The sequence below is a fragment of the Desmodus rotundus genome, chromosome 5, assembly GCF_022682495.2.
Source record: "Desmodus rotundus isolate HL8 chromosome 5, HLdesRot8A.1, whole genome shotgun sequence".
Taxonomy (NCBI): Eukaryota; Metazoa; Chordata; class Mammalia; order Chiroptera; family Phyllostomidae; genus Desmodus; species Desmodus rotundus.
The window spans coordinates 131,132,525-131,194,904 of record NC_071391.1 but is presented as its reverse complement, the minus strand read 5'-3'; the positions used below and the strand labels follow the sequence as shown (position 1 = coordinate 131,194,904).

Sequence of the window (62,380 nt, the reverse complement as noted above, 5' to 3'; positions counted from 1 at the left end):
AGGGAACAAGAACGTTCACTTTTGCTTTATAAAGGTTTCTTTACATTCTTAAAATGGGCACGTTTTACTTTAACAAAAAAAATTGTTTTTAATGCTGTCACGAATAAAACTTTTAAAAAGTGCACCCCTTGTTGGAATTTATGCAACCCCACCCTGCGTACACTTTGTGATAAGTGTACATATGCATGTACACATATAAGTGCATTTGTGACTATAAAGCATTTAGGACACTGCCCAGCACATACTAAGCCCAGTACACAGTGAATAAACAAAAAGGAACATGTGTGCCATCATTGAGCCGAAGCAGTATTTGTGTGAAACTGTAAGCGAAAGGAAATTCCGAGTTCGGGGTGCACATGAAGTGCTCAGCCCAGCGGGAACGTAGCGCACTGCGGATGGGTAACTTCTGTTTCCTTTGTTCTCATTTGAGAAACTGGAATGAGTTAACGTTAAGGAGCATGCTGAGGTTTAATTCGTTCCATAGTTCCAAAGTGACACAATGCGTGATTTAAAGCCAGGCAGCCTGTCCAAGCTTTTAGTCCTTAGTGGAATTGTCTGTCTTTGATTGATTACATAGGACCAGGGGTTCTGAACACCTACTGTGATTGACTCAGGGGTGAATGCACCCAGGCAGATGGTTTGCTGCATTCCCATAATTTTTCTGGTTCCAGGCAAAGCCCTTGGATCTGAGTAGCTGTGGGATTGATCTGGAACTCCTTGGCTGCTGCTGGACCTGGTGTCCACTGTGATAGCCCCAGATGGTCTGGGCTATTTCCAGGCCGGATCAGGGTATCCTGAACCCTGGTCATATGGTCAACTGACTTAGGCGGTGGGACTGGCCCATGCTTCGGTCACCTATGGAGCACCGCTGAGGGTGGGAAGTGCGCTCAACCAGGAGCAGTCACAGCCGGGATGGTCTGAGACAGAGTCCTTCTCAGACTCCTGCCCAGCAGGGAGGTCAGGCTAGGCCTGCTCTGACCTCAGCTCAGTGGGTGCTGCTACCCCTGGCTCAGCTTTGGTTTTGGCTTAGTGGAGTTGACGTCAGTGCTGCTCTCCCAACTTAACGTTTTCCTTGAAGGCAATCAAAAATTGGAGAGAATTACGTTTGCAATATAATTTTTTTTGCAAATATATCTTTCTGATCTTAGTACTTTGTAGCTGCATTTCTTTTATTATTAGAAAAAATTTTCTTAATTATAATCAACCAAAAAAGCTTATCCAGTGTTTACCTTGGTGGTTGGCAATGGTGCTCTTGCTTGCTTTTTTTTTTTTTTTTTTCTTTTTTTAAAGTGTAACTTGCTTTCACTGGAACGGGAAATTCCGTAGGGACTTATGAAAAAGTACAGGGGCTTCTTTTGTGTTCTTAGGCACTAATTCAAAGAATTCAATTGCTCATGGATCAATAATGCTACAACTTTTATAACTTCTGAGAGAATTCATCCTGCTGGGGTTTCTTTAAGTTCAAGGGAGAATATTTTTATGAGGCTTACTTTAATGGGGAAGAATTAAGTGTGGATTCATGATTGCTTAGGGAGGGATAGTTCTGGAACTTTCCAAATGACTCCATTCAGAGTGAGGAGCCAAGTCCAGCCCCTGGGACTACACACGCATGTCCTTCCGGCTATTCGAGCTGTGGAGGGAAGTCCAGGAGCACCTCCTGTCCGGAGACAACTGGTTAGGGCGGGGGCCAGTCAGTAATATGAAGTGAAAGTTTCACGTGCCCTTGCCAGCCATGTCGCCGGCCTCAGTTCTCACTGGGTTTCTTTAGCCTCCTGCCGCCCCTTGAATGGATGCCCTGTGAGGACGTGGCTTTCCCAGAGGGACAGGAGTTTATTTACAATGACTGCAAAAGCAATCAACCAGGCTGGAAATTAATCGTATGCACATTTAATATATAAAATAGCTAAACATTTCAGTTTCATTCTCATTTCATTCCAGTTCTCCAAAGACATTTCCTGGCCAAAATATTGATTGTAATATTCAGACATGGCCTGGGCACTTCTCTCTCACTCTCTCTTTATTAAGGACAGATGTGCTCGTAGTTGAAGAGTGATTTCTCTTATAGGCTGTGTCCATCGGATAGCACAGCAGAGATTCAACATATATTTGTTAAATAAATGAGCAAAGACTAAGGGATAGGTTCAATTCTATTCCGAAGCATTTATCGAGTACCTTGTATGTCCGGGCAGAACGAACACAAACAGCTGCCCCCGAATCTGACCCATCTCAACCTCACGCCGGGGTGTCATCCGCACAATTAAGATGTGATTCCCCTCCCTCCCCCAGCTGATCGGTTGTTCTGTGAGCATAACTTAGGGGGGATTTCTATGTATTTTCAGCGGAATCAGCATACCTATATCAGGGGTTCTCAGCTTGGGCACTATTGGCATTTGGGAGCAGATAATTCTTTGCTGTGGGACCCATCCTATGGGATGTTTCACAGCCTCCTGGCCTCCCTCCACCAGATGCTGGCAGGATACCCCCCACCCAAGTCAGGACAATGAGAAATGTTTTTGGACATTGCCACACGTCCTCTGGGGGGAAAACCACCCTGCTTTGGAAACCAGGAATCTATATAAAAGAGTAACATATGGTCCTTCCATGTTAAACAGTCCTAAGATTATAAAAACACTCAATAACCCCCTTTCTTGCTCTTCCGTGAAGGTGCTCTATAATATTCCGTTCCAAGGAACACACACCGAATGCACTTTTCTCTGCATAAACAGAAGTAAGGCTTTGTTTACGGGAACAGTAAGTGTTGTTTTAGGGCAGAGATTTGTTGTTCAGAAAACTTACACACAAAATATTTGATTTCTTTTGAAACAGAATAATAGAAAAATGGAGATCCAAATGGTCATAATCCTCACTCTGATTAACTTTAACATTATAAAGGTGAAGTTAATCAGTACAGATGGTAAAAAATTAACACAAGAAGGTAAAAATAGACAAAGACAACAACCACCTCCCTCCTTCTGCTGCGGTCCCACTTCCCTTCTCCAAAGCTGAGCACTTTCAATATATTTTATTTCAGAAAAACAGTTTGCAGAAAAGTTTATGCTTTCCTTTGGGAGAATTGGAACAGACACAGGTATGAACTTGAGGTGGAAGCAGGGCGGAGACTTGAAGCTAAGCCAATTCTGAACAAGTCAGAAAGGAAGACCTGGGCTTTGCTTTCATGAAAAGATTCTGAGACTATTCATTACTTATCTCTCCTCCCTAGGAAGGGATAGTCTTCTTTTTCCCAGGGTGCCCTGGCTGCATATTTTGGAAATTTAGCTGTTTTTAGTTTAAATCTGATAGAGTTTTCACTCACAGAGCCAGCTTGCTGAGACCGTTCTCTTGGCAGAGAGCTCTGTCCCCATCTTTGTTAAGGCTGACCTGTTGTGGGGTTGCCAGGGACTCATTTAATGCCCTTTTCGCTCAGCACACAGGGCACCCACTCTTTCACTGCATTATCGTGCTGCTCTGGAGGGAACAATTTGGCCTTTGTCACGCCGCTGAGGTTCCCGGCCAGGCCCTCGGAATGGAGGCAGGTTTCTGGTGAAACGGGCACCCAGGGTACAGTAGTTACTGTCCTCTCCTTAAAGGTGCCTGTGGGTTCCAGCAGCTTCCCTTAATGAGTTGGCTCCTCAGAAAAGTCCTGAATTTGTTTGATGTCTTAAAGCACTTGTAGCTCTTTTTCGGAAAATACAGACATTATGAAGAGTTCTCTAAGCATGCTTTTCACCCAGTGAATGAATCTCTTTATGTGTCCCAGCTGCTCGCACCCGAAAGTTCAGATGCATACAAGTGAAAAGGGGCATTTGTAGGAGGAAGAGAATAGTTCAGGACAACAGAGCGTTTTGATTATTTGTGAACTTTCATGACATTTTTCATCTTAACATATTACCATTCGTTCACTCACTTATTCATGCAGTCACAGACATTAATTAAACAACCATTGTATGCAAGAGACTTGGCTGGGCGCTGTGTGGGATCCAGGCATCACAGGAGGGAGCAGATCAGAGCGGCTCTGAGCTTAAAGCTGGGGGTCAAAGCACTTTTCTGCTTCGCCCTTCTGGGCTACGTAATCTTGAGCAAGTCACTTAACCTCTCTTGGTCTCGGATTTCACATCTGAAAAATCAGCAAACTAATAGAATCAACGTTACAGGGTTATGGTGAGAATTAATTGAGGTCATGTGGCAAAGTCTGTGCTACAAAGCATATTCTAATCACGCTTTTGATGTTTACTTAAAAAAGAAAGCAACTTGTAGACTAAATGAAAAAAAGATATGTATGCAGTAATTATATCTTATGTGGTAAAGAATAATAAATGCTATGAGAAATAGAAAGGAGGGTATATTAATAGAGTAAGTGGCACTAGCTACTATAATACATTAAGCCCCCAGCCTGTGGTTTAACACAATAGAGATGTTTTCCTAGCATGAAATTGGACATGGGAGTGACTTGGGCATTCTGGCTCCTTCCATCTTATGGCCTTTGAGAGCTTCAGAATCATTCACCTCAAGGTACATGATTAGACAAAAAGAGAGTATGTGTGAAATAGTGCTTGGGACGTTATATATAACTAGGCCTATATATTAATGATCTATTGTGTGACAAATTGCCCAGATTTATAAGCTTCAAACAATTCCGTTTCTTTGGATCAGGAATTCTAGAGCACGTAGCTGGGCGGTGCCGGCTTTGGGTCTCTCATGGGGCTGCAATCAAGATTTGGCTGGGCTGCAGCTATCTGAAGACTTGAATGAGGTTGGAGCAACCTCTTCCAAGACAGCTCATTCACATGGCTTTTGGCAGAAGGCCTCAGCTCTTTGCTGGCTGTCGGCAGGAGGCCTCAGTTTCTTGCCTGTGGAGCTCTGCATCGGGCTGTTTGAGTGTCTGTACAATATGGCAGCTGGCTTCCCCCAGAGCCAGGGATCTGACAGAGAGAAAGAGTAAGGAGGAAGCTCTAATGCCTGTTGTGATCTAGTCTCAGAAGCCACATGCTACCACTCTCGTTATATTTGTTCATAGAAGAGAATTACTATGCCTGAGCTACACTCAAGGGACAGGAAATAAGCTCCAATCTTTCCTCCCTCCCTCCCTCCTTTCCTTCCTTCCTTCCTTCCTTCCTTCCTTCCTTCCTTCCTTCCTTCCTTCCTTCCTTCCCTTCTTTTAGAGTTAGGGGAAGGGGAAGAGAAAGAGAGAGAGAGAAACATTGACGTGAGAGAGAAATATCAATCGGCTGCCTTTCCAAACACACCCTGACCGGGACCAAACCCGCCACCCAGGCATTTGCCCTGACTAGGAATCAAAGTGGCAACCCTTCACTTTTTGGGACAACACCCAACCAACCGTGCCATGCTGGCCAGGACTAAGCTCCAGTTCTTGAAAGGAGAATTGTCAAAGAATTTGAGGACCAAATATATATTAAGCACAGAGCTACTGAAACCCTTGGAATTTCTTAAGTGATAAGCAGATAAAGGTGAAAGGAGTGTTTTTGGTTATTTATAAGAAGCCCCTATCAACCACATATGAGTTTATTTTAATGAGGTGACTTTTGGAAAGCCTCTAAGGATGGGGGGTGCTGGTTGCCACAGAAACCAAACATGAGATTAGAGAGCTGGAAGTTTCAGCCTCACTCTTTGCAACCTCCAGTGAGGGGAGAGGGACTAGAGGGTGAGCTAATTACCCGTCGTGCCTACATGATAAAGCCTCCAGAAAAATCCATATGATTTGGGGTTCTGAGAGCTTCCTGCTTGGTAGACACATCCATGTACCAGGAGAGTGGTGTACCCCAACTTCATGGGGACAGAAAATCCTGTGCTTGAGACCTTTCTGGACCTTGCCCTGGGCTTCTCTTCATCTGGTTGTTTGTATCCTTTATAATATAATAAACTAGCAAATGTAAGTTAATGTTTCCCTGAGTTCTATGAACAATTATTGCAAATTATTGAACCCCAGACAGGGGCCATGAAGACCTTGATTTATAGCCAGTTTGTCAGAAGTGTGGGTGACAACCTGGGATGTGCAGTTGGTGCCTGAAGTAAGGGGGCAGCCTAGTGGAACAGAACCCTTAGCTTGTGGGAGCTCAATGCTGATGCCAAGTAGACGATGTCAGAACTAGATCCAACTGTAGGATGCCCAGCTGGTGCTGGAGATTGGTAGGTCGGGGGAAAACCCCACATAGCGGTCACAGATGTGAGTAGAGAAGTAGAGGAAAACAAGTTTTCCCTTCAGAGGCTCTGATTCCTTCTTTGCTCTTCACTAGCTGTGTACCTGGGGCAATTTGCTTAGCCTCTCTCAGTGTCAGTTTCCTCATCTCTGCAATGGGAACAATAATAGCCCTTTCAATAAGTGTTGGGAGGATTTGAGAAAACATGCATAAAATACGTAGGGCAGTGAATGGTAACTCCAGTGATCAATGGAGCCTCTTTATGGTGAATGAAGAAATGGGCCTAGACAGTTTTTAAAACTTGCTCAAAATTACATAGGGAGGTAGTTAGGAATTGGATTGGAATCTCACATCAGAACCAGTATGAACAAAGGCAGAGAGGTCAGAAATATTACCTGGGTCTGGGACAGAGGTGACAGAGGAAGGGCTGGGCAGAGAGGTGGGGCAAGACCAGACCAAGAAAGTAGGAGAGGAGCTTGAGCTTGAGACAGTGAAGAGGATCTTCACGTCTAGGGCAGCGTAGTGTTTTATGCAAACGTATTCTGAGATTCAGTTGCAAACAGATGAATGACAAAATTAACACAACAGACTTTGAATCAGGACTAGGAATAGTCATTCAGCCACCAAGCTTCGTGGAGAGAGATCTACTCAAAAGCACCCAGAGGCTTTTCTCATGATTCTCAACCTGTAGTCAGGGAAACAAGGAGACTAAAAAAAGGTATCACCAAAGAAACGCTGTTTTGACAGTATCTATAAAGGAAAGAAGGAAACCAGCTGCGTATTCTATGCCCATGTTCCCATGGTAGTTTGTGTCTATATGGGTGATCACACCCATATGGCGCGGGTGTGATCATGTGTGTGTGTGTGTTGGGGCCGGTGCGGAGGACCCACACCTCGATCACGTGCTCCTGCAGTTGGGGGAGGGGTATAAGCACATGGGTTCCCCGTGGTGTCCCATAGGTGGATGAGAAATTCCCAGGAGCTTTTTTTTTCCCTTCTGAAAACCCAAATTTATACTGAAGCCCAAACTTCTTTTCTGAGCTTCCCGACCTAAATCTGACCTGCTTAGCAGACATTTTTATTTGAACGTCACATAGAGATCTCACACTTCACATCCAAGTCCAAAATCATGATTAAGAACATATTCCTTGTTAAATTATTTTAACCTAATCTCCAGCATCTTAGTAAATGACACCACATCTATCCAGGTATTCAATCCAAAAATCTGGTCATTGTTTTTGTTCCCCCTCCTGCCTCATGAAGTCTTGTTGTTTTAATACACCAGATGGAAGCAGCAGTCTTTTTATAACCTAACATTGAAAGTAACATGTCATCACTTTTGTGGTGTTCTTTTCACTAAACATAAGTCACTAATCCAGACCATACTCAAGGAAAGGGGATTCCACACTTGGGGCCATCTTAGAGCCTGCCCATGACACTCCACCGCTGTCGGGGCAGGCATGGCGAGATTGCTCTTATCTTCCTTCAATGCTCCAAGCCTCGCCTGGGAGCGTCTCTTCTTATGTTGCCACATGGCCTAGTGGAAGCAGTTGTCAATGTTTCTTGCGGATTCCAGTGCTTGGCTTAGGGCCTAGCAAGGACCAGCTGATCTAAACTGAATTGTGTGTCTCTAAGGTATGGGCAGAGTGTGTAAACAGCGCTGAAGGTTGGAACTAAACTGAGTTGCTTTTTGAGATTTTAGCCTTATGGCTAGTGAGCTGTGGAGTAGCATCCCAGAGGTCAGTTTGGGACAACATAGAAAGTATCAGCTGGAAACTGGGATCTGGAATGCATGCAAATGGAAGCTGGTCTGAATAGGAGTGTGGTAGGCAGTGTGTTGTCATAGAAAGAACTGAGGTACATGGGTCAGATGGACTTGCTTTGGAAGCCATCCTTAGTTCTAACTCATCGTAGGGTCTTTGGTAATGTGTCTCCTCAATATGTTAGTGTCTGAGACTTATCAGTGAAAGAAAATAATAAAATCTACCTTTAGTGGTATCGTGAGAATAAACACAAATACCTGGCATATGGGAAACACACAACACATTCTTATTCCCTCTTTTCTAACTTAGAGTCTCAAACTTTAGAGTAGATAAGAGTCACCTGGGAGATGCTGGCCTGACCTCACACCCAAGAATCTGCTCCACTAGCTTGTAAGTGGAGCCCAGGAATCTGAATATTTAATTAGGGCCATAGGTGAACTGATGAGGTGATCATACAACCATACATTGGAAAACACTGTCCTAGAGGAATTAGGAATTGCAGAAGAAATAGAAATCAAAAAGTAAGATCTCAAATGAGTACCAGGGGTCCTTTCCTGGCTATTCGATTTCCCGCAGGGATGAAGAGGGTTCTTAGGAGCAGCCAGATCACTCCCCGAGATGTCAGTCCCAGTGGCCTAAAGCCAATAAACCACATTTATAGCACAAGCATTGTTTTTAAGTTGAATCAATGTGATCTCCTTGTGTAAGGCCAGATGAGGACACTGAGGGCCACATAAGTTGTACTTTGTCCAAATCCATAGTTGTTCATTCATTTGTTGATGCTTTGGTTCATTTATTCATTCATGAATTGAATTGCCTGTTGCATGAAGTTACATAAAAGTACAGTACATGTTTTCTCGCCTCAAAAACAGATACTAAATATGACTATTTGAATTTCTACAAGGAACAACAGTACAGAATGAGGGCAAACCAAGCAGTAGCAATAACAAGTTCTGTAGCTGCAGGAATGCAGGAGATGTGGGTCCAGCAAGGTTTCCTGGAGCCTGCGGGAAACTGGCTGGGATTTGAAAGGGAGCTTTAATCTGGACAGAGCAAGGGAGGGGGCACTCCCGCTTTCCCCCTTCATTGAGCACTTCTTTTTTATTTATTGTTTTGCAAATTGTTATATACCCTTTAGTCTGTTTTTAGATGTGTTACTAAGTTTTCTAGCTGTTCAAACCAGTACCTTGCACTATATCATTAGTTATGCTCTATTTCCTGGAAAAGCTGGGCACTCCTGTATTTCTTCTTTTCTAGACAGTTTTTCTCTTTTTTTTTGTGATTTCATTTGTGTATTTTCCCCAATACATTTTAAAACGAATTTCTGATGTTCAAAAAAAAAATTCCATTACCATGAGTAAAGCATGTGATTTGATTAAGTAATTAAGGAAGAATTCAGATTGCTGCAATCCTTAGTTTTCCAATTGGAAACATTAAAAACTCCTTTCAGGCTCACTTAGGTGCAGGCCTAGTGCCCTGGGTAAGCTCGTGCAGCTGCAAAGCGGTGTGAGCGGAGATTTTTCCCGAGAAAGAGCAGTGCTGGTTTTCCAACCTTGGTGACTCAGAGGAGCATTATTGTCACCAAACCAGGACAGTTCTATGTCTAGAATCTTCTACTCCACGATGGCAACTCTCACTGGCAAGATTAAACTACAGACCATTGCCAGGCACCAGAATGACAAAGTCAGTGTTTCTCTCAGACTGATTCCCAAGTCAGGCAAAAAAGAAAAGGAGAGCCGGGGCCGGCCTGCCTAGTCCTGCAGGTCTCTCCAAACAGCTCCAGCGAATTACTGAATGGCCCGGCCTCCGTGGAGATGCTCATTAAAGAGAAAGGTGCTGATAGGCATGAAGCTGTTGTAACGGGCCAAGTGTTTTACATGTCAGTCCTTAGACCTCACACCTGCTCTGAGTTTACGTATGTTCTCTCCCTGTTTCATCTCTTTCTTTTTACAACAATCTCATGGGTAATGTCATTATATAATATGTAATATAAAACATAGTAAATAAAGAGCCAAAGGTTAATTCATTTGCACATTGACACACAGCAGTCACTGATCTATCTGACTTTAACATCCAGGCCTTTCCTCACCTACCACGCTGTCCAGCACCAGCCCCAAGCCCAAGGAGGCGTGAATACAGACACAGGCAGAAACATACAGACACCTCCTAACTACACACAAACAGACATATATATTGTCCAAAGCATAGGCAGATCTGGGTTTCCATTATGGAAATAGTGACTGCGATTTTTCCAGGGAAAGAATATCCGTAATATCTTGCAGCGTGGCCATGTCAGGGAGTGCTGGAGCTGGCTTGCATTGGCTTGCAAGAGCTAGTTGTTAAAATTTCTGGAATTTTGTGAGCCAGTTGTTATACCCAATCATTATTAGAAATTAAATTATATAAACTTAGGATTAAATAAATCATATTAAAAAGAAATGTCCTACATATAACTAACTCATCACTTCTTAATTATTTTATTACACTTTACCTCTGCTCTTGAGGTAGGAAGTGCTAAATGATATGCTATTGTGCATATCTCTCCCCAGCTGGCATTTGGTGACATCGTTTTGGTATCTGAAATTGGCTGTGGAGTTGTAGCTACACTACAGAAATTGGTAACTATTACAAACCAGGGCATAGTTTCTCCAGGAGAGCTGGGTTTTTAACATTTGCCAGCACACTACTGGACAGTATCTAAATTCCCTCAGTAAGGATACACACAGTCTACATGGACCAATGAATATCTTCTGTAAGCCCAAGAGTATATATTCAGTCAATAGAGGCTTACCCGGGAGAGCAGAAACCAGGAAAACAGAAAGTATGTTGGAACACTGGTAAAATGAGCAGGAAAGACTCCTGACATTAGAACAACACTCTGTCATTCACAAAACTGTGGCACACAGACCCTGTGTGAGCTTCACCGTGGTTCTGGAAGGTAGTGTCTTTGCCCTCAAGGAAGACCAAGCCTAGTTTCTTGTGGTCACAGTGCCCAGCTGATAGAAGTGCTGGAGTGTGCCTACTGTTTTTTTCCCAGAATCCTTTGTGCTTCCTGGGCCTCCATGCTGGTGAGGTGTGTGAACACATTCACGGCAGGTCATGCTCGGGGCCTAGCGTCTCGCTGGCTTTCTTTAATGGGCTCTGAGTGACTCCCGACTCCGGCACTGCCAGCCCTTTGCCCCCAGGAGCGCGCACTGACTGATGCTGCAAGACTGGCACTGAAGGTCTGGTTTACCTCTGTGGGAATGGAGTGTGTGAAAATGGGTAAGACAAAATAACCAGGAGAAGGGTCAGGCGCAAAACTCAAAATCGTCTCTCTCTATTCCAATGCCAAGAGGAGGGGCCATAAAGTGACCTTGAGATTTGAAGGTAAATATGGTCTTTTAAGGATCCTCGTAGTTTGGTGAGTTGATGCTCATGGAAGTTACATAGTTAAGATTTCTTTAGATCTTTCTTCTTCAATTTTTTGTTAAAAATTGGAAAAGCAACTCGTGTCACTGTAAAACTTTGAAACACCATTCAAGAGCGGAAAGCTAAAAAGTGAGTTGCCCCTTTAGGCCTGCTGTCTGGGGATAACCACAGTGTGGCGGGTGTCCTTGCAGAACGTTATGAGTGCACACGCATACACACACTTATCTGCATATCTGAAAATATGTAGGTAAAATATCGGGTCATGCTGTTTTACCAGTTGTTTTGTGTCTTGCTCTGTTCACAATTATCTCGGAGAAGGTCTAGCTCAGACTTTGAATGTATAATAGAGAATACCATTGTGCAGAGGTACCACAAAGTGTTTAAAGTGCTCCCTATTGAAGATCTTTGACGTTTTCTTCAATTATTTGCAAATAAAGTAATGTAAATAAGTACCCATATAAATACATTCTTGCACAGTTATTTCAGTAGAATAACTATTAAGGGATAAAATTATAGGGTAAAGATGCCCGTGCATCTACAGTTTTGATAACTTTTGTCAAGTTGCCCTTTAAAAGAGTTGTACCTATTTATACTCCCGAAACATTACAGTAAAGTACCTATTTCTCCCCTCATCCTGACCAACACTTAATATGAACAGTCTTGAATTTTGGCCCATCTCAGGTGAAAAATTGTATCTTGTGCTTATTTTGCAATTATCTGACATTGTTTACTTTTGTATTTCTTGAGTCGCCTGTTCATGCCCTTTGCTCATTTTCCAATTAAGTCAAGTTTATTTAACTGATTTGTATGAGGTCTTCGTATAGAGCTTTTTATACCTTTTATACCTTTATATATTCGAGATATTACTATTTCATTACATGCTACAAATACTTTCTCTCGTTCATAGGCTCTTTTATAGCTAAGTCTGACCTGTTCCTTAATGGCTTCTGGGTTAGGGGTCATCTTTTGGATATTTTTAAATGCTGGTAAGGCAATTGGAAAGGCTTAGGGAGAAAAAAAAAGCCTTGGAAGTTCAATCAATGTCATAAAAAGATAGTGAGCACTTAACACTTCACTAGATATTCTATTATATATGGAAGCAAAACAAAAATATTTTTTCCAATATGATTAATAAATGCTTTTTACAGATGAAGGAAGAAAATGCAGGGTAGGAAAATGCATAGCCTTCTGTGAAGCCTTCTGTGAGACCCAAACAGGAAATGGAAAGGGTGTCTTGACATGTATTTTCATTTGCCCTGGAGTCAAAATTTCACACTGGCTTAATCTGTCTTTATCTGCCACATGAAAAGAGGAGAAAGAGACTCTGAAATCTGTCAAGTGCTCTGTGTTTGAAAAGTGAGCACTGCTTTCCTGCTCAGGCTCATCCCAGCCTGCTTCTTCTGCTCGCGTTTTGGAAAACATGTATAACATTTCTCTAAAGGGCCCAAAGTGTGATCTGGTTGATGTTCAACTTCTTTAAATGGAAACAAACTACCATATTTTGCTGTGTATAATGCAGTTCGGTGTATAATGTGCACCCATGTTTTTAGGCCAAACTTTCAGAAACAATCATTTTAATATTTTAATTTAATTATTTACATTTAGAACTAAAATCAATTATTGTATTCTAGGGTATTATTTTGCATGTAGATATTGTTATTACTTTCTAGAGTTACACTTTTAATGCATAAGCATAAATAAAATAATTAAAAACATTTATATAGATATGGAATTAGTACTGCCCATGTATAATGCACATCCTTATTTTTCCCTCAAAAATTTGGGCAAAAAAAGTGCACATTATACACAGCAAAATACAGCATGCTGTTATTTTGGAAGGAGTTATTCTCGTAGAAACTTAGAGTATATTCATTGGTTCTCTAAGCATTATTTTGCCTTTAATTAAAGTATTAAAATCCTTATGCTTCTTTTGCCCTGAGATGGTTTTTCTTTTTTACTTTAAATGCCATAAATGACCAAAGGAACTGTGAATGTCCAAACAATTATTAAATATTATTCCTCAACTAGAGAACTCAAATTTCATTACTCAAAATACCTTGTTTTAAATAGGACTCCTAGTACATGGGTATATAGTTGCTTAAAATATCTCATAATAGAATGAGACAAAAAAAAAAGACTTCCATTTTCAGCATTTTGAGAAGATATGTATGGTAAAACCATAGTCAGTCACTGTGGACGGTATTGAGGGTGAGAGAGAAAGGAGCGTTGCAGGAGGCACAGTGCAGAGTAAGACACAGGCTACGATGACTGGGAAGGAGGCAAGAAACAATATGTCTGTGCCCAGATGTCCATATGCCATTGCCCAGGCAATGGGCAATAATGAAAGTGAACTTGCTATCTAACACCCAGAAATAAATATGACCTCGTGGGCATTCCTGAGACTTGATGCGGAGACTTAAGGACAGAATATGGGAGTGAAATATTCCAGAATATGGGAGAGAATTTGTCCAAGAAAGAGACTATTAGGAAGATGAACATATGAGTATAAATTTAAAAACTCAGAACGGTGCTGTGAGGAGACTTCCTGGGTACACACAGTAATAGAGAGGGTCAGCAGCAGCACAGAGGTGGCCAACAGGCTGCCCCATCTGACTTATTAGACTTCAATTGTTTTAGAGACCATTACTCTGACTCTCTAGCCCAAGACACAGCTGTAAGTCACAGATGCCTCCTAAATTCTTGGTGGAGAGGTGTCCTGTTGGGGACTCTACTTCAAGAAGACAAACTATTGGGCTGGGCAAAAAGTCTGTATGTATTTTTTTCATGAAATAAAAGGCACATTTTTCATTTCCACCAATAACTTTATTGACTTGGATATTTTGAGTGTGTCGGTTCTCTCCTACATGGTAGAACATTGATCTCAATGTTTCCATTTGGTCACTATCAACTTCAGCTGGTTTCCCGCACTGTGGAGCTTCATCCGGCAGGAAATGTCCAGCACAAAACTTCACAAACCACTTCTGACATGTTTGATCAGTCACAGCATCTCCTCCACACACTGCACAAATCTTTTGTGTTTCAGTTGCATTTTTACCTTTCCTGAAATAATAAAGCATAATATGCTGAACATGTTGCATATTTTCTTTTATCTTCAATATTAAAAGGGCTACATAAAAATTCACCAATTTTTATTACGTTTTTTTTTAATGCACATTGATATGACAACTCTTACAATACAATCTAACAAAATTGTTTCAAATGAAGTTAAAGACAACTAAGTGCTACTAGAGCCATCTTCCAGAAAAACCAAATGAGTTTTTGGCCACCCCAGTTTATTAAGGTGAAGATATTCTGTGATTTAAGGCAGCAGCAGTGGAGATCTGGGAAACACTGATTATGTATTGCGTTCCAGACAGGCTACACAGCAGGCCCCGCAGACACAAGGTGTGGGACAAGCACCAAATTAACACGCAAACTGGGAAACAACGGAAGGGGCAGGAAGGAGTGGTTGGCTCTGATGGGGGGGAGTCTGAGCTAGGCTGTGGAGCAATGAGAAAATGTTATAGACATGGGGGTGGTGTGAGGGCTGGGCAGTCCAGGCAGAGGGGACAACATGGATAAAGGTACAGGAGCCCAAATGTGCCTGGCATGTTCTGGAAAGAGTGAATAGCTACCGTTACAAGCACAGGGCTTTGGCCTGGAGGCATGGCTGCTGGAGAGAGGCTCCCTGACTGTGAAGGTCTTGTAAGTCCTTCTGGCAGCAATGGGGAGCCTGTAGAGAATTTTCAGCAAGACTGAGACTAATCAGACGTAGGTGAGTCTGCAAAGACTGATTCCAACCTCAGTGAAGAGAAGGGACTGCAGGGTGTGGGAAGCTAACGGCAGGCAGGTCAGTGAGGAGACCATTGCCTGTAGATGAGTGGAGTGGTAAGTTCCTGCACTAACACGGCAGAGGCAGTGGACACAGGAAACAGGAAACAGATGGACCAAATAAATCTTGGTGACTAATTGAGATGGAACATGAACGTTTCTGACCCATTGGGTGACCTATGATGTCATTAACCAAAAGGCAGAAATATAGCGGGGGGAACATAGGAGGCAGGGATGGGTCTGGCTTGGGACATGTGAATATTCCAGTTATCTATTGCAGTTCAATAAACAACCCCAAATTTAGTGGCAAACAATAGCCATTTTATTATGAAGTGGGTGGGGTGCATCTCTGCTCTCCAGTACAAGGCCTCCCCTGGAAAGACTGGGGATGACTCATGTGGCTGGGACTGGAAGAGCTGGACCTGCAGGAGCCTCTTCCAGGGTGACTTTCTCGCTCCTGTATCTGGCACCTGGTGAAGAAGACTGGGTGGCTGGGCTCAGCCAGGGCTATGGGTTGAGAAGCGTGTATGTGGCCTTCCCTTCATGGCTGCCTTGCAGAAGTCAAACTTCTTACATGGAGGCTTAGTGTACCAGTGAACGATGGCCTTTTATGATGTCACATTGGGAGTCTGATGTCATCTTCAGCCTTGGTCTAATGTGACTGCTCACAAGCTCCCCCAGGTTCAAGGGGCGGGAGACACAGTCTCTTCTGTTAATAGAGGCAGGGCCAGGACATCAGGCCACACTGTAAAACCACCACAGTAAGTTTGAGGGAAAAAAAACAAGAGGGAAAATTTGAGACACCATTTGATGCCAAAGACCTCAGCAACTGATTAAATATTAAGTACAGTGAAAAGGAAGCCTCAAAGATGAATATGCACATTAATATTTCTCACATGATAATATTATTACCAGGATAAGAGGACAGACTTGGAGTCAGGCAACCTGGATTGGAATACCAGCTCCACTCCATATAGTCTGCCCATAGGCAAGTTAGTTATTATCTCTGCGCCCCATTTTTCTTACCAGACACCCCATTTTAATGGGTATAACAACAGTAACCTACCTCTCAGGGCTGGTGAGGGTTTTAGTTAAGACATGTGATGTTCACAGAACAGTACCAAGCACACAGCACCCTCAGTACATGCTAGCAGCTATTATTGTTTACGAAGCATTCCACATGCATTATCTCATTTATTCCTCTCTAACATCATCTGATGATGTAGCTGTCTATATTATCATCATTTCACAGATGAAGGAACGTGACCCTAAGTGGTTAAGTAACATTACCAAGGTCACACAGCTGGAAAGTGACAGAGCTGGATCTCGGAGACCTGCTTTCCTGCTTCCCCAGGGTTGGCTCTTCCCACGGCAGCGCAGCTGCTCCCTGGGCAGGAGCACACTCAGGCCCACTCCTGCGCCCACCCACGGTGTGGGATTAGCTGCCTGGGAAAAGCTACTGTGTTTCTGGCGCTGATGATGTCCTCCTGGGAGACACCTCCGCAGCTGCACCAGCCCTCGCCCACCACTGGCATGTCTGAAATTTACTAGAAGCAAGAAGCAGACAACTGTGACAGCAGGTGTGATTCCTGTGGACACCCAGCCGCCCTGCTTGAAGTCTCCAGACTGTTGCTTTTGCTCTGGAATGGGGGTGGGGCGGGGTATAGCCCTTTCCCCAGAGCCAGTCAGCACCCAGGAATGGACCTATCGATGTGTGGTGTGCTCCCTGGGGATCCAGCACCAGAACTGATGCCAGGCCCAGATGTTCCTGCCCGCTCTCCTGGCTGGAGCGGAAGGCCCCGAGGGCTGTTGGAGGAGTGAATGAAGACAAGCCAGCCTTTTGCCCCAAAATCCAACACAAGCCAGCAGCGTGGGGAAGGCTGTCAGCCCCCCAGAGGTGATACCCACAGGTGGGGCCTCACACTCCATGGTTCTTGCCACGGTTAGCACTTTTCCCAGTCTCAGCCCACCCCATCTTCCATTCTGGGGACTCCACATCGAACAAGGAAATATCCCGAACAGTGACAGGTTTTTTCTTCCTCTTTGAACAGCCTAAAACATTGACCCCTCTGTGAGAAAATGAATCTCTCAACCAACCCGAGCCCCTGAAACTGCCTGGAAAGGAACAACGTGTCCTGCTTTCTGTTAAAGGTCACGGTCTAGGCCCTAAGGAATTTTTTCTGAATTACAAAGCAGGAACAGATCAAATGCTTGCCATAACACATTTCAGAAAACAAGGAGCAACCAGAAGTTCCCATTCATCTAAGGAATCCTTGAAAATCCTGCCTTGGGTGGAGTGACATTTGGGAACAATAAAAAGTTCACTTGGCGGGTGGCCCTGGGCGTGGCCAAAGCTCTGGGTAGACTGTCCCCTCCAGGGAGCACGTCTCCCCTCTCAGGGCTTTCAGGAAGTTCCCAAGAATGTGAGGAACCCTGTCTGGTGTTGGTGTGTCCCAGCCCGGTTGCCTCCCAGGCTTCCTCTCCACCCACATCACAAAGGAAGGGGCCTCTGAAACAGAACTTTCTTTTTCTAAAGACCAGTGGGGCTACTTCACCTTTCCCCACAGCTGAAGCTCACCGGGGTCAGTGTAGGAAGACGCACCAGGCCGAACCACTAACATCCTTATCTGTGTGAGTGTTTCCAAGGAGCTAGCTAGGTTCCTGCCCAAGTCAGATTCTGAGGGGTGGGATCCTGGACGGCAAAGCCAAAAAGCATCTCCTCAGCTATCAGGTCTGAGTTAACAAACCTGCCACTCTCCTTTACATTTTTTTAAGCACTGAATCAACAACCAATACGTGTAATGTTCTCTCAAAGAAATATGCAGAGTGCTTTTTGTAATTCACATCTCACCATTTGTGCACCATTCTTGTAGAGGTGGTAGGAAATTTTACCTCCTTTCTCTCTGCCTCATCTGAAAATGTAATTTTGACTTTTTTTGGATAGCTGGAAGCACTGAAATATAATACAGGACTAAAGCAGGATAGAATTACTGTTTTTGCACTGTGTAAATTTACTGGCAGCAATGGCAGAAGCAAGATGAAGACAGAACATCCCACTTGATCTCGATCATTCTGTGGTGGGACACCCTTCAGTGCTCTCAGTGAGCTCTTTGAGCAGCTCTGACAACTGTGGTGTGGTTGGCGTGCTGAGAAATGTCGGCAGGACGCTGATTTACAAACTACCCTGTGGCCTGGGAAGAAAAATTTTAATATATGTACATACTTATATTACAAATTATGTCGTACACTTATAATACTATAAATATATTGAAATCTAAAAATGTAAAATATAAATATATATTATAAAATAAAAGCATTTGGACAAAGCCAAGGCAGGGTAGGATTGAGGGTGGGAGGTGGGGATGGGTGGGGTGGGGAATGGTGAAGGGGGGCAAGTGGAGACAACTGTGCTAGAACAACAACACATTTTTTTAAAGAGAACAAAGAGAGAAAGAAAGGGAGAGAAACATTGATGTGAGAGAGAAGCATCGATCGATTACCTCTCATGAGCACACAAAAAAAGAAAAAATTAAATAAATGCATTTGGTAATATTCCTTTTTCTCCCTTCAAAACTCTCCTTCCCTAAACCATGGAAGTGGTCTAGTTATTTAAACAAACACTTTTATTTGCTCATGAAAATTTTCATAGGATCATGACTTCAAAGATGAGATCACGAACCCCCACATCGGTGTGTTGCTTTATACATTGTAAAGCGCTTTCAAATCAGTTCTCTTCTCCAGTTTGATCTTTAAGGTCACCTGTGACTTACAGCTGACTAGAATCATGCTCACATCATGGATTAGAAAACTGCAGACAATTGTAACTGAATAACAATTAAAAAAAAAGAAAATAAAAATAGAAAACTGATGTTTATGGGGATGAGATGACCTGTCTTGGGGATGGAAACTAGATTGTTCAGTGTTTGGTCCAAGCTGCCAGAGATTGTCAGCATTTTTCTTTTAGTCTCCTGTTAGATGATACGGGTCAAAATGTCTGTAAGTCTAGGCTCATTTCACTTCCGACAGACAAACACACACACATACATACTGCCCACGGGAAGTCTTGAAAGTTTTCTCTGGCAATTTTATTTTTCGGTAAGCTGAGAATGTAAGTGCTTTATTTTGAGAGGAATGTTATCCGAGACCTGGTGAGATGGTTGGAGTTTCCGGTGGCCAGGTGTACTTCACGTGCACCGAGTATGCAGCGCAGAGATGAGTAAGGAGCATTAGGGTGACTGGACAGCTCCTGGGGAGGCCGGGCCTGGTGTTCAGAGGACTCAGGGTTTCCAAGAAGGTTGCAAGGACAGTTGAGCTGGTCTTGATTAAGCCATCCTACTGGAGTCAAGTTGGAATTAGTAGGTCCAGGTAAGGCAAGGGTACATCAGAGCAGGGTGTAACGTGGTTAAGGAAATGCCCCAAGTTCACTCCTGGTGCTCTCCTGACCGGGTCCTACATGCAGGAGACAAAGGGGGTAATAGACAAGAGGTGTAACCCAGTTCTGTGGGAAAGCCCCTCCCTTGTGGGTCCCCTTCCCAGCTGGGAGGCCAGTGTGTGCCGGGAGGCTTAGAGGGTGGACACCTGGGGCCTAAGGTCTTAACCTGACAGCAGTGGTATTTTATTTGTTGAGCCCTATATTTATAATATTTCTGAACTACAGTATCTTTAGAAGGAGCCTGGATTCCATTGTTTGTTATGGGTTCAAGCACCGCCTTTTGTCTTTCTTTAATAAACAACTTTATTGCTGTACAAATTCACATGCAACAAAAATTTACCATTAATTGCAGAACAATTTCATCACCTCAGCAATAAACTTTGAACTCATTAGTAGTTACTCCCCACTCCCCATCTCCTGCCTCCAGGCCCCCAGCCACTGCTAATGTACTTTTCATCTCTATGGAATTATACAACTTCTGGCCTCTGGCATCTGGCTTCTTTCACTTAGCATAATATATTTTTAACGTTTGTCCACGTTGTAGCGTGTATCCATACTTCATTCCTTTTTATGCCTGAATAATATTCCATTGTATGATGTACTGCTTTTTGTTTATTCATTCATAAACTGAGGGACACTTGGGTTGTTTCTACTGTCTGCCTATTATAAATAATGCTGCTATGACATTTGTGTACCTGTGAGTGGGAGTGTTGGGTCATATGGTAGCTCTATGGTCAACGTTACTTTTTGAGGAACTGCAAAAATGCTTTAAAGTGGCTGCACCATTTTATAATCCTTCCAGAAATGAGTGAAGGTTCCAATTTCTCCATATCCTCAATAACACTCTTGTCTTCTTTTTGATTTTGCTATCCTAGCGGTTGTGAACTGATATTTCATTGTGGGTTTGATTTGCATTTCCCTCATCCCCACGATGTTGAGAATCTTTTTATGTGTCTATTTGCCATTTATATAGCTTCCATGAAGAAGTGTTTATTCAAATCCTTTGCCCACTTTTTTAATTGGGTATTTCTTATGGTGTATAATTCTTTTATTTTCAATTAACTTTATTGGGGGCAACATTGGTTCATAACATTATGTAAGTTTCAGGTGTACCATTCTGTAGTACATCATCTGTGTATTACATTGTGTGCTCGTTACCCAAGTCTGGTCCCCTTCCATCACCATGTATTCGATCCCCGTTACCCTCTTTATTCTTCCCCCAGACCCCTTCCCCTCTGGTAACTACCATACTATTGTCTGTGTCCATGAGTTTGTGTGCTTGTTGATTTCTGTTTTTTATCCCACATATGAATGAAATCCTGTGGCCCATGTTCTTTTCTGTTTGACGTATTTCACTTAACATGGTACCCTCAAGATCCATCCATGTTGTCACAAATGGCAATACTTCATTATTTTTTCTGGCTGTATAGTATTCTGTTCTATATGTGTACGCCTCTTTATCCAATCATCCATCGGAGGGTACTTAGATTGTTTCTGCGTCTTGGCCATCGTGAATAATGCTGCAATGAACATATCTCACAAATAAGTGTTTTCAATTTTTTCTGGTAGATACCCAGAAGAGGGATTCCTGTGTCATATGGTAGCTCTATTCTTAATTTTTAAGGAACCTCCATACAGTTTTTCATAGAGGCTGCGCCAATTTAATTCCCACCAGCAGTATTTGAGGGTTTCTTTTCCTCCACATCTTCACCAAGCTGTTTCTTGTCTTGTTGAGAACAACCAATCTAACAGGTGTGAGGTGGTATCTCATTGTGGTTTTAATTTGCATTTCCCTCATAGCTAGTGAAGTTGAGCATCTTTTCATGTATCTGTTGGGTGTCTGTATGTCTTTTTGAGAAAAGTGCCTGTTCAGGTTTCCTGAATTGGGCATTTTTTTTTGTTCAGTTTATGAAATGTTTACATGTTTTAGATACAGATCTCTTACATGTTTGCAAATACTGTCTCTATTGGTTTGACTTTTCACATTTTTACAGTGTTTCCTGAAGCACAAGTTTTTAATTTTGATGCAGTCCAACTTATCTGTGTTTTCCTGTGTGTGTGTGTGTGTGTGTGTGTGTGTGTGTGTGTGTTTTGGGTGTCATATCTAAGGAACCATTACCTAATCCAAGGTCATAAAGATTTACACTTAAGTTTTACTTTAAAGACTTTTATAGTTTTCAGTCTTACATTTAGGTCCATTTCTAATTGATTTTTGTGTGATGTAAAGAAGAGGTCCAACTTTGTTCTTTCGCATGTGGTTACCCAGTTCTCCGTTGCTGAAAAGACCATTCTTTCCCCATTGAATTGGCTTGGCAGCGTTGTTGAAAACCAATTGAACAGAGTTGTATGAGTTTACTTCTGGAATCTTAGTTCAATTCCATTCATTTATATGTTTGTTCTTATTCCAGAACCACAGTGTTTTGATTTACTGTAGCTTTGTAGTATGTTTTGAAATTGCGAACTATGAGTCCTCCAACTTTGTTCTTCTTTTTCAAGATTGTTTGGCTCTTCTGAGCTCCTTGCATTTCTACTTGAATTTTAAGATCAGCTGCCATTTCTGCAAAAAAAGGCACCTGGGATTTTGATAGGTGTTGTGTTGACTCTGTAAATCAGTTTGGGGAGTGTTGCCATTTTAACAATATAAATCGTTCTAATCCATGAACATGTAACGGCTTTCCATTTATTTACATAGTCTTTAATTTCTTTTACCAATATTTTGTAGTTCTCAGTGTAAAATTATTGTACTTTTTTGTTAATTTTTAAGTATTTTATTTATTTTCAAGTGAACATAACAAAGTTAAAACACCACAAAGCTCAGTGTTCTCCCAGAGATTCAGCCATTTTTATTGAATCAATGCTCTTCCAATTGTTGGAAGTCTTTTGTTAATTCCCAGAGTTCTGAAACAGTTGCTTTTGACAATTTTTTCCACTGTTTTAATTTCCTTTATAGAAGAGTTGATTTCAAAAGTCTTCTTTACTCTGACATACCAGGAATCAGAACTGTTTGATTTTTATACCACAGCCTTATTTCTACCCACGGTCTTCACATACTTGCCTAGTCTCTGAGGCCATTTGAGTTTAGGGTAAGATCTAGAGCAGGGGTGTCAAACTCATTTTCACCGGGGGCCACATCAGCCTCGAGGTTGCCTTCAAAGGGCCCAGTGTAAATTTAGGACTGTATAAATGTAACTACTCCTTAACAGTTAAGCAAGAGCTCGGCACTGCTGCCTGGTAGAAACAAGGTGGAGGGCCTTGTTTTTGTCACCTGTGATATAGAGGCAGGTTACTGGCAGACGAAAAGGTGTGACACAGAAGTTCCTTGGGAGTTCATCTTGGTGGCTGTCAAGGTTATATTAACAGACAGATACACTGAGCAAAAATTCCCATCACTGAAGCCACAGGTGTTAGAAATTGTTCCTCAGTGATTGGAAGTGCAGAAGTAATAAAGTGTCCAATAATGAGGCATATTTTTCATGTTCCTTGGTAGAGGCTCAACCCAAGAGGAATATCATTAAACCCCAAATGTAGGGATGACAAATGCATTTCAAGTGTCACCTTTAATCAAATCTTAGTTTTAACCTGGAGCTCAGTGTTAAGAAAATTCCTTAATACAGATGGCCTTAGTGCCAGTCACCATATGGGCCAGGGCCAGCCAGCAAATTGTGGCCACTCACAGCGGGAGAATGAGGAGAGTTTAATAAGGGAATTACTTAGGAAGCTATGGGAAGAGTTAAAAGAAGTCAATAAGGGAGGCCGTTATACCATAGGCCAGAAATAGTGATTGCCAGTCTGAGGCTTAAATGTCCTTTCTGAGGATTGATTAAATAAATGAGAGTTTTAGTGATTAATGTAGCTAGTTCTTCTTTTGGCCATTTCATAGTACCATGACTGAGATTAATTGTAGTAGAATCAATATTTTGCCCTTAAATTTTTCAGAATTTCTTGATTGAAAATACTTGGGAACATTTTTAGAGCTAAACAAATACAATTCATTATTAACCTCTTCTGTCAACTATTTCAACTCCATCTAATATACTGAGAGATTCCACATTTCCCAGGAGTTTCACCGTGTACTTCATTATCTTGCTTAATCCTCACAGCAAATAAATCAGCATTGCCAAGTCTGAGAGTCTCCACGACCGCCCTCACTCTGACACCAGCTGTAAGTTCAAGGGTCCCCAAGAGGACCCTCAGGTTTGATAATTTGCTAAAAGGACTCACAAAACTCCCTCGAAGCTCTCACACTCATGGGTACGATGAATTACAGCGAAAGGATCCATGTTTGAATCAGCCGAGGAAAGAGGCACACGGGGCAGCGTCCAGGAGAACTCCAAGCACGAGCTTCCAGTTGTCCTCTCCCAGTGCGCACTTCTCTCCGTCACTTGTGATGACACACATGGAATATTGCAGCTAGGATGCTTACCTGAGTTTTGGTGCCCACAGTTTTTATTGAACTTAGCCGTATCGTCACAGTTGATCACCTGCGTGGCTACCTTATTCTCAGTCCTCTCCGGAGGTCAAGCTAATACTGTGTGGCCAAGACCCCCCACAATAAATCACACTGTTAGCATAGACTATCTGGCATGGCCTGAGGCCCCCAGGTAAACCAAGACTCTTACCAGGCAGGATATTCCACGGTCTTAGAAGTTACCTCACAGGAGCCAAGGGCAAAGGCCAGGCCTCTCTTTGGGCAAGGTTAATCCTTTACTACATGGGAGTGTGGTAGGGTTATAGAGCCCCCGTATAAATCCTACAGGCGGGCAGACTTCTAATGGGGACTTCCTTTTGTTCTTGTGGCTCAGTGGCATTTTTAGTGTATGTAGGAATTACTACACACAAAATTGTGCGTATTGGACCTTATGGGCTAAGGGAATTTTGACTACAAGCTAACTCTTAAACATACCTGCTCTGTCCAACTCCAGCCACAACAAAAAACACTAAGCTGCTGTTGCTATAAAGAAATAAGAACCAAAAGCACCCGGAAAATGAAATTGTTTTTATAGAACATAACTAGAAATTTAATTTCTGTGAGAGCTACCATTAAGATTCTAGCCATGAAAATCACATTAGGTCATATGTTTCTTCAACGCATTTGCTTATGATTGTGAAACAAAGAGCTAAGGAGCCTGGGGAACATTTTTGGGTGTCTCCTTCTAGTGCAAAGTGAACTAGAGACTGAGGAAATCATGTGACCTGTGAGGTTATTTCAGAGTAAAACATTAGGCATCCTCCAGCTACAGAGTGAAACCAGATAGTTGACAGCACCATTTGAAGAAAATGTTGTAATGAGGAAATTTGCTCTTCCAGAGGCATTCGGTGTGGTTAGCCACCTTTGACTTCAGTGGGGATGTAGCAGCTCTGGGCTCTGCTTTCCTGGCTGAAATATTGTAGATCATTTTGATATAATTCATCAACCCAAAGCATTCTCTCCATAAATCTTAATACATTAGCAATGAGTTTCTGTGGTGGAAAGGCTTTTTTCTCCTTCTTTTACATTTTGATTTATGGCACGCCCTGGGCTGGGGCCGTGTTTCTGGGAGAACAGTGACTCTCACTAGTCGGCGCATGCAGCCCGCCCTTGCGTCATGGCTACCAATGCCCGACAAAATGTTCTGTTACCAATAAATATGTTTTATTTGACACATTAGTAAGTGCCCTTGTGGATTTGCCTTTTCAGAAAAAATAAACACAACTTTTGTTGCACAATAGATTGAACCAATGGCTTCCAGACTTTGTGACTTCATTTACCAGGAAAATCATCAAAATTTTTTGGGGAACTGACAGAGAATTGTCAAATGTTTTCTCTTGCCAAAGGAAGACACTACAAGGAAAAAATGTCCTGATATCTAAAATCAGAATCATTTCACGAAAGAAGATTTTTGTAGGTTTAAACTTAATTTAATCAATGTGATTGGCTGATTTGTCTTGTTTTCTGCTTATATCCTCTAATTCTCTTCAGGTCCAATATCCATCTTCTAAATGACATCTTCTAGTAGTTATTTTAAAGGAGATTTGTGAGTAACTAACTCTCTTAGTCATGGAAGCAGGAGAGTGTAATAATGAACACCATGGAGTCTGGAGCAAAATGCCTGTGCTTGACCTTGGGCAAGTTACTGAACCTCCCTGTATCTTAGTGCCATAGTCTCTAATATGCTAATACTAGTGGGATGTCTCTAGCAGGTAGTTATCAGGCATCTCAGAGGGTGGGAATTATACTGTGAGTTAAAATATACAAAGCACTTACAACAGTGCCTGATAAATTTGTATTATATAAGCACTTGCTATTACTGTTAATCTATGTATGCCTGAAAAAATGTCCATATTTTGTTCTCATTCTTGAGTTATAGTTCAGTTAAGCATGAAAGTCTCTGTTGACCATTTTTGCCTTGAGCATCTTTAAGATATTACTCCACTCTCTTCTTGAATCTGTTGTTAAAAAGTCTGCTGCCATTAAGATTGTCCAAGTAGGAAGCTTTCTCTCTGATTTGTTTAAGGTTTTTCTTATTTCATTTGATTATCTATGATTTCACATTGTTGTCCATGTGTGGATTTAATTTAATTTTTCTAGCTCAGAATTCACTTTGCTCCTTCAAACTGAAAATTCATATTTTTCTTTAATCCTAGAAAATTCTCAGTCACTGTGTACTTTAGGATTAGAATCTGCTGCAGACATTTGGGGAAAAAAAACCTCTGTAAATCAGAGTGGTTTACACAAGATACACAAGATAGAAGTTTTTTTCTTTCTCACATAAATTAGGCAATCTAGGTGATGTTTAATGACATCAGGGGCTCAGGGGCCCTTCTATATTTTATTGTCTTACCACTCTCAGCAAGTAGATTTCTGCTCAAATAATGTCATCTCTATTCCAGTCTCTAGGAAGGAAAAAGCACAGGAAAGGGCCGACCTGCTCCCTTTAAGGGCACTTCTGGAAGTTGCGCACACTGCTCTGGTTATATCCCGTAACAGAGTCATTTGGCCAAGCCACCTTCAAGGGAAGTGGGAACTCATGTGTTTATTTTGGGTGGCCAATTCCCAGTTGAAAATGGGTGATTCTATTAATAAGATGGAGAGATTTGTTATTGGTAACAAGTAGTAATCTTTGTTATAGCTATTTTTATTTTATATTCCTCCTCTTCATATTCCTTCTATTATATCCTCTGGAACTCTTAGGAACAGTCTATGCTTTGTGTCTCTTCTTTTTAGGATTTTTTAATCTTTTTCTGTTGTACGCTCTGAGATTTCTTCACCTCTGTCTTCCAATTTATAGACTTTCTCTTAAGCAATATATTGTCTAAGTTTTTAAAAAATTATATATTTTTTATCTCTAGATTTTCTATAGCACCCTCCAACATGCCTATTTTTATGGTATTCTGGCTTTTCAACATAGTTTTTATTTTTTATGTCTTGAATCTTTTTATGCCTGTTTACGTTAGAGTCTATTTGCTCCATTGCCTGTAATCCTTGGGGCATGAATCCTGCTAACTCCCTAAGTTTTTCTTCTTGCATGTGTGTGTGCATGTAACTACATAGGTATAGATATAGACGTACAGATAGCGTCTCATCGTGGGTACGTCTTTCTATGGGGCTCGTGCATCCAGGGTTCTAAAGTGTTTGTTACTGTGGGGCAGTTTCGTATTTACCAGGGTCCTTCATGTTTCCCTGGTTCAAACCGGTTTTTCTGTTGCTCTCTTGGCTTGGAAACTGGCACTATTATGAAGGCACATTTCACTCCCACTCCTGTGTACAGTTTGGGAGGTGTGTCACCTGAGAGGTAATCAGTTCCCTTCCCCCCCAAATTCTCAGGCTAATAGGAGGAGATATTCTAGAGTCCTTTTCACAGCAGCAAAGCTCTTCCAGCATCCTGGCTCTCTGTTCAGCTCCACCTCCACAGCACATGGGGCCTCATCTCCCCTTCCAGCTCAGCTATTAAAACCCCTGCCCCCAAGTTCAACTTCAGATTCCATTTCTCCAGTTGCCTGTGCAGCCTCACCTCTTATTCACCACTTTGGTTTTCTCTTCATTCTGGCACTCAAGGATTTCAATTTCTTATTTGAGTGCTTAGTGGTACATTTCAAATGTTTTTGTTATATTTTAATGAACAGTTATCTGTGTTAGGAGTGACGGGTGCTTCCCAAATATACTTAGTCCATTGTAGTGTTAAGAAGTCTAACAAGGAGCAGCTTAAGTCCCCAAAGCAGTAAAATGATAATGTCTCAATAAAAAGCGTTGGAATTATTTTCCTAGTACTTCCTATACTGGCCTTGCTTTTTCATTTGTAACGGGCCAGCACTGTCCCATTGGTTGACATTTGGAAATACGAGTAAATTGGACGAGGCATTAGAAACTAAGGTTCTGGTCCCGGTTTTATTGCTTGCTACCTGCAAACTTGGGGAAATCACTGAAGTTCTCTGAGTCCATATTTAGCTATAAAATTGGGATATTATTATTTGCTCTGCTCATAGGCTTATTATAAAGATCAAATGAGATAGATAACAGATTTGAAAATGCTTTAAAGCTTAAAACATTATACAAATTTATGGTACTAGTAACAGCAATGTTAAGGGTTGAAAACCATTAGCACATTCACTAAACTATTCTTAAAAATATTAAATTAAATGAAAGATTGTGTTTTGGTTTGGTTTGGTTTGGTAAGCTAAAAAAAAACCCTGTATCTTGGTAAAGGCTATTATTCTATTAAAATACCTAATAAGGAAATTACTGTACTTGAAAAACATTTTTCTTGTGAACTGTAAGGCACCATTCGTGCTGACAGGCCGCTGTAACTTCAGCGCACTGCGAAATTCACCATGGAGAGAGACCCTTAGCAGTGAAAATCAGAGACTTGAGCCTGGAAATCATCATTGCATTTTGTTGTTATGTGTTTTCTCAAACAATGGATACTGAAAGTTTTATTACTATTTTGTTAGAGACCATAAATATCTTTTTAATGCAGAAAAGATGTCCTTTTTTTTGAAAATGTTGAGAACCACCAACGTAGCCTGTGGCAGTGGCCCACTAACTGGGCTGTTTGGCGCCAGACCCTTTCTCTCTCACTAAGACATATTCTCTGAGGAAAAAAAGGTCATTTCTGAGTGATGTTTGTCAGGGACTGTGAGGCCTGCTGCAGAGAATTTATTTACTGGCGGTGGGAGTACGAAGTTTGCAAATGATTTACTTAAAAGGAAATTAGAGATTGACTCAAAATGGCAGGCAGATGTACACATCTACTGCTTATTGCCTACGAAATCGCATGAAAATACATATGGATACATATAGATAATAAGAGAGTTCAGTAGCATTGAGAAACAGGGAAATTTACTATCAGAAGAAATACCTTTTTAATTAATGGAAGATATTACCAAGAACAAATGTGTGCGGGAGCAAAACTAAAGGAAACCACCTGTGACAGGTGTAGAGCTGGCTGCCGTGGAAGCAGGTCTTACGGAAGTGTGTGCTGAGTCGGTGGTATCACGAAGCAGAAGGGACTTGGGGCACTTATCAGTTTGGGAAACTAGGGAACAGCATGTGGAGTGGCAAATCAGTCATCCCCTCCCTGTGCTGCTTGTGCTGAGCACTGGGCAGCCGTGGTGGGAACTGAATCATCTCTGGGTCTGAAAAAGCAAGGCAGTGCCTGAGTCGCTGGGACCTCCAGGAGGACCAGAGACCCTACCAGACAAATCATCCTCAGGTCCCGTCTGACTGCATATCCCAGCCCTCTCCCAAAGTCAGGCCGTAATGGGCAGAAACGGCCTATACTGACGGGGATCTCAAAGTCTCAGAATCAAAGAAGAGTATACCACCAAGAATCCCTGAACATTGGAGAAAAAGGTACGATACCAAGAAAGGGAGGCTTTGCACTAAACAAACAAAACTTAATAGACTTAAGAGGGGAAACAAAAGACTTACAAACGTCTAAGGGGTAAGAGAGGCTGTCATATCTCTATTACAGGAAAGGTCTTATGTATTTAAGAAGCATGCATAGATCTTAGAAATTTAAAATAGAATACTAAAATTTTATAAATTTCAATAGATGGCCTGGCATAGCAGTGGACATGGCCGGAAAGAAAATCAGTAGAAAGTTAGTGTCAAGGGGTTGTTGCGTTGTTTACTGGTAAAGTACCAGGAGAAGGATAATGAGAGAAAAGTGAAGAGGCATAGAAGATAAATCCGTTTTCCACCATTCAGCTAGTAGCTCTTCGAGAAGGAAAGAAGAGAGAGAATGGAAGGAGTGGAAATGACTGAAAAGGCTGGATAATAAAATTTTCCAGAGTGCGAGAAAGACAAGAATCTTCAAATTGCACGTTTGAATTCTATTACATCCACTTTTGAGGTTTGAATCATCCCCTTAGTTGTATTGCAACCTCTTGCTCAGTTTGATCTTCTTTGGGTGATTTGTAATTTTCGTCTGTGACCTTATGTTTAGTAGGAACTGTTTTTTCTGTGGGTTGTGGAAGTAGAGTTTTGCAGTTGTGCTGTTGAGCACCTTAGTGTTATCACCAGCAGGATTAATTTTTATACTGATTTCGTGTCCAATGAGATGTCCTGCATATAAAATGAAATTCCAAACTGGAATATGGCACAAGCTCGAGACCGTACTTTTTAACAAAGATTTTATTCACTAACTATAGTTGCAGGCAGAGGCAGACTTTCTTGCAGTCTGTCTGGTTGTATGAGTGGGGTTCTAGTCTGCCTTGTACCTATAGGCCAGCTATTTGAGGGATCTAGCTTCATGCAGGTTTCAATTCCAACTCTCTACTTCGGATGTCATAAGTTTCCATTGATGTTGCAGTGCAGATTAAAATTCCAATTCCTAGCCTTTAAGACCTCCCCCAATCTGCTAACAACTGTTATCCCCTTTCTACACATGCACCAAAGTTTGCATTCTTATTGCTCCAATTGTAGAGTATGTCTACACTATGGAATAGCATGCAGGTATTAAAATAACAAGGTGGTCTACATGCGTTGACAAGGAGAGATCTTCAAGATATATACTGATACACAAATAAGTTCTCTATTTTGGAACATGAAGACTTCTCTGTTTTGTGAGCTTGGCTATATATTTGTTTGTTGTTTCTTTTCCCCCTCAGCACTTCAAGGTGTTTGTAATGAAAGGGGTTCACTGTTGATCTTAATCTGTTATGTAAGAACTGGATGTCCCCAAATACCATTATTATACAACTGGATGTCCCCAAATACCATTGTTATACAAATGTATAATGTTTGTCATCTGTTAAAATTGCCGTAGTGGAGGAAAAAGAGATAAAGGTACACCTGTAGTCTTATTGATAGTACAAATAATAGTGTGCAACTGGTATATTTCCATGGACGTTTTGGCAGGGCTTGTAAATACTCTTTTGGCAGCAGAGGAATACTTCGCCTACTTCTACTCGTGTGCAACATATAGTTGCTAGTAGAAGCATTCTGGCACACCATATGTACCAAACAGAAGAGCTGGTAGAATTAACCACACTAAACTCATCCAAAAAAGCAAAGGTTGAGTCAGTGCCAGAAATGATCTAAGTAATATAGAACACAATTTAGAAAATATTTTGATATTCTAAGTACCTGTATGTCTTTGAATTAAGTGTGTGTATAAGTGTGTGTGTTTTTTACTAGAAGAGATGTCCTAAGATTTTCACACCCTTAATTGCATATAGAGGGATTCAGAGATTTAGAATAAGAAGGAAATGTTAAATTTACTGAAGAACATTCTCCTTAAATTGAAATTTAATTCTAGTGATAGTCATGATGTGATTACGTGGGTCACTGATAGATCAATGTGCATAGTCTGATGCCTAATAAACTTATGAGGTCGCTATCATTCTAATTTTACAGGTGAGGAAACCGAGGTCTAGAGACATTAAGTAATTTACCCAAGGTCACACAGCTCATACATGGCAGAGCCAAAATTTCACCCCAGGTTGGTTTGATTCCAGAGCCATAACTAATGACTGTCTAAAGGGCCTCTCTTCTAAAAGGTTAATAACACTTATTCATAAATAATGTGACATAGAACCCTGACTGGTGTGGCTCAGTTGGCTGGGTGTTGTCCCACAAAACAACAGGTCTCTGGGATTCCTGGCCAGGGCACATGCCTGGGTTGTGGGTTTTTTCCCGGGTCGGGGCACCTGCGAGAGGCAACCAATTGATATTTCTTGCATCGATGTTTCCCTCCCTCTCTTTCTCCCCCCCTTTCTCCCTCTCTAAAAATAAATCTTTAAAAAATAGTATGACATAGAAATATGTCTCATAATCCATAACTCATTGGTGACCACTCTTAAAATTTTGGTCTGTTGCAATTGTCTTTTTAAAATTTTCCCACTTATGTAAATTGTATGTTTTAAGGTTATTGTTAAGTGAAAAAGCAAATGCAAGGGCCTATATGATGACCATAAAATTTCTCTACATTCCAAGGATTGTGTCTTTATCTGAAGAAGATAATTTATCCTGACTTTTTATTGGTGGGCTTGAGGGATTGTGCCTGGTGAGTTCAAACAACCGCAGTTGCTTGAAAGATGTCTGCAATCTTCTCTCTTCTCTCAGGACTTCTGGGGCATGCCTTGGCGGCCTCTCTGACGTCTGTTTCTGATAAGTGAGTTTTAGTCTCTAACAGCTCTTGGGGATTTTGTCGGCAGAGGCAGAGACCCGGTGAGATCATTTTGCTTTCTGCTGAATTTCCCTTCTCTGTTGTTTTGGACTGTTCTGGTGAACGTGACCCTGGAGTGTTCAGTAATACCTCTGTTCCCTTGGGGACTCTTGGCCTACTCCCCGGTTTTATCTCTCTTTGAATGAAGACTCCATGTCGCTGGAAAGGAAAACAAAGTTGACATTAACCAGGGAGCACAAGTTGCTGGAAATACGAATGCATTTATGCATTAGATCAAGACCTGGTGATTCAGGCACTTAAGTCTCTGCTTCTTCACTGGCTGTTGCCTTAGTCCATGATAATTACTGGTGAGCCTTTTGAACAAATTATAAAATAGGGTGCACCAGAAAATGAATGGGAAGGGAAAAGAAGAAAGTCAGAGATGCAGCGTCTCACTATCTCACATTCTGCTGTTGTATGGACTGTATAAGACTATCCACATCGACTTTCATTTCTTCCTGTATGGGCCGTGCTGTGGACACAGTAGAAACTACAGTCCATAGACCCAAGGATTGATGAGCGCATCCCGAATGTCCATCAGTTCCAACAAAGGACTTAGTTACAGTGAAATATGAAAACAAACATTCGTAGTTGGGGAAAATCCAGCAGTTGACTATTACATTTCTGTTTGATCTCCCTGCGACGCGCACGAGAGCATATCAAAAGTTATCAGACTGCGGCTTTACTCTTACTGTAAGTGAATGATTTCAATTATTTAGACCACATTCCAAATGCTGTGATCCAAAATTAGGACATCATTCCTTAGTTTTAACTATGACATGGTTGAGATTTTGTCCTGCTAGTAACCATGTTAGTAAATAGACTTTGAGAAAGGTGATTATAGTTTGAAAAGGCTTAAATTTAGTTCTAACATAAATATATCCCTTCCTAAAGTATTAAATAATTGATTCTCAATGTTGTCTCACCTTGCCCCTGATAGGCTCGTTGGGAGTTTTCCGGGCATCATATTGATGTATGAAAGAGATGCATTCTATAAAGTTCTTTTGAAGTTCTGCAGATGCATCAGGACAGGCAAGTGGAACTAAGAAAAAAATGAGATTTGTGAAGTCTGGACAAAAATTATATTTGTGGATGGATATAAAATCAGTTTTCATAATATTCATGTTTTATCAAAAAGTGCTAATAAAACTAAGTTCTTTTAAGCATGCAAGGTCACTTACATATATCTAAATAATAAATGCAATGGATTCAGCATTCTTTCTCTATAAAAGGAACCAAACTAGCCCCACATGTGCAATTACTAGGAATTTAAAAAACTAACATTAATGCTTTAAAAATCTGTTAGGTATGCTTCTTGCACAGTTACCTACCAAAGTTTTGAGAAAAGCATAAGTGCAATATATTTTTCAACTTAGTTTTACTCCTGGAAAGGCTATGAGAAGTGTATGCATAAATTGTCCCCAGCTAACACCAACAAAATGAACTGGAAGACCCTGAGGCTGCTGCGGTTGAACACCTCATTCTTTTCATTTCTCATTGACAGGAGCTCATAAAATTTGTAGAGTATTAAACCAAGACTTTGAAATAATCAACCTGAGTGATGGGCAAATCGGGATTTTTATATTGGTCTCTCTATTCTATATTTAGTATTTTAAATAATCTTTAAAGATTTTATTTATTTTTAGAGAGAGGGGGAGGGAGGGAGAAAAAGATGGAGAGTAACATTGATGGGTGAGAGAAACATTAAGTGGTTGCTTCTCGCACACCCCCAGCCGGGAACCTGGCCTGCAACCCTGGCACGTGCCCTGACCGGAAGTCGAACTGGACCTCTCAGTTTGTGGGATGACGTTCAACCCAGTGAGCCACACCAGTCAGAGCTCGTATTTTATTTTATTTTATTTTATTTTATTTTTTAAACAAAAGATTTTCCTTTTTTTATTCTTTTATGTATTCTGCACACTGACATAGAGGTAAAAGAAAATGACTGAAACTGAAATATGAAAGAATTCTTTACAATTAAATCCATTTTATACATTTACTTACGTCAGTGAAAAATCACCGACTTTTATGAAATATGACAAATCATATTAAAAAGGAAAAGAGCTCATAAAAAAATACATCCGAGTATGAAGGGAACCGGGCTCCCGCCATCATCACATCCTCCTCTTCTGTGTGCTTATGTACAACACATTGTTTCCTCGGATAAACGCATCCCCACACTTATTCTTCAGTTGTCCATTTACGTATTCTTCCGTCTGCTCCAAGGCCATGTTCATGTAGCTATCCAGGCAAGCCAGGACCCCTCAAGAATCCACTCCAGAATTCAGTTTTTACCACAACAGGCCATCTGATGATTTGCTTTAAGAAGTCACTGGGGGTTTGCTTCCCCAGACTCATTTTAGCAATCCTGATCAGACACCTGCAGATTCCCCACTCCAGGCGCCCCACAAGCCCAGCCTCTGCCAACAATGGGACGAAAGTATTTTAAATACTTTTTAAAACTCACTTTATTTTTAGCATACAAGGTTATGTAAGAAGTCAGGGTAATTCCCAATTTAGTGGCATAAAATTCTATCGAGCCAAAAATTTGAAAATTCTCCATTTTATAAAAAATATGTATCTAAGCCCTGGCTTAGTGGTTGAGTGCCCACCTGCAAATCAAGGGGTTGCAGATTCAATTTCCAGTCTAGGGCACATGCCTGCATTGTGGGGCCGGGTCTCCAATGGGGGGCGCACAAGAGGTGGCCACACATTGATGGGTCTCCCCCTCTCTTTCTTCTTCCTTCCCCTCTCTAAAAAATAAATAAATAAAATCTTTAAAAAATATGTACATAAGACCTTCTTCTGTACACCTACCACATCTATGAAATGATAACAAGAAACTGGCAAGAGTGGTTTTGTATGGAGAGAGAATTAGTGGACTGAATGATAGAGGTGGATTCACTTTCACTGTGTATCCTATTGTAACATTCGAATTTTGTACTATGTACATGAATTAACTGCTAAATGTAACATTTTAAATTTTTAAGTCATGTCTTTAAAATTAGGGAGGATGTACATGAAGGAAAAATATGTTAGCAAATGCACATGTAGTGAGCATTCATGAATTCAATATCCAAACACTGATATAAACTAATATTAGTAAGAACGATGAGTGTTCAAATATATATTACCTGATATGAAATGACAGTCTTTTCCCAGTTAGTTGGTAAAAACCAAAATGCCAATTGATGACATGTTCTTGATTTCTAATTGAGATCAGATATTCAAAACTCATTTCCTACTTAATCATTACCTTTCTTCTCAGATTTGCTAGCACACAAAAGAACAATGGGTGCCAAAGATTTAATAGAAATTTGTGGACAATTATAACATTGAAAATTCTAACCGTAAGGGCTTTTTTCCATGACTTGGGGAAAAGACTACCAGTTTCTGGGTGAATGCCTTGGTCCAGCCCATAGAACATTAGTGTTTTCAGAAACACAGTTTGATAACTTTTTACGTAAAATAAAGCAGCTCTAAATTGAGGTCTTAATCAGGAAGGGTTAATGAACTCTCCCAAGCCTGGGCTTTGGGATAAGATATAAGGCATGTTTTCCCATTCCAGCTCCACCGCATTTCCTAGCTGTGTGACTTGGAACAAAATCATTTAATTTCATTGAGATTCAATTCCATCCTCTCTAAAAATAGGAATGGTAGTAATTTGCTTTCAGAATTGTGAGGATTAAAGACAGTCTGTAGGATGCTGGGGTCAGAGGCAGGCAGGGGCTGGCTCTTTGGTGTCCTGACAGAGGGGAAGCCGTGGAAGGAGGAAGCAGCCTGAACCTGACGAACTACCCAAATCCGTGAGGCATTAGTGAACTGCTATAAAGGGTTGGTGGCAGCTTGCAGGAGGGTAGGGAGGTCAGGTGCAGCCAACAGAGAATAGGTTGGGGAAAGCTTTGAAATCTGCTCTTGACTTTCCCGCACATGGCCTTGGGGAGATCACTGCTTGCCACAGGGCTGCAGAAACAGGCAGAAACTGTCTAGCCATCTGTCGTCAATTCAGCAACACCAGAATGGCACAGAAGTCCCTTTGGGTAAGAACGTGATCAAAAAAAGGATGTGTGCTGCCCCTTTGGGGATTTCCTCCACCATTCCCTTAGCGACCATCAGCGTTGGGGGTGAAAAATGCCAAGAGACGTCCTTCTCTCAGTGATGCCTCTTTTTAGGAGTTTAAAGGGGAAAGAAGCAGATCCTGACTTGAGGGCTGGTCTAGAGCAGGGACAACAGTTGGAGATGGTCAGCACCATTTCGCGGGGACTGATGCTCTCCAGCCCGACCCTTATTTTCTTTCCTGAAATTCAGTGGGAGCCACACAAGCCCGTCCTTGTCTTCAGCCTTTGCCCACACAGGGCTGCTGCTTTCCCTCAGGGAACATGACCAACGGGGGTGTCCTTTTGGGGTCTCTGGGCCACACTGGAAGAAGCAGAGTTGTCTTGGGCCACACTTTAAATATACAAACACTAATGAAAACTTAAAAACTGATGGGCAAAAAAAGGTTTTAAGTAAATTTATGATTTTGTGTTGGGCCACATTCATAGACATTCTGGGCTATGGGTTGGACACCCCGGACTATAAAAGAAGGACAACAAAATTTAAAATATATACTATGCGAAGCAGTATTACTAGAATTTGTGCTCTAAGAATTAAAATAAGCATAACAAATATCCTCAAAGATACAGAAGGTATTATTATGAAGCAAGAGTTAGTGGTCATAAAAAAGAATCATGTGAAATATTAGAAATAAAAATAATTAAAATTAAAAAGATGAGGTAAATAACAAGATTCATGAAGTAGAAAATCAGACTAACAAGCTCTCCGAAAAGGCAGCAGGAAAGGATAAAGAAATAAAAATATAAAATAGAAGCTAAGAGACATGGACAGTAGAACTACCAATACTAGAACTCAGGAGACCTACAAGAAGAAATAGAGAGAAGGGAAATATTTGAAGAAATCATGATGATAAATATCCAAGAATTAAAGTTCAAAGACCTCAGATTGAAAGGGCTCGCAGACTACCACACAGGGAGCAGGGCCAGGAGTAGGTGAGGCAGGTGGGATGCAAAATTTAAGGGATGCTTGCATGATCCTGGGAGTGAGAGCCTCCTTAAATTTTGCACCCTAGCCTTCTTCCTTGCCTCACTCTCTTCCCAATCCTGCAGGGTAGATAAGAAAAAACATCTAACACATTTTTAGAGAAATTTAAATTCATCTGAAGCAAAGAATAATTCTAAATATTTTCAAAGAGGAGAGGTAGGTTACCAACAAAGAATAAGCAGATTTAAATCAAATTTCAAAACAACATTGGACGTAATGACAACTAATTTAACATTTTTTAAATATTAAAGGGAAAAAGAACTTTAAGCCTAGAATTATTACATCCAACTAAACTGTCATTTAACTCTGAAGCCACAATAAAAAATATTGGGAGGTAAAGAAGGCCTCAAAATATTTCCCCCTAAAACAGTCCTACTTTGAAAAATTCCTAGAGGAAGAACTCAAGAATAGAAATAAGTCAAGGAGGGTGCCTGAGGTATATAGAAGAAAATACAATTTTTTGTTTCCTTAAAAAGACAAAGACTAAAGAATGGAGAAATAAGTATTACACCCATAACACTCAGAACTAAAATTCTGCTGTTTAACATATTAATGGAGATCCTGGTGAATATTATTTAAAAAAGAAAAAAGTAGTATAATTATTGTAAAGGAAAAAGAAAAAGCTCCTTATTTGTAGGTAATATAATCACCTGAATAGAAAAACCAGTAGAATCAATAAATGATGAGAATAAGGGTGTGGCAAGGTAAGCAGTAAGTGTATAAAAAATCAAAAGCATTTTGCTATAGTAACAGTAACCTACTAGAAAACAAAATGAAAAATAAGATACATTATCTGTAGGAACAGAATCTATATAGTATAATGTTTCTAGAAATTAACAAATAATTCAGAACATCTCTATAGAAAAATATTTTAAACTTTTAACTTAAACAAAAAAAGTAGAACTAAATAGAGATTTCATACACTTGGAAGGGGATATTGTGTGTTACCACAAAGGTGACAATTTCTCCTAAATTAATCTATGATGTCAGTACAATCCAATCAAAATTCCAGCTGGTTACTTTGAGGAATGTCATGAATTCCAAAGTTTAAATGGAAAAATAAAGGTCCATAAATAGAGGGGTCAACTCTGAAAGGGAAGAGGAAAGATGGAAACTTTCCCTGTTAGATATAATTAAGACAAACAAAAAACCCATACAATGAAAACATTTCAGTACTGACCGACTGAAAATTAACCTAAGGAACAGAGCTCAGAGACAAACCCATTTATATAGTGAGCCCTAAGACGCAGTTAAGGAGGCTCTACATGGCAACGATGGGAATGTAGATTGTTTAGTAATTGGTGTCCAGAAAACTTCATTCACTCCATGGAGAAAAATGGAATAGGTCCCCTGTTTAATACTGCATATAAAGGTGGAATCTAGGGTTAAAGACATAATTGTGGAAGGTAAAATTATAAAATTAAGAGAAGAAAATATCAGAGAATATTTTTGTGACCTAAGGGTAGGAAAACTCTTCATAAGCAACCAGTGCGCAACCCGTAGAGGAAAACTTGATAAATTTGATCACACCAGAATTTAGGATTCTGTTCAATGAACATCACCATGGGCAAAGCTAATCGAGATAGCAGATTGTAAATATTTGTAATGTGAAAATGCAAAGGGACGGGACCTCATGCATTTCGTTCATTACAGAGAACAATTTAAAGACATTTTCAGACACATGGGAGGAGTTGGCCATTCCCACACTCGCACAGGAAGAACTATGTAAGGATGTCACAGAGTCTGTCATGTTGGTGGCTCCAGTGAACCAGGCATCCCAGTATTCACAGCCTTGAACAGTCACCTCCTTGTTAATAAAACTGGCCTTGTGATTAGCTTTAATGAATAGGATTTGTCAGAAGTAACATGGTGCCAGCGCCAGGCATAAGCCTTAAAAAAGCCTCAAAGCTTCTGATTTTTCATTTTGGGGAGTCCTGAGCTGCCAGGTAAGAAGTCCAGCTACCCCGCTGGAGAAATCACATGGAGAGACCACAAGGACATGGAGAGGCCTAGTCATTCCAGTGCCCTTACCTGAGTCCGGTCCTCAGACAACCTGCTAATTGAGTGCAGCCACATGAGCACACAGCAGCCAGACCAGCTGAAGAACCTCCCAGCCGAGCCCAGCTCATACTGCAGAATCATGAGCAAAAAAAGTGGTTGTTCTTTTAAGCAACTAAATTTTGGAGTGCTTTGTTATGCAGATAACAAGCAGATATTTAAGAAGGAGGTCACTTAAATCAATTTAAATGAATCATCTTTTATATAGTAGTGACCTAGAATCTCTCAAAATCTCAAAAATAATAACTTAGAAAAAATTTCTTCATGTGGACTAAAAAAGAAGAAGGGCAATCTGAGCTATTATAGAGAGAAATTCCTTACCCAGACATTATGCCTGTCAAAATTAGACAAAAGTGCCATGTTCACTTATGCAAATATACAAGATTTTTAAAGAGGCCCACAGTAGTGAAGAACATCTACGTGAGGAAACATCTCTGGTACTGGCATAAGAACAGACACATACATCAATGGAACAGAACAGAGAGCCCAGAAATAAACCTGTGTCTTTGCAGTCAATTAATATTCGACAAAGGGGACAGAAGCATAAAATGGAGTAAAATTAGCCTCTTCAACAAATGGTGTTGGGAGATCTGCACAGCTACATGCAAAAAAAAATGAAACTCGACCAGCAATTTATACCATACACAAATGAAAGACTTAAATATAAGTTCTGACACCTAAAAGTCCTAGAGGAGAACATAGGCAGGAAAACCTCAGATATCCCACACAGCAATATTTTCACCAATATGTCCCCTAGAGCAAGGCACATACAGGAAAGAATAAACAAATGGGACTTCGTCAAAATAAAAAGCTTATGCATGGCCAAAGAAAACATCAGCAAAATGAAAAGGGAACCAACCATATGGGAAAACATGTTTGCAAATAATACCTCAGACAAGGGTTTGATCTCCAAAATACATAAAAACTCACACGACTCAACACCAGGAAGACAAACAATCCAATTAAAAAGTAGGCAAAGGACAGGAACAGACACTTCTCCAAGGAGGACATACAAAGGGCCCAGAGACATATGAAAGGATGCTCAGCATCACTAGCCATCAGAGAGATGCAAATTAAAACTACAAATTAAAACTTCATACTGGTCAGAATGGCCGTCATAAATAAATCAACAAACAACATGTACTGACGAGGTTGTGGAGAAAAGGGAACCCTAGTACACTGTTGGTGAGAATGAAGACTGGTGCAGCCACTGTGGAAAACAGTATGGAATTTCCTCAGAAAACTAAAAATGGAACTGCCCTTTGACCCAGCAATTCCACTGCTGGGGCTATTCCCTAAGAACCAGTGAAACACCAATTCAAAAGAACCTATGCACCCCAATGTTCATAGCAGCACAATTTACAATAGGCAAGTGCTGGAAGCAACCTAAGTGTCCATCAGTAAATGAGTGGATCAATAAACTGTGGTACATTTACACAATGGAATTCTACACAGCAGAAAGAAAGAAGGCGCTCCTGCCCTTTGTGACAGCATGGATGGAACTGGAGAGCATTATGCTAAGTGAAGTAAGCCAGGCTGTGAGGGACAAATACCATATGATTTCACCTGTAAGTGGAACCTGATCAACAAAACAAACAAGCAAGCAAAATATAACCAGAGAGAGACATTGAAATAAAGAACAAATTGACCATAGCCAGAGGGGAGTGGGGAGAGGGATAATGGGGGAAAGAAGGGGAAGGGTCATCAAGGAGCATGTATAAAGGACCCACGGAAAAGCCAAAGAGGGGAAGGATGGAGGATGGTAGGTGGGGGTGGGTGGGGCAGGAGAAAGTGGTGGTGGGAAAATGGAGACAACTGTAGTTAAACAACAATAAAATAAATTTAAAAAATCAAGATTTTGAGCTTCAGGCCAAGATGGAGGCGTAGGTAGACACACTGCGCCTCCTCGCACAACCAAAAGAAGGACAACAACAATTAAAAAACAAAAAACAACCAGAACTGACAGAAAACCGAACTGCTTGGAAGTCCAACAACCAAGGAGATAAAGAAGAAACACTCACCCAGACAGGTAGGAGGGGCGGAGATGGGCAGCCGGGGCAGAGAGGACTTGTGGCAACGCAGCTGGTGGGTCCAGCGAGGTACGGGGCAGGCCAGGCTGCAGCTAGCAGACCCAGTGACCCCACATTTGCGCATAGATAAACCGGGAGCAATGGCGGGGGAGCAAAGCAGACAGCGCAACCCAGGCCTCCAGTACAGGGGAAATAAAGCCTCAAACCTCTGATTGAAAACACCTGTGGGGGGTTGGGGCGGCAGCAGGAGAAACGCCCAGCCTCACAGGAGAGTTCGTTGGAGAGACTCACAGGGGCCTAGAGCGTGCACAGACCCATCCACTCCGGAATCAGCACCAGAGGGGCCCAATTTGATTGTGGGTAGAGGAGGGCGTGACTGACATCCAGCAGTGAGAGGAGCGGGCACAATTGCTCCCTCTCGGCCCCTCCCCTACGTACAGCGTCACAGCAGCAACTAGTGTTACCCCGCCCCCGGTGAACACCTAAGGCTCTTCCCCTTTACGTAACAGACTCGCCAAGACCAAAAAAAAAAAAAAAAAAAAAAAAAATGGCCCAAGTGAAAGAACAGATCAAAGCTCCAGAAATAATACAACTAAGCGGCAAAGAGATAGCCAACCTATCAGATGCACAGTTCAAAACACTGGTAATTAGGATGCTCACATAATTGGTTGAATTTGGTCACAAATTAGATGAAAAAATGAAATCTATGCTAAGAGAAACAAAGGAAAAGGTACAGGGAACCAATAGTGATGCGAAGGAAACTGGGACTCAAATCAGCAGTGTGGACCAGAAGGAAGAACGAAACATCCAACCAGAAAAGAATGAAGAAACAAGAATTCAGAAAAATGAGGAGAGGCTTAGGAACCTCCAGGACATCTTGAAACATTCCAACATCTGAATTATAAGGGTGCCAGAAGGAGAAGAGAGAAAATTGAAAACTTATTTGAACAAATAATGAAGGAGAACTTCCCTAATTTGGCAAAGGAAATAGACTTCCAGGAAGTCCAGGAAGCTCAGAGAGTCCCAAAGAAGCTGGACCCAAGGAGGAACACACCAAGGCACATCATAATTACATTACCTAAAGATTAAACAGAAGGAGAGACTCTTAGAAGCAGCAAGAGAAAGGGGACAGTTGCCTACAAAGGAGTTCCCATAAGACTGTCAGCTGATTTCTCAAAAGAGACCTTACAGGCAAGAAGGGCTTGGAAAGAAGCATTTGAAGTCATGAAAGGCAAGGACCTACATCCAAGATTACTGTATCCAGCAAAGCTATCATGTAGAATGGAAAGCCAGATAAAGTGCTTCTCAGATAAGGTCAAGTTAAAGTAGTTCATCATCACCAAGCCCTTATTATATGAAATGTTAAAGGGATTTATCTAAGAAAAAGAAGATAAAAAATATGAACAGTAAAAATGACAGCAAACTCACAGTTATTAACAACCACACCTAAAACAGAAACAAAAGCAGACTAAGCAAACAACTAGAACAGGAACAGAACCACAGAAATGGAGATCACATGGAGGGTTATCAACAGGGGAGTGGGAGAGGGAGAGAGGGGGGAAAGATACAGAGAATAAGGAGCATAAATGGTAGGTAGAAAATAGACAGGGGGAGGTTAAGAATAGTATAGGAAATGTAGAAGCCAAAGAAGTTATAAGTGTGACCCATGGACATGAACTATAGGGGGGGAATGTGGGAGGGAGGGGGTGTGCAGGGTGGAGTGGAGTGAAGGGGGGGAAATGGGACAACTATAATAGCATAATCAATAAGTATATTTAAGAAAAAATCAAGATTTAAAAAAAATCAATGAAGATATTCAAGTTCTTAATGGTTACTCTACCTAAGAATTCAAATCAGACCTAAACTAATTACTTAAAAGAAGCCTTGTTAGTTGAGACATACAAAAAATAAGACAAAGTCTTATGAAGAATATTTGAAATCCACTGTTTCTTAGAAACTTGATCTAATTAAAATAGGAATTTTTCTAAACAAGGGTACAACAAACAAATTGGCATCTAGCCATCTATATTTTATTAGGAAAGACAAGATTTATTCAAATAAACAATTACTGCTTGCATTGGAGGAAACTTAGCCTTTATTCTGAGAAATTTTCTTAACGTTTTGTTTGTGCCTACTTAAAAAGCATGAGTAACATTTGTCTATTAGAAAGCTCACTTCTCTAAATATTATTTTGATCTCACATAAACAGATTATTAATATAAAAAATAGTACAGATTTTCAAAATATAGTGTAAAAACCCCAAAACTTGAAAATAACTATAGCAAGTAAATGTTACCCCTTGGTGCAGAAAAAGCAACACAAACTAAAACCTTATTAAAAAATTATTTTTTGCCACTACATCTGAATTTGAAATTCAAAAGAATGTTAAAATATCAAGTAGTTGATAAATAGCCAAAGTTTCATTTAAATATGAAATATCTTCCTCACAAATTAGATCAGCCTTTCCCATGTACAAAGTTTTATTATGTAAAAGCCAAAGCGAATACTTATTCTGACAGGGACTCAGATATGACGGAGCACAGTCGTTTGTTGGACCGACCGTGGACGGCAGCCAGGAAACTGTGTGGTGGTGTAAAACATAAAGGGCACTTCCACTGTCAGCACAAGATGACATTGCTGGAATGCCAAGGACCAGGCGTAATTAAGTGGGCCGATGGAGCAGGATGACTATGAGGTGACTTTTAATTGACATTAGTGCACGTCTATACACACATTTTTTATGTTCACATGCATAATCTGGCATATACAGACTAGTTTATATACATATTTCAAAAATTACATTAAAATATCTTTTCAAATCATTTTCATCTAACATACAAATGCCACCTAAAATATGAATAAATTGCAGGCCTATATCGGTGTGCATATTAGTTAAATTACATTATGACTTTACAATAATCTGTTGGACGATATGTAATTGTCATTAAACTAATCAATAAATGTTGGTTGAGTCTGGGCACTGTGCCAGGACCTGGGATACAGTAATGATCTAGGCAATTACAAATACCAATAAGAGAACAGAGAGAGACAGAAGGTGAGGGACAAGGAGGAGGGAGAAGAAAGGAGGGTAGGAGAGAAGGCAAGTGGAGGGAAAAAAGAAGATGCCTACGCCAGGTTCCCAAAATTTAGTACAATGCAATAATTAGTAGAAATAGCTACCATTGTCGTCCACTATGTACTAAGCATGGTAGTAGGCACTTTATTTCTCATAACAGTGAGAAGTAACTGGAAGATCTAAAGGAGGAGATTGGTATCATTTATGTTCTTAAAAGATCCTTCTGACGATGGTGTGGAAAACAAGTCACAGAGGAGAAAGGACAGAAGCAGGAGAGCAGTGGCTGCACTACATTGGTAAGATTTGGGATATATCTTGAAACTTGAGGTGTCAAGATTTGCTGTTGGATTGGATATGGAGCACAGGAGTTTTAGAATGACTTCTAGATCAAAACTTGAGCATCTGAAGGAATAGAAGAAATAGTATTTATTGAGATAGGGAAGGCTAGTGGAGGAACGTTTGAAGGGGGGAAATGAGATTTTCTGTTCCAGCCATACTAAGTTTGAGAAGGAGATTAGATGTCCAAAAAGAGATGTTAAGTAGGTGGGTGGATATGTAGTCTTCAAATTTACTGAAGAGGCCAGAGCTGGAGAGAAAATTGGCTCTTATATTAGTTCCTTGGATTTTACCCTTACTCTTCTATTCCTTATTTCATCTAGTACGTAGAGTATCTCGAGTGTGCATGTTAAACAATATTAGCACGCTTGTCTTCTACTTCTCATCTTCTGTCACCTGTATATCCACTCTCTTGTCAAGGCTGATGACATAATTATGTTCTGTGTCCATATTCACATTTTCTATATTGTGTTTACAGATTGAGGCTAGAAGTTGATATCTGCTAAACAGAATTTACAATATAATTGAATTTTATGGTCCAAATTTTGTTCCAGGACTACATTTCTTTCTCAGTGTGTCCAATGCTCAGTGCCACTTGAAAAAAAGAATCTAGTGTCCTTGTCAAATAAATCCTCTTTCTAGGTGAAAAAATTATTTCCCCTGAGAACACTGAAGATGTCAACTACATTGTGCTCTTGTCTCAGTGCTGCTTGATTCCATATTAATTCTTATTCCTTAGCTGGTGACTTCTTTTTTTTTTTTCTTTATGGCATCTTCTCTTTATAATTGTTATTTTGCTATTTCATTGAGATATTTTCTTCTTCTTCTGGGTATTTTTTCTCCTTCATACTTTGAAGCACTCAGTAGACCCTTTCAATGCCTCTTTTATTTCCTTTTTTTGAATTGTATTTTTCCACTACCATTTATCCCCCTGACACCCCGCCCCTCCCCCCAGTCCCCACACTGTGTGTCCATGTCCATGAGTCCTTTATTGTCTCTCTTTTACATTGGGTAACTTTCTTACTCTCATTCTAGAAGCTGTGTAGAGCACTGGTTATTATTTGACTGACTTCAAATACCAATTGTTTTCTGTGTATCTTTGGGCAAGTTACTTAAATTCTGTGCTTGCTTTTTATCCAAAAAATGAGAGTACTAATTGTATTACTATACTATTCCATAGGGTTTGTGTCAGAATTGAATGAGTCAATATTTAGAAAGTTCCATAAAAGTCCTAGCAAATAGTATGTTCTCAGTGAATGTGTTGTATTGTTATCAGACACCCTTGTGGTGTTCCAGAACAGCCAGTGGGGTCCTACCACTCACCGCCCATAGGCAAAAACTCTGGAGATAGAGTCTGGTGGAAAGGAAAAGGAATCTTTTATTTAAAGTATATACAGCTTGAAATAATGGCAGGTTTCTGCCTCAAAGCCCATTTGCTTTAAAAGGCCCCAAAGAAAATTACCCTGCCACCCACTGCCAGCTCAGTTCAAGGTTGCACCAGGAACCTCTCCTCCCACCCAAAGTACCATCCTTTTCATCCTTCAGAGTCTGTGCGCCCAGGCCCAGGAGCCCTACCGGCAGGACGGTCTCCTTGTCCTTAAAACAAATTTTGTATTTGAAAATGTTTTAATAGTGTGTGTAACAGTTCGAGCATGTCCTACATCATGTTCTGTGGGATGTCAGGCATGTGAGATGATACCCTGAAAAATGGTGAGGTGGTCAGTGAGTGGGAAACACAGCATTCTTTACTCTTCTTGGAAATTCATTGTGTTTATGCTTAGAGTAAGGGTTTTAAGAGCTTTGTAGTTAAATATATATATATATATGTGTATATATACTTTTGTATATATCCACTTACTGTATAAATTCAGTTTTTGCAAAAGTTACTTGACCACTTCCCCGGTTTTCTCGAGCATCTATAAACATAAAAAATAACTAGTGCCCCTCCGACTGCACTTTGAGAAATACTGCCTATAGTATTGCCTACTATTTTAATAGTTACAATTTTTAAAATTTGGTGGCCATAAAGAACAGAATGCTACTAGGTTTCTGACATGGAGGGTGGTGTTAAATGATCGGCACAATTTTATTACATTAAATGTGTTCGGAGATAAGCTGTGCCCCAGGAAGGGGTAAAGAACAAACTAGTCAAGGACTGCACTTGCATAGTTTCAACTCCTGTAAAGAAGAAATTTTTCCAGGAGCTGCTAGCAGGTCTAATACAGCTTAAGTGATAGGAGTAACCTGAGATAGTAGAGAAGGGGTTTTGCCATGGCTAACCTTACCTATTCCACAAGAAGGCTTTTGCAACTTGCTGTGTTTGACTGGCAAAACCAATGGACATGCTGGTATTTGAAAGTCAGTCCTCTGGGTGCTCTTAGTATCATAAGGCGGTTGGAAGTGATGTTCTAGTCCTTTATCATATGACCACCAGCCACACTGTATGGAAAGAAAATGAAAACACAAAATTGGATACTGTAGGACATTTTTGTATGCTGTTTGATGTCTTTGAATGTTCTGTAATTTGATTCAAAAAGTCATGGATATTCTAAAACAAAGTTCTAAAATCTAGGAACATGTTTTCACATATTTTTTAAGACATCTGCAAATGTAATATCTATATTTTTAGTTAAAATACAGATGCTAAATTCTTAAACTACCTTCTATTAACAGATGGAGTTATAAAAAGCAACAAAATAGTTATATTTGTTGTACACAATTGTATTATATATGTACACATGTATGCATATATATTAAACAAGATTTAATCTTAAAATTATGTTCTATATTTTTCATTATGACAATACAAATAATGTGTTATCATCCAAAATGGTGGTTTACAAAGGTTTTAGTCCATGACCCACACCAGAAATACATTTTATGCTGTTATGCGAGAGCACACAATACATACACATACATAGAACTCAAACAGTATCACAAAAACAATACTTATTCCTACTACACACAGTACAGTTAGTATTTTTCTATTTTATTTCATTACTTTTGTCTTCTATTTTATTTTACAATGCCTGTTGCAACCCACAGGGTTTTCGGGTGGTTGGGGGGATTCTGCTGGAGCAAGAAATCAATGAAAGGCTAAAAATGTGGAGAAGTACATTCTTCCGGGCTTAAAGTCAGAGCTGCTCAACTTTAGGTTCTTTGGTAAGAGAAATTCCCCTCGCGCTGAGGGAGATGGGACGAACGCGCACAGATGAAGAGAGAGTTAGACCTCACTTTGCAACTGTAAATGAGTGCCAGCTGTTGGGACAATGACAAATTGTAACCAGAAGTAATGAATAAATTTGCAGAGATCAAAGAAATTTAGGAAGTAGGGAATTTTGGAGGATAGGAGAGACCAGCTGCCTCTTTTTTCAGAATGGGTTAAAAGGTTAGTTACAATAAATAAAACTACTTCATGTAGATCCTAGGAATCCTAGAGCAGAGTACGAGAAAGATGGTGTCTTCTCACTATCTGGCGGAAAATAGCCGGGTTTTACTATTGTCAGTGTGACCGGTTCTTGCAGCCCCATGATTACCATGGTGCTCATTACGCCCAGAGGTAGAGGTCTGGGAGGCACAGGCCTGCTCTCATGCTCACCAGAATTCTACCAGATAGGTGCACCCACTTGACAGATGAGGAAACTGCTGGCAGATTAAGAAACTTCCCCGAGGTCCATCACCAGCAGGCAGGAGAGCTGCCACGGTGCAAACCCCGCCCACCGTGCACGCCTCTAATTTCCGCGCCACACAGCTGTATCAGATCTGCTATGGCATGCAAAGCCAGCTGAGCACAAACTTACTTAAATTATTTCAAAAGTAAAAAGAAAAGGGTGCCAAGTGAGTATCCTCAGAAAGATCTCCTGTGATAAGGCTTTAAGGATTTGCACTTTCTATCAACCTCTTTTGTTGATTAGAAACTTTTCTGGCTAATACCTAATAACTGGGAAAAATGACTCTGGGATAAGTGAACCACTAGGAACTGCCGGGCAGACTTCAATTTCTTTTTCATCAAACAGGAATGTAATGCAAAACCTATCTTTAAAGCAGATACTGATTCAACTTTCAAGAACTCTTTTGAATTTAGAATTTTACCAAAATGGTCTCTTTAGTTTCACAAAGGAAATAATGAACACTTTTTCCTAAAGTGTGCTTAATGACTGTAAGACCCCATAGTTGGTGCAAATGCCTAGTGCTGTAAATTGGATGGATTTTCATTTCAGCAGGATGAAATCCTACAGTTCAGAACATGTTTCTATCATTTCTATTTCTGGATGGGGTGCCCTGTCCGTGACAAGTCCGGTTTGCTCCTGGAAGAGTGAGAGTGTGTTTGCAGCCCTGCACACGTGCTTCCCTTTTTGGTCCAAGCATTTGCTTATAAGAGATTATAAGATTAAAGACATAGGTGGAAGCTCTTTTTTCCCTTCATCTCATTCTAAAAAGAAAGACTAAAATTTTATTGCTCTGTCTACCATTTGTCTAGGCTTAAGGGGTCAGACCACACTGACAGGTGGTAGAGGGAATTTTGTTTAAAAAGGGTAGTTGTTCTTGGTTTAAAACTTTGAACCCAGCCCTGGCTGGTGTGGCTCAGTGGGTTGAGCACCAGACTGCCTACCAAATGGTCTCCAGTTTGATTCCAGGTCAGGGCATATGCCTGGGCTGTGAGCCAGGTCCCCAGGTGGGGGCATGTGAGAGGCAACCGTTGATGTTTCTCTTGCACATCGATGTTTCCCTCCCTCTCTTTCTCTTTCCCTTCCCCTCTATCTAAATAAAATCTTTTTAAAAATAAATACAATCTGTAAAGCAAAGATTTCCTCCTCCCTTCCAGCCCAAGGCCTGTCTCCTTTCCTGCCCCAGGATGACAGTCTTTGAGGTTCCATGTAGGGAGATGCCAGGAGATTCCTGATGATGAGACTCTCGTTGACCCCTGACCCTTGGAAGGCCTAACAACCATTGCACTACGAACCTGTTAGTCACATTTGGAATCCACTGTGAAGCAGTCTCTGTGTTACACTTGTGTTATCTCTAAGTCTTCAGAAATGCATTAGTAAACATTACTTATTTTCCATTCTTTGGGAAGTTAAGGGAGAATCCTTGGGAGATAAGTAGTAAAAGAAAGTGAGACATCCTGGAGAAACGAGCTGAAAGAAGCAAGAGGTGGTAAGCCGAGCCCTACAGCAGCAGCCACAGTGACTGGGCCAAGGTGGCTGCTGGTGGTGGCGAGGTGTGGGACTTAAAATCACACTTGAGGAATTCCTAGGAAAATGAGGACTTTTTAAAAATCATTTTTTAGTTTTCAATTACAGTTGACATACAATATTATATTAGTTTCAGGTGTGCACCCCAGTGATTGGACATATATCTTACTAAGTGGTCATCCTGATAAATCTCACACCCATCTGACACCATACATAGGTATTAGAATATCATTGACTATATTCGCTATGTTGTACTCTACATCCCCATGACTATTCTGTAACAACCAATTTGTACTTCTTAATCCCTTCACCTTTTGCACTCATCCTTATAACCACCCCCTCCCATCTGGCAAGTGTCAAAGTGTTCTCTGTATCTATGAGTCTGTTTCTGTTCTACTTATTTGTTTATTTTGTTCTTAGATTCAATTGTCGATAACTATGTATTTATTGCCATTCTATTGTTCATATTTTTATCTTTTTTTCTTCTTAAATAAGACTCTTTAACATTTCATATAATACTGTTTGGTGTTGATGAACTCCTTTAGCTTTTTCTTGACTGGGAAGCTCTTTGTACGTCCTTCTAAATAATAGCTTTGCTAAGTAGAGTAACCTTGGTTGTGGGTCCTTGCTTTTCATTACTTCTAATGTTTCTTCTAATGTTTCAATCCCTTCTGGTATGCAAAGTTTCTGTTGGGAAATCAGCTGACAGTCTTATGGGAGCTTCCTTGTAGGTAACTAACTTTATTTTCTCTTAATGCTTTTAAGATTCTTTGTCTTTAACCTTGTGCATTTTAATTATGATGTGTCTTGGAGTGGGCTTCTTTGGGTTCATCTTGTTTGGGACTCTGCACACCCTGGATGTGTATGTCTAGGTTCCCTCACCAGGTTAGGGAAGTTTTCTGTCATTATTTTTCAAATAGGTTTTCAATTCCTTGCTCTCTCTCTTCTTCTGGTGCCCCCATGATGCTAATGTTGGTATGCTTGAAGTTGTCCGAGAGACTTTTTACACCATCGTCATTTTAAAAAATTCTTTTTCTTTATGCAGTTCTGATTGGGTGTTTTTTGCTTCCTTATATTCCAAGTCGCTGTTTTGATCCTTGGCTTCATCTACTCTGCTGTTGAATTATTCTCCATTTCAGTTAGTGCATCTTTCATTTCTGACTGGACATTTTTTATGCTGTTGAGGTCTTCACTTAGTTCTTTGAACATTTTTATAAACAGTGTTTTGCACTCTGCGTCCACTAGATTGCTTGTCTCCATTTGTTTAGTTCTTTTTCTAGAGTTTTGTCCTGTTCTTTCATTTGGACATGTTTCTTTGTCTCCTCATTTTGGCAGCCTCCCTGTTTTTGTTTTTATGTATTAAGTAGAGCTGATGTGTCTCCCAGTCTTGGTAGAGTTGCCTAATGTAGTAGGTGTCCCATAGGGTCCAGTGGCACAGCCTCCCTATTCACCTGAGCTGGACACTCCAGGTGTGCCCCTGTCTCCCGTGTGGGCTGTGTACACCATCCTGTTGTAGTGGAGCCTTGATTTATGTTAGCATGCCAATATGAGGGACGTCCCCCAGGCTGATTGGCTGTGACCACTGTGGAGAATCAGCTGTGCAGGGGCCCACCCCACAGAGCAGTACTTACTTCACTGGGGCTCTGGTGCTCACTGAGTCTGTCCCCTGAGTGTGTCGCTTATGGAGGTGGTTGGGTGGTACTGTGACACGGTCTGAAGCTGTCCACTGGGTACTTTGGCTCTAGGGCCTCCCAGGAGGTGCAGGCTAAGGTCAGCTGTTACCTGTATTCTTCCCTGGGCCAGCTGGCATGAGCTACGAAGCGATCTGCAGATGGCTGCTACTTGTGCTGGACTGGGAGGTTGCCCAGGAGAGGCCAAGCTGCAAAGGAAGCCCAAGGCCAGCTGCCGCTAGTGCTGGGCCTGGCACCACTTAGTGGGAGGTATGTGGCCAGATGCTGCTTGTTTGAGAGATTTTAGAAAAGTCTGAACCATGAACCAAGGCAGGCCATTTTTATGGCAAAGTCAGTGGAAATAGTGTGGGTGCGCCCACAAGTTGGGTGGGGCACAGTCTCAGAATCACAAGGGTGAGTGAATAGTGATAGTCAGGTTGATGGAGACTCAGAAATGGCTTCTGCCTTCCTGTTGAGGGAGAAAGGCTCAGAAATGGAACAATGGCCTCTGCCAGCACTTCTGTCTGGTAGAAAGCTGCCCTTCCAGCCCTCACCCTGGTGCCAGACAATTCAGTTCCTCCCGTATGTCCCTGGTACCTTTTAAGCTGCTGCCCCAGCACTTGAGCTAAGAGGTAATGAGTCTGACTAAGTCTGTGTGCAGGCCCTTTAAGAGGAACTGCCTGGAACTCCAGAGCCCTCCTCACTCAGCCACAATCCCCGCTTGTTTTACAGCAACAAGTTATGGGGATGTCTCTTCCTGACACTGCAACCCTGGGGCAGGTAACTTGGTGTGAGGCTAGGACCCCTTGCTCCACATGGGGGACCTCTGCAGCCGGGATATCCCTCCTGATTTTTATCCACCACACACGAGTGTAGAACCAGCCTGTTCTGCGTCTCAGCCCTTTCTACCAGTCATGTGGCTCCTTCTTTATATCCTTAGTTGTAAGACCTGTTCAGCTAGATTTCGGGTGGTTTTGAATGATAGTTTTCTATAGTTCACTTGTAATTTTGATGTGGTTGTGGGAGGATTTGAGAACTGCATTTACCTGTGCTGCTATCTTGACTGGAAATACGGACTTTCAATAATACCTTACACAGAGAGGCAATCACATTTGACTAGTCGAGCTTAGTGGCTTTAAAAATTGAAGTGCCGTCACAAGGACTAGAGTTACATTCTATCTAAGTTCATCTCTATTGTGCTGTGGGTACTGCAAGGAGTGCTGACAACTACCTCTTTGTACGCAATTTGTAATGTCCCCAATAAGTTATTCCTAAATTGTGTTCTGTGGAACATTAGTTCTGCAGCATATTAATAGGTGCTACATAAAGAGGTTTCTATAGTTAAATAAATTTGGGAAAAATTGAGATAAGGAAAATTAAGCAAGCTTATCAGGATTTCTCAGAACCTTTATATACTAATGTGACCCATGAAGCTCTCGGAAGGGTAAATAAAAATACAACTTTTTGAAAACATTATATGACTTTTGAATTTTATTTTTTGAGCACATAACAAAGGTCTAGTGCTCTGAAAAGTGCACTTCTGGGAGGGGGAAACACTTTGGAAAATAGTGTGATCTCTTAAAATACCAATATTTAAAAATACAAGATAATTAAACTTGTTTTCATTGGAAGTGACTGAGCTAAAAACACCTTTTTACATCTGCTAACACCCCCAATTTTATGTCCCTAGGTAGAACTGTATAACTGGTTTTTATTTAATTTTGTAAATAAATAAAATCAACCAATCTGGTGTTCTAAAGATGCTATCGTAGCAAAATACCTTAAGATACCAAATATGTCAGTTTAAATATTTAGGCAACTTTAGTTTCATTACTCTTATTTTAAAGCCAGCATTACCATAAATCAGTTACTTTTTCTAGAACTCAAGCTAATTTTTTTAAAAACCTATCCATAAAAGCCCTAGAGGAAAACATTGACAGGAAAATCTCAGGTATTCCACGCAGCAACATCCTCACAGACACATCCCCTAAAGCAAGGGACATAAAAGAAAGAATAAACAAATGGGACCTCATCAAAATGAAAAGCTCCTGCATGGCTAAAGAAAACAGCATTAAAATAAAAAGAGAACCAACAATATGGGAAAACACATTTGCCAATGGTACCTCAGACAAGGGCCTAATCTCCAAAATATATAAAGAACTCACACGACTCCACTCCAGGAAGACAAACAACCCAATTAAAAAATGTGCAAAGGATTTGAACAGACACTTCTCCAAGGAAGACATACAGAGGGCCCAGAGACATATGAAAAGATGCTCAGCATCACTAGCCATCAGAGAGATGCAAATTAAAACCACAATGAGGTACCATCTCACACTGGTCAGAGTGGCCAACATAAACAAATCAACAAACAAATGTTGGAGAGGATATGGAGAAAAGGGAACCCTAGTGCACTGTTGGTGGGAATGCAGACTGGTGAGGCCACTGTGGAAAACAGTATGGAATTTCCTCAGAAAACTAAAAATGGAACTGCCCTTTGACCCAGCAATTCTGCTGCTGGGATGATACCCTAAGAACCCTGAAACACCAATCCAAAAGAACCTATGCACCCCAGTGTTCATAGCAGCACAATTTACAATAGGCAAGTACTGGAAGCAATCTAAGTGCCCATCAGCAAACGAGTGGATCAAAAAACTATGGTATATTTACACAATGGAATTCTACGCAGCAGAGAGAAAGAAGGAGCTTATACCCTTTGCAACAGCATGGATGGAACTGGAGAGCATTATGCTAAGTGAAATAAGCCAGGTGGTGAGGGACAAATACCATATGATCTCACCTTTAACTGGAACATAATCAACAGAAGCAAAAGCAAACAAAATATAACCAGAGACATTGAAGTTAAGAACAATCTAACAATAGCCAGGGGGGAGTGGGGAGGGGACAATGAGGAGAGGGGATTACAGGAACTACTATAAAGGACACATGGACAAAATCAAGGGGGAGGGTGAAGGTGGGGGAGGAAGGTGGATTCAGCTGGGGTGGGGTGGAGGGATGGGGAGAAAAGGCATACAACTGTAATTGAATAACAATAAAAATTTTTAAAAATACTATAAAAAAAGAAACCTATCATCTAAAATAAAAGAACAAAGTTTACAAGTATGTGAAATGAGCACTTTATTACTCCACAGATACTTGGAAATGAGTACATTCAAGGGCTTTTATTGTTGCTTTACTTTCTAAATATGAACATTCCCTTCACTCCCTACCCGAGTCAAACATGCTTTTAATGCAGAGGCATCTTCAGCGTTTCTTTGTAACTTCTTATTTCCGTCTACTATCAGCCTCTCACCTGCCCTCTTACTTCATTCCAGACTTACCCGTACCATCTCTTAAAGGTCTCTGACTCGTTTAGCTTTTAGCACTAGTAAAGATTCTAGGGCTACTCTGTCACCCGTCTTACTGACAGCAGCTCCTATTGAAATAAATGAACTTTTGTTCATTTATTTATTTTTTCCTATTTTGATTCTTAAATCAGCTTCTTTTCTGTATAGACTTATTTCCTTAATGTAGGCATAGCCTATCAATTTCTTTTAAATCCCGAATTAATTGTTATGAAATAAAATAGTCTTAAAACTGCCCTAGTATGAAGGTTTACTATATGACAAGAACAGTTGATGTTATTATTGTAAAGAGAACCCTCTAAAAGCAATCTCCATTTAAATGTTAAGTTAACTCACAGATACACCTAACTCAAAACTATACCCAACTGGACAGGGCAAAAGGAACCGCTGGGGCCATGATTGAGTTAAGGATCTTGGGAGGGGGAGATTATCTCATTATCTGGGTGGGTCTAATGTAATCACAAGGGGCCATAGAAGAGGTTAGGCAGGAGAGGCAGAGAGAGAGATTTGAAGATGCTTTGCTGCTGGCTCAGACCAGGAAAGGGTCAGGAGCCAAGGAATGCAGGAAGCCTCTAGAAGCTGGAAACAGATTCTCCCTTAGTCCCCAGAATGAGCCGGCTCTGCCAGTAGCCAATGAGACTGACTTTTCCGAGCTCCAGGACTGTAAGAGGATAAATTTGTGTTGCTTCAAGCTAGTGTTTAAGTTTGTGGTAATTTGTAACAGCTGCAATAGGAAACTAATACAATAAATTATACCTCAACAAACCTGACTTTAAGAAAAAGAAGATAATGGAATATATTTAGTATAATAGTGAATAAAAGTGTGGTTTGGCTAAAGCAACAGTCCTGCGTCAGAGACAGGCCTATGACATTTGCTTACTGTGTAACCCCAGACATGTTAATTTACTGTTTTGGAGTATGTTATCATCTGTAAAGTATTTCCAATAATACCTCCTAGAAATTATTGCGCAGATTCAAAGATATAACTTATATAAAACACTTAGCTCATTCCTAACACTTCATATACTCTCAGTAAATGATAGCTATTATTTTATAGAAAGTATCTGAATTACTGAGTATCATGGGAAATTTTTATGTTAGAATATGTCAAAAATACAATAGATTTCTTCAGTAACCTCCGAGCATAGTGTGTGTGTGTGTGTGTATATGGAAGGAATCCAAATAATCATTTTTCTAGAATGAATATGGATATATATATATGAAATATATGTGGAATATATGCAATTACCTACCCACACACACGTATGCAAAAATTATCTCTGAGAATAGTCCCAGGTTACTGCTTTTTACTATTGGACTATAAAAATTATTAGTCTGACATATGTCACATCCTATAAGCAAAACGGCTTCTGAATCTAAGTCTCTATTTGTATATAATGAACATCTGTCTGACCTTATTTTCAGACCCTTTTGGGGGCTCGATGTAGGGAACTGGATCATTGTATGTTCTTGCGTTTGTGTCAATGAATTTAGCATGATACACGCGTCCTCTCCTGACACACGGTTTTGATTGTGGTGTACTTGTTGCAGGTTCTTTCTCATGTTTGAATTCTTGGTTTTTTTCAGTCACATATACAATACCAGCATCTTCTATTGTATGTGGTCTGAAAAACAGAATTAAATAGTAAATCACCCCCAATCAGCATTTCAGTACTGAGAGCCACAATTGCATAGGGTATCCTATGCTCTGAGTCACCTGAGATAAAGGGATTTGTGCTAATAATGATGACTCATGACAGGCTGCCAGTGCAGGGCACAGACGCTCACTTGCTTGGAGTAAAGAAAGAGCAGTAAATGGATCATGCTTACAAATTGTGTTCACAGTATTTCTTCACGTGGCCATCACATAATCTTAACTCATCTTCAAAAATTGGTTACCTAGTCAATTCAGCTATCTGGAAAAGGACAACTACTTAATTTTAAAAGCTCACCTGGCAAACTTATAAAAGCTACCAAATGACCACTACTGTTTATCAAGAAAAGATCACTGAGCACATGTCAGAACAATTCAATTTCTTATTGCTTTTTGCTTCTAGTAACGACACTAGTACAGAAAAATGAAAGTTACTGAACTCTTTAAAATGTTAAAGAAAGGCTTAGAAATACCTAGTGTTTAGAATTTCTCTCCCTTTAAATAAGGAGTAATAGATATTATAAAAGGGAGTATTTTAAATGTCATATACTTGAAAAGTAAAGGTAAGAATGAATTATGTGAATTAGGATACTTTTACATAGAAGCCTTTAAAATCAAAGCCCTGACCCATGAACGGTGAGTAAATATGAACCCAAATTTATAGGGAAAGGGAATGATTCTGTTCAGCTTTCTACATGGCCCTTCAAATGTGACCCCTACCTTACTTCAAACCAAAGCCAGCTCCGTCTCCTTTGTCAAGTCCTTTTTCAATGAAACCCTTGAAACGGCCTCCCATTGCATTTACAGGGAAATCCTGCTGTCCCATCACAGCGTGACCCAGCCCCAGCTACCGTCTTCAGTGCACTCAGGCCTCCCTCCCCTCATGCCTCCAGCCACCCTCTCCGCTTCCTTCAGCACCAGTCTTTGTCCCCTCAGGCATTTGCACACCCTGCCTTCCCTCTGCCTGGACTGGCCTGCTCCCAATGCCCTGCACCGCTGGCTCACTGACATTGACATCGCAGCTTAAAAGTCATCTCAGGTGCCTTTCCTGGGTGTCCCCTTTCTGACCCCATGTAGTCCCCATTTTAGTATTTCCTTCATTTCTTTCATAACACCACAATTAATCATTTAGGTACCTACTTTTATTTACTTGTTTTTGGTGAGCACTAATCAGTAAGTTCCGTAAGGCAAAGATTGTGTTTCATTCATCACTAGGTTCGCACCATCCAGACATTATGTATTTATATCCAGAGCCATTATAATATTTACTATCACTAGTGAATCTGCTGGAGTTGTTTTTACTCTGGCTTTGTTTTAACTGCACACTCTCAGCCCTTACTCTAAAGCACACACAGACACCATTCAGTTCCCTTGGAGTTTAGTTCCCTGCATCCCAACAAAAATTGCTCTGTAAAACATCTGGAAAAATGGATTACTGGTAAAGTGTAAAGAACTTCTAAGGCCTTTTCTATTACCCTTTCAGAGATATAACTATTTATTTAAAGATTGTGATTGATTCACCACTGTTTTTCTGACATTAGTTTTTTTTCAAATGCTTCTCATAGTTATAACCCAGCGATACACTTGTACTGGAATCGGGTCCTTGGAGGAGAGGACTGTGGCCACCTGCTTGCGTTCGTAAGCGTTCATCAATTAAGTACTCACAGTGTATAACTATACATAAATGGGAAATATAGGATTCCGAAGTAATCTTTTACTGGAAAGAAAAGACAGTTAATACACTAATGGGCTGGAGGTAAATGAGACCTGGGGTGGAACTGCAGCCCTGCCATGTACCCTTGGTCATTTGTACCCATGTACCCTGAGCCTTGGTCATTTGCCGAATAAGGACAATGATACCTATTGCAAGAGATGTATGAATAACATTGAATAACTCATTCCTTCAACAAATATTTATTGAGTTATGAGTTTCGAGGCACTGAAGATACAGGAGTGACCAAACCAAAATTCCTGCCTTCATATAGCTTACATTCTAGTGGAGAAGGCAGATAAATAATAAGTAAAACATGTGCAGGCATACCTCGGAGATGGTGCCTGTTTGATTCCAGAGCATCAGAATAAAGCAAGTATCGCGATAAAACAAGTACCTCAATAAAGTAAGTGCGATCTTTTTGCTGCTGGAAGGTCTTGCCTGCAAGGTAAGGAATGCAAAATCTGTGGAGCGCGATAAAGCGGAGCAGAATGAACCGAGGTGTGCCCGTATTCTGTTAGATGGTGTCAAGTGCTGAGGACGGCAACTAGGCAGGGAATGGGGAAAAAGGAGTGCACGAACGTGGGAGGTCAGTCGCACTTCTGGTAAGGTGACGACTGAAAATGACAGGTGGCTACTGGGGCAGAGAATTGCGGCAGAGTGAAGTATACCAGCCAGAGCTCCGCAGCAGGAGTGCACTTGCCCTCAGAATGGTGCCTCTCAAAGCGTGGTCCTCGGAGTAGCAACATTGGCGTCAACTGTCAGCTTGTTAGAAATATAATCCATAGGTCCATCCCAACCTACTAAAACATAGTCTCTGGGGCAGGTTCCCAGGACGCTGTTTTAGCCAGCTCTCCAGGTGATTCTTACATATATGAGAACCACTGATGTAGTGACAAAAATATAGGCGTTGGAGGCAGTTACTACTGGCTCCGTGTCACAACGAGCTTGATTCAATCGCTCTTAAAATGGAGGGTACATCAGCATCACCCGGAGGCCATGACCAAACCCAGATTATTGCACCCTGCTCTCAGTTTCTGATTCAGTAAATCTGTGCTGGGGAGCTTGCAGGAAGTGCACGTCTAGGAAGTGCCCCGTTGGTACTGGTCTGGGACCACACTCTGACAGTCGCCGCGGGTCACAGCAAGGCAGTCTATTTGCTGGTGCAGAGTGGAGTCAGAGGGGCAAGTAGTAGCGGAGGCCAAGTCAGGGAAAAGGGTCACAGTGCGTAGGCCCCTAACCATGTCGGAGCCTTAGCTTTCACTCTGCAGTGGCCACTGGAGCGGAGTGATCTAACGTGTGTTGTGAAAAGACCACTCTGAATGCTGTCCTGAGAAGCTGCAGAGAAACAAGGGGAGCAAGCAGCAAGGCCATTGCAGTACACAGGTAAGAGACGCTGGTGCTTGCGGACGGTAGTGTAAGGCATTAGCCGTGGTGGATTCCGGATAAAATAAAAGGTAAAGCCTACAGAATTCGCTAACAAATCAGATGTGGTGTGTGAGAAGGAGTGCACCATTGGAGATGACCAAGAATTTTAGGCCAGACAATGCCTGTAACGGACCTGACATAAAGTAGGTGCCCAGTAAACAGTGCGTTTTATAAAGTATCACCGTAAGCGCTCAACTACTAGAAATGGGACGGAAGTGGGGGATTGGAAGAGGAAAAGTCCCGATAGTCTGAGGACCCACCCCTCAGTTCTCACTCACCCTTCTCCCCAGGAGGAAAACACTGTTTTGGAAGGAGAACTAGAAAACCAAACCCCAGCACTTACTGCTGCTTGTCATCCTTTCCCTCCATGGGTTCCTAAGACCTGACTCGAGGCAGCGAGGAGCCTCAAGGATGACCAGGGACTAAGCCCTGCCAGGAAACGTGCGCCCTGGGAACCTCGATTGAGACTCACGCGTTGCTAAGCGACAGCGGCCTACGGGAGATTGGCCTCCTAATGCTGCTTGGGGGCGGGACCGGAGCACGCAGACGCAGTAACTGCCTTGGCTCCAAGGTTAGCTGGCTCTTCTGTGCTGTGCTGTGCTTTGTAGCGGGGCGGGCGGGGGCAGTTGACCGGATCTCTCGGCTTCCTTCCCAGAGCTACGCCAAGCTGGACACCCTGCGTTTGAACTTGGCCTTTCTGCTATCTGGACGGGAAGGGTATTTATCAGGGCCCACCTCATCCTTGGGGATCAACAAGGGGCCATTCTGGAGCCTCCCTATGGCCCTCGCCCCTAGCCCCTGGGGGCAGCGCTGCTAGTGTTCCAGTCCCCCGCAGCGCCGGCACACTAGAGCCTGGCAGGATGTCGCCCCAGTGCTGCCCGCAGCTGCGGGAGCTGACTGCAAAAGTGCAAGCAAGGCAGAAGAGAAACTTGTTTTCCCGTGAATCATTAAGCACTGTGCAAGTCATGATTCGCTGCTCCTGGGGGGCCTAGTCTTTGCAGGAGAACGCTTGGCTGTCACAGTTCACGATTTCTGACAAATCCTCCTTCCCCGGCCCTGCGGCAAGCATTGAAACAGCAAGGGAACACTCAGGTCTTGCAAATGAGACTCCCCGCGGTGTGTGCATCTGCTCCAACCCGAGCCAGGTTCAGAATCTGGCCAAGGGGACTGGAGGCTCAGGCAGAGGGTTGGTGCTTGTTCGTGCAGCAATTATCCAAAAGAGCAAGCTCCAGGGAAAAGCAGTTGATGACTTGCATCCACCTTCTGGTCCTGGAATTTCTTACCTCATTTCACCATTGCCTCCCCATTTCCACTACCTGAGCCAAATGTCTTTGGCATTAACTCATGCATTTCCCTGGATAATGGGAGAAGGCAAATCTGTATTGAGTTGAATTCTGCTATGTATGGGCTATGTGTGTGCATATGTTTTGTAACGCAGACTCAGTATTTGTATGTCTTTACATTTACCTTGACGAAATGTGGGAGAGAGGAGGTAGGTCATAGGACTCCTTGTCCATACGTGAGAAGTCCTATGAGGAGGAAGAGTACATGAACGGAAGTTGGATACCTAGTTACCCGTACTCCTGAGCTGGTAAAAAGACTGGAACGTGGGTGAACATGTGGTTATGTATATGTGTGTTTGGGGGGTGAGGAGTGGGTGGGTGAACGCATATGAACACTGGCTTAAACACCACATACAGTCGTCTGTTTCCCTGGGGGAGTAGTTCCAGGACCTCTGCAGATACTCAAGTCTGAGTCTTCAGTCTGAGACTTGAGTCTGACAATACTCAAGTAAGTCCCTTATATAAAATGGCATCGTATTTGCCTATAACCTCGCACATCCTCCCAGGTACTTAAAATCACTTCTAGATTACTTGTAATACCTAATACAATGTAAATGCTATGTAAATAGTTGTACTGTATTGTTTAGGGAATAATCACAAGAAAAAGTCTACATGTTCAGTACAGATGCAACCTTCATGGCCTAACTGCATAATGCACATCAGAAAAACTTTTTTTCAAATATTTTTTCTCTGCAGTTGGTTGAATTCTTGGATGACAAACCAGAGAATACAGAGGGCCGACTCTACTTATCTGGTTTTATCCTAACCATCATATTGTGACCAGGGGCACATGCCTTGGGAGGAGTTAGTGTTGGAATACTGGCTCTGCCACTTAGGAGCTGGTTCTCTTGGGCAAATGATCCAGCCTCTGTGAGCCTCCATTTCCCCATCCACAAAACTGGAAAAGTACCTGGGGTGGTTGTGAGGTGTAGATGATTTAATACAGGCAGGGTATTGAAAGGAGGGCCAGACACCTAGTAATTCCTTGGCCATTATTAACTACTATCTTTCCTGAGCAATTTGGTCTGCATATTTTACCACATGTCTTAAGGCTTCGTCAACAATCTCATCATTCCCTTTAATTTCTATTCCAACCTTTACCGATCTCTTAAGCTTCTAAAAACACTCATCATCAGGGACACTCCCAAATGCTTGATGAGAAGAAATGAGGACTT

General features: G+C 41.3%; 1 protein-coding gene and 1 pseudogene across 1 annotated transcript; both read right to left on the bottom strand.

The window, feature by feature from the left end:
* Positions 1 to 28,600: 28,600 nt before the first annotated feature.
* On the bottom strand, positions 28,601 to 60,341 carry CIMIP6 (ciliary microtubule inner protein 6). The gene is made up of 5 exons (XM_024552987.3): positions 60,206 to 60,341; positions 56,484 to 56,694; positions 47,125 to 47,278; positions 33,166 to 33,281; positions 28,601 to 32,398 (listed from the first exon to the last, which is right to left on the bottom strand). Exons 1-5 carry the CDS (start codon positions 60,229 to 60,231, stop codon positions 32,084 to 32,086), a joined length of 822 nt encoding a protein of 273 aa, XP_024408755.1. The 5' UTR covers positions 60,232 to 60,341; the 3' UTR covers positions 28,601 to 32,083.
* On the bottom strand, positions 34,324 to 34,626 carry LOC112298155 (U6 snRNA-associated Sm-like protein LSm6 pseudogene; annotated as a pseudogene).
* Positions 60,342 to 62,380: the final 2,039 nt, after the last annotated feature.

Excerpts from the sequence above, each read along its gene's own strand:
- CIMIP6 (XM_024552987.3), bottom strand. The coding sequence starts at position 60,231 with ATGGAGGGAAAGGATGACAAGCAGCA. Across the intron at positions 47,279-56,483 it reads CAAAAGGGTCTGAAAATAAG|TGTGGCTGGTGGTCATATGA; the intron begins GTCAGACAGATG and ends CTTTCCATACAG. Across the intron at positions 33,282-47,124 it reads AAAGCCTTCTTGTGGAATAG|TTCCACTTGCCTGTCCTGAT; the intron begins GTAAGGTTAGCC and ends TTTTTTTCTTAG.